Raw genomic sequence first — 72,089 nt, 5'->3', positions numbered from 1 at the left:
ACTGGATTACTGTTTGTGAGGTTGGCTTAAAAGGGGAGTCTAGAAATTCAGGGTGGACACAGAGGAGCTCATTCTAGCCCAAGTACTCTCTTGGCCATTGAGGTCACACAGCCTACTCCACTAGATTACTGTTTGTGAGGTTGGCTTAAGAGCGGAGGCTAGAAATTCAGAGTGGACACAGAGGAACACCTTCTGGCCCAAGTCGTCTCTTGGCCATCGAGGTCACACAATCTACTCCACTAGATTACTGTTTGTGAGATTGGCTTAAGAGCGGAGTCTAGAAATTCAGAGTGGACCTAGAAGTACACCTTCTGGCCCAAGTCGTCTCTTGGCCATCGAGGTCACACAGTCTACTCCACTAGATTACTGTTTGTGAGGTTGGCTTAAGAGGGGAGTCTAGAAATTCAGAGTGGACACAGAGGAGCACCTTCTGGCCCAAGTCGTCTCTTGGCCATCGAGGTCACACAGTATACTCCACTACATTACTGTTTGTGAGGTTGGCTTAAGAGGGGAGTCTAGAAATTCAGAGTGGACACAGAGGAGCACATTCTGGCCCAAGTCGTCTCTTGGCCACGAGGTCACACAATCTACTCCACTAGATTACTGTTTGTGAGGTTGGCTTAAGAGTGGAGTCTACAAATTGAGAGTGGAAACAGAGGAGCACCTTCTGGCCCAAGTCGTCTCTTGGCCATCGAGGTCACACAGTCTACTCCACTAGATTACTGTTTGTGAGGTTGGCTTAAGAGCGGAGTCTAGAACTTCAGACTGGACACAGAGGAGCACATTCTGGACCAAGTCGTTTCTCGGCCATTGAGGTTACACAGTCTACTCCACTAGATTACTGTTTGTGAGGTTGGCTTAAGAGCGTAGTCTAGAAATTCAGAGTGGACACAGAGGAGCATATTCTGGCCCAAGTCGTCTCTTGTCCATCGAGGTTACACAATCTACACCACTTGATTACTGTTTGTGAGGTCGGCTTAAGAGCGGAGTCTAGAAATTCAGAGTGGACACAGAGGAGCAGCTTCTGGCCCAAGTCGTCTCTTGGCCACGAGGTCACACAACCTACTCAACTAGATTACTGTTTGTGAGGATGGCTTAAGAGCGGAGTCTAGGAATTTAGAGTGGACACAGAGGAGTACCTTCTGGCCCAAGTCGTCTCTTGGCCATCGAGGTCACACAGCCTACTCCACTAGATTACTGTTTGTGAGGTTGGCTTAAGAGCGGAGTCTAGAAATTCAGGGAGGACATAGAGGAGCACCCTCTGGCCCAAGTCGTCTCTTGGCCATCGAGGTCAAACAGTCTACTTCACTAGATTAATGTTTGTGAGGTTGGCTTAAGACTGGAGTCTAGAAATTCAGAGTGGACACAGAGGAGCACCTTCTGGCCCAAGTCGTCTCTTGGCCATCGAGGTCACACAATCTACTCCACTAGATTACTGTTTGTGAGATTGGCTTAAGAGCGGAGTCGAGAAATTCAGTGTAGACACAGAGGAGCACCTTCTGGCCCGTCGTCTCTTGGCCATCGAGGTCACACAATCTACTCCACTAGATTACTGTTTGTGAGGTTGTCTTAAGAGCGGAGTCTAGAAATTGAGAGTTGACACAGAGGTGCACCTTCTGGCCCAAGTCGTCTCTTGGCCATCGAGGTCACACAGTCTACTCCACTACATTACTGTTTGTGAGGTTGGCTTAAGAGCGGAGTCTAGAAATTCAGAGTGGACACAGAGGAGCACCTTCTGGCCCAAGTCGTCTCTTGGCCACGAGGTCACACAGTCTACTCCACTAGATTACTGTTTGTGAGGTTGGCTTAAGAGTGGAGTCTAGAAATTGAGAGTGGACACAGAGGAGCACCTTCTGGCCCAAGTCGTATCTTGGTCATCGAGGGCATACAGTCTCTCCACTAGGTTATGGTTTGTGAGGTTGGCTTAAAAGCGGAGTCTAGAAATTGAGAGTGGAAACAGAGGAGCACCTTCTGGCCCAAGTCGTCTCTTGGCCATCGAGGTCACACAGTCTACTCCACTAGATTACTGTTTGTGAGGTTGGCTTAAGAGCGGAGTCTAGAACTTCAGAGTGGACACAGAGGAGCACATTCTGGACCAAGGCGTTTCTCGGCCATCGAGGTTACACAGTCTACTCCAATAGATTACTGTTTGTAAGGTTGGCTTAAGAGCATAGTGTAGAAATTCAGAGTGGACACAGAGGAGCACATTCTGGCCCAAGTCGTCTCTTGTCCATCGAGGTTACACAATCTACTCCACTTGATTACTGTTTGTGAGGTCGGCTTAAGAGCGGAGTCTAGAAATTCAGAGTGGACACAGAGGAGCAGCTTCTGGCCCAAGTCGTCTCTTGGCCACGAGGTCACACAACCTACTCAACTAGATTACTGTTTGTGAGGTTGGCTTAAGAGCGGAGTCTAGAAATTTAGAGTGGACACAGAGGAGTACCTTCTGGCCCAAGTCGTCTCTTGGCCATCGAGGTCACACAGCCTACTCCACTAGATTACTGTTTGTGAGGTTGGCTTAAGAGCGGAGTCTAGAAATTTAGGGAGGACATAGAGGAGCACCTTCTGGCCCAAGTCGTCTCTTGGCCATCGAGGTCAAACAGTCTACTCCACTAGATTACTGTTTCTGAGGTTGGCTTAAGACTGGAGTCCAGAAATTCAGAGTGGACACAGAGGAGCACCTTCTGGCCCAAGTCGTCTCTTGGCCATCGAGGTCACACAATCTACTCCACTAGATTAGTGTTTGTGAGATTGGCTTAAGAGCGGAGTCGAGAAATTCAGTGTAGACACAGAGGAGCACCTTCTGTCCCAAGTCGTCTCTTGGCCATCGAGGTCACACAATCTACTCCACTAGATTACTGATTGTGAGGTTGGCTTAAGAGGGGAGTCTAGAAATTGAGAGTGGACACAGAGGAGCACCTTCTGGCCCAAGTCGTCTCTTGGCCATCGAGGTCACAGAATCTACCCCACTAGATTACTGTTTCTGACGTTGGCTTAAGAGCGGAGTCTAGAAATTCAGAGTGGACACAGAGGAGCACATTCTGGCCCAAGTCGTCTCTTGGCCATCGAGGTCACACAATCTACTCCACTAGATTACTGTTTGTGAGGTTGGCTTAAGAGCGGAGTCTAGAAAATCAGAGTGGACATAGAAGTACACCTTCTGGCCCAAGTCGTCTCTTGGCCATCGAGGTCACACAGCCTACTCCACTAGATTACTGTTTGTGAGGTTGGCTTAAGAGCGGAGTCTAGAAATTCAGGGAGGACATAGAGGAGCACCTTCTGGCCCAAGTCGTCTCTTGTCCATCGAGGTTACACAATCTACTCCACTAGATTACTGTTTGTAGGTTGGCTTAAGAGCGGAGTCTAGTAATTCAGAGTGGAGACAGAGGAGCACCTTCTGGCCCAAGTCGTCTCTTGGCCATCGAGGTCACACAGTCTACTCCACTAGATTACTGTTTGTGAGGTTGGCTTAAGAGGGGAGTCTAGAAATTCAGAGTAGACACAGAGGAGTACCTTCTGGCCCAAGTCGTCTCTTGGCCATCGAGGTCACACAGTCTACTCCACTGGATTACTGTTTGTGGGGTTGGCTTAAGAGGGGAGTCTAGAAATTCAGAGTGGACACAGAGGAGCACATTCTGGCCCAAGTCCTCTCTTGGCCATTGAGGTCACACAGCCTACTCCATTAGATTACTGTTTGTGAGGTTGTCTTAAGAGCGGAGTCTAGAAATTCAGAGTGGACACAGAGGAGCACCTTCTGGCCCAAGTCGTCTCTTGGCCATCGAGGTCACACAATCTACTCCACTAGATTACTGTTTGTGAGGTTGGCTTAAGAGTGGAGTCTAGAAATTGAGAGTTGACACAGAGGAGCACCTTCTGGCCCAAGTCGTCTCTTGGCCATCGAGGTCACACAGTCTACTCCACTACATTACTGTTTGTGAGGTTGGCTTAAGAGCGGAGTCTAGAAATTCAGAGTGGACACAGAGGAGCACCTTGTGGCCCAAGTCGTCTCTTGGCCACGAGGTCACACAATCTACTCCACTAGATTACTGTTTGTGAGGTTGGCTTAAGAGTGGAGTCTACAAATTGAGAGTGGACACAGAGGAGCACCTTCTGGCCCAAGTCGTATCTTGGCCATCGAGGTCACACAGTCTCTCCACTAGGTTACTGTTTGTGAGGTTGGCTTAAGAGCGGAGTCTAGAAATTGAGAGTGGAAACAGAGGAGCACCTTCTGGCCCAAGTCGTCTCTTGGCCATCGAGGTCACACAGTCTACTCCACTAGATTACTGTTTGTGAGGTTGGCTTAAGAGCGTAGTCTAGAAATTCAGAGTGGACACAGAGGAGCACATTCTGGCCCAAGTCGTCTCTTGTCCATCGAGGTTACACAATCTACTCCACTTGATTACTGTTTGTGAGGTCGGCTTAAGAGCGGAGTCTAGAAATTCAGAGTGGACACAGAGGAGCAGCTTCTGGCCCAAGTCGTCTCTTGGCCATCGAGGTCACACAGCCTACTCCACTAGATTACTGTTTGTAGGTTGGCTTAAGAGCGGAGTTAGAAATTCAGGGAGGACATAGAGGAGCACCTTCTGGCCCAAGTCGTCTCTTGGCCATCGAGGTCAAACAGTCTACTCCACTAGATTACTGTTTGTGAGGTTTGCTTAAGAGCGGAGTCTAGAAATTCAGAGTGGACACAGAGGAGCAGCTTCTGGCCCAAGTCGTCTCTTGGCCACGAGGTCACACAACCTACTCAACTAGATTACTGTTTGTGAGGTTGGCTTAAGAGCGGAGTCTAGAAATTTAGAGTGGACACAGAGGAGTACCTTCTGGCCCAAGTCGTCTCTTGGCCATCGAGGTCACACAGCCTACTCCACTAGATTACTGTTTGTGAGGTTGGCTTAAGAGCGGAGTCTAGAAATTCAGGGAGGAAATAGAGGAGCACCTTCTGGCCCAAGTCGTCTCTTGGCCATCGAGGTCAAACAGTCTACTCCACTAGATTACTGTTTGTGAAGTTGGCTTAAGACTGGAGTGTAGAAATTCAGAGTGGACACAGAGGAGCACCTTCTGGCCCAAGTCGTTTCTTGGCCATCGAGGTCACACAATCTACTCTACTAGATTACTGTTTGTGAGATTGGCTTAAGAGCGGAGTCGAGAAATTCAGTGTAGACGCAGAGGAGCACCTTCTGGCCCAAGTCGTCTCTTGGCCATCGAGGTCACACAATCTACTCCACTAGATTACTGTTTGTGAGGTTGGCTTAAGAGGGGAGTCTAGAAATTCAGAGTGGACACAGAGGAGCACCTTCTGGCCCAAGTCGTCTCTTGGCCATCGAGGTCACAGAATCTACCCCTCTAGATTACTGTTTGTGAGGTTGGCTTAAGAGCGGAGTCTAGAAATTCAGAGTGGACACAGAGGAGCACCTTCTGGCCCATGTGAAGAACCGTACTAATGAGCTCTGGTCAGCAACAAAACAGCTGTCTACAACAGCTCAACGTAGCAGTTGTTTACAAGTTATGCAAAATGCATTGGTGTTGACGATGGACTTCTTAAGCATCATTCGTGAGGAGATATAAGTAGCTAAACAAAACTTTAGGTGACGATCTTACACTTACTATTACCTGCATTTGTACTGTTCTCCGGTCTTTCGTTGGTGGTTGTAAAGAAGAAGACATAGATTCATATTACTTTTTTTCTGAGTCACTATCATCCATAAAAACAAGTACTTTTCGTACCGACTCACCCTTGTATGTCGAGGGCGTCCAAATTCCGAGACTAAGTTCTTCCGCTATTTGAGAACGTTAGCGCTTAATGACTTGCAACAGATGTTAAACATAATTTCAAACCTTTGCGAAACTTTTTCTCGCTGACACTCCCCACAAAGTGATGAAAGGAAAAAGCTTTATCACTTTGCGCTACCACATTTTCGCTGTGCATGCAATAAAATTGCCGCACCTTGCACGACGTTTTAATTTATTTTTCCTGTACTACTAAATCTGTTCAGAACACATTTCGCCGATATCATGCCCGTGTACTGCTAAATGTATCTACAAAATTGAGTTATTGTACGACGCATGCTTCAGGAGATATGATGTCATAAATATTGTGATGCGTGAAAAACTAGCTTCTGCTTAAAACGGAGCGAAAATTACGAATAATATGCTCACAATGTTTGATAATGAGAGCACTTAGCGAACTTTGAACATAATTTAATCCTTTTCGAAAGTTTTTCTCGCTTACATGCTTAACGCCAAATATTTAACAAACTAACTTTTTTGTAAAGTAATCAGAAGTTTGTAGCTATTTTATGCATGGGAGAGGGGTTCTATAAAGAAATGAGGTTTACTGGGAGGGGTCTAATAAGCACTTGTCAAGCACGCGCAATGGCGTCGACAATCGTTCATGCCGAACCCTGCAATATGAGTGGAAAGAGCGGTAGGACGTTGGAAAGGTGAGGTAAGATATGATACGAGCTGTTTAGACGTTCTTCTCGTGCCTAACAGCGCTTAATTACAGCCCACGAGGAGGCCGACGAACGACGCAAGCTGCTGCCGAGAGCAATTAACGCGAGCTGCAGGTAATTTGCCGCTTCGCCGTGGCGTTAAGTGCCGGCGCTAAGCACGTACCAAGTACTGCGAGACGAGCACACCGTGTGTTGCTCTCTCTGTATCTGCAAGCTTGGAAGCGCCTGTAGAGATAAGCAGACTATTTTAAGAATTTAGTAACATTCACGGGCGATGCTCCGATATTCAGAGCCTCTTATTAAAGCCTCACGTTTCAGATCAAATTAGCCAATTCTTTCTTGCTTATTAATTAGGGAGCGAGAAAAAAATTTCGACTGATGACAAAAAATGAAAGATGTAATAGAATTTAACATCTCGTACACGTCGAGGTCATTAGAGACGGTACACTACTTCAGATGGACAACGAGGAAATGGAAACACTCTTCTAAAGCAACAGAGGAAATTTAATGTAAAACATCATTACTTTGATACGAGTGTTGCACAGAAAGTAATACACCGCATTTTTTCTTCGACAATTCTTTATTGAACATAATGAGAATTACACACACGAAATAATGATATTCTATCTACACTATTTTTCCACGCAGCTTCCTTCCCGTTCTATAGCCTTCCTCCAGCGTGAAACAGGGGCGTGTATGTCGTGTCTGTACCAATCCTTGTCCTGGAGGCGGAGCCAGAGCTTCACTGTGTAAACTTCCTTCGCTGCTTGACAGATGCAGCGCCAATTGCCGAGTCGCAATGCGTCTGTCCTCGCGAATGACGTCAGCTCGTTGCAACATGTCAGGTGTGACAGCCGTCCACTGCAAATCGTGGAGCTTCGCCGAGCCCCCTTCTGATGACCTCACCCTCCGTGCCCAGCGACAGTAGATGCTCCACAGATCTTGCACAAGCGTTTGTGAATATTCCCCACAGTTCCTTTCTCTGCAGTGACAAATTCAATGATGGCACGTTGCTTGTAACACACATCACCTACAGGCACCATTTTGAAACTGTCCTTCAGCTACGCTATTTGTTGGAAGTGAAGGAAACTTGGCACACTCGCTCAGGAGACTTCAAATAACACGCATGTAGCGTGTCGCATTCGTATCACTGTTTTCGGCTGAGAAACAAAAATGCGGTGCAGTACTTTCTGGGCAACCCTCGTAGTTTGCTTTGTACCCAAACAAAGGGTGATTCAAACATAGATGTGCACGCTTCGTGGGTGTATTGTATGCATCAAAATAAGAGTGTAATATCAAATAAAATATTGTCTGAAATGGTTTTATTTCAGTTACGCAGCAGAGTAGAGATAAAAAGTGCAACACAAAAAACACAAAATTAGTTCTTCTCAGGAAACAACGACGCGAAGGGACCCGACATCTAACACAACAATGTGCTGCGATTTATCGCAGAACTTGTTCAGAATGATGTACATGTATATGAAGACAGTGACGTCCTCGACGTCTTACCGTTCTTGAAATGTTTTAGGCTCTCTTCATCTCAATCTTGACAGCTGCGCAGCCGTTTCATTTTGTTGCTGTAGCCGTGCTACGTTCTCAGTTACAGCAACGTACACGAACTACTTCACACGCCCCGAAAGATAGAAGTGCAGCGGGTTAAGATCCGGAGATTTTCCGGCCCAAGCAACTGGTCCTGCACGACCATCTGCTAATCGGGATAAGCAATGTTGAGATACTCTCTTGCCTCCCACTTTAAACGTACAGAGGCCCCGTCGTGCATTAGCCACAAGCCACAATTTAGTTCGTGTAGCGAGTGGGACATCACCCAATTCATGCTCCAAAAACTGCAGATACACTTGTAATATTTTTGGCTGTCGTATTGAGCTACAAGAAGCTCTCCTTAGAGCAGTTGAGATGGCAGAAGGGGCAAGATAACGTTATGTCTGCCAGTAAAAAGCGATTGGCATCGCGTATGAACAATTCAATTATTGAAACCCCCTGGCAGATTAAAACTGTGTGCCCGACCGAGACTCGAACCCTTTCGATGTCCTCGGTCAATACCATCTGGTAAGGATCCCACACCGCGCAGCAATATTCTAACAGAGGACGAACGAGTGTAGTGTAAGCCGTCTCTTTAGTGGACTTGTTGCATCTTCTAAGTGTCCTGCCAGTGAAACGCAACCTTTGGCTCGCCTTCCCCACAATATTATCTATGTGGTCTTTCCAACTGAAGTTTTTCGTAATTTTTACACCCAGGTAGTTAGTTGAATTGACAGCCTTGAGAATTGTACTATTTATCGAGTAATCGTTATTTAGCGTTAACTGCCACATGCCACACCAATACCAATCTTTTCTAAATCGCTTTGCAACTGATACTGGTCTTCGGATGACCTTACTAGACGGTAAATTACAGCATCATCTGCGAACAACCTAAGAGAACTGCTCAGATTGTCACCCAGGTCATTTATATAGATCAGGAACAACTGAGGTCCCAGGACGCTTCCCTGGGGAACACCTGATATCACTTCAGTTTTACTCGATGATTTGCCGTCTATTACTACGAACTGCGACCTTCCTGACATGAAATCACGAATCCAGTCGCACAACTGAGACGATACCCCATAGGCCCGCAGCTTGATTAGAAGTCGCTTGTGAGGAACGGTGTCAAAGCTTTCCGGAAATCTAGAAATACGGAATCAACTTGAGATCCCCTGTCGATAGCGGCCATTACTTCGTGCGAATAAAGAGCTATCTGCGTTGCACAAGAACGATGTTTCCTGAAACCATGCTGATTACGTATCAATAGATCGTTCCCTTCGAGGTGATTCATAATGTTTGAAACTGAGCTACCCAAGGAAGAGTCACGCCTCGTCCTCACAGCTTCACTTATGCCAGCAACTCGACTCCTATCTTCCAAACTTTACAGAAGCTCTCCTGCGAACCTTGTAGAGCTAGCACTCCTGAAAGAAAGGATATTGCGGAGACATGGCTTAGCCACAGACTGGGGGATGTTTACAGAATGAGATTTTCACTCTGCAGCGGAGTGTGCGCTGATACGAGGCGTGTTTTTTTAAGTAAGTACCGTTTTGAAATTAAAAAAAGACGTGCTAAGATATCTCAATAATTTTGTTTTTACATGAAAGCCTGTACCTTAATCTACTTTTCTACATATTTTACGTCAATATTGAGGCACTTGTCATAACGTTATACCAGTTTTTGAGTACCTTCCTCATAGAAGCCTCCCGCCTGACTTGTTAACCACTGCATCACCACTGTTTTGACTTCGTCATCGTCTTGAAGACGCTGACCACCCAGGTCTTTCTTCAAGTGCAGGAACAGATGGTATTCACTGGGCACAAGATCGGGGCTGTACGGAGGATGATCTAGAGTTTCCCATCGAAAAGATGTGATTAGATCTTAAGTCTGATTCGCCACATGCGGACGGGCATTGTCTTCCAGCAAAACGATGCCCATGCTCAACTTCCGTGGACCTTTGCTTTGATTCTTGTGTGACGTAGGCCACCCATGTTTCATCGCCCGTTACAATCTGGCTTAAGAAATCATCACCGTCGTTGTGGTACCGCTCAAGGAAAGCCAATGCAATGTCTAAATGTTTGGTTTTGTACACATCCGTCAACATTTTCGGTACCCAACGTGCGCACAATTTCCGGTAATTCAAGTGCTCGGCCACAATGCCACACAAAACACTACGAGAAACATTAGGAAAGTCATCCCGCAAGGAGGAAATCGTAAAGGGTCTCTTTTTGCCCATCTTATTGTCCATTTCGTGCACCAAACTTTCATTAACGACCGAACGACACCCACTCCGTTGTTCATCATGGACATTTGTGCGGCCATCTTCAAATGATCTCACCCAGTTTCTTCCACTTTCTTACCGTTCCATCACTCATAATTTTTTCTCCGTAAACTGCACAGATCACACGATGAATATCGATCGCTTTTAGGCCTTTAGCACTAATAAATCTTATAACAGCCCGTACTTCACAGTCGGCGGGACTCACGACTATCGGAGGCATCTTAAACACTCAGTAGACAATATAAACAAGGAAGAATCAGAATGTAATGGCGTCGGTGCGCAGATTAACGTACAGGCTTTCATGTAAAAATAAAATTATTGAGATATCTTACCACGTCTATTATTTTAATTTCAAAACGGTACTTACTTAAAAAACGCGCATCGTATGAAACAGAAGTGAAGCTGTGAGGAGGGGGCGTGAGTCGTGCTTGGGTAGCTCAGACAGTAGAGCACTTGCCCGCGGAAGGCAAAGGTCACGAGTTCGAGTCTCGGTCCGGCACACAGTTTTGATCTGCCAGGGAGTTTCATATCAGCGCACACTCCGATGCAGAGTGAAAATCTCATTCTGAATTCAATTATTTCTAAAATAACAGTTCCTCGCCAAGAGATTCTTACTGCCTCAAGATAACGGATTCACGACCTACGTGTTGTTTTATGCGCAGGGGACAACTATAGGAGACTGCAGTTTGCTGAACATTTATTAGAACTTACGCATTCCACTCAGGGCGGTGGAAGCAAACAGGCACCTCGCGTGTACCACAGTCTTAGTACAATTGAGATCAGTGACACGTCATCTGTGGTAACACAGAGGAAGTATGAATGAGAGAAATATTTTTGAGGGAAGGGGTTTATTATAGCCTATCTCTGCCTCTCTCCCTTACTCTCCTTTTCTACTTGTGGTACATTCTGCCAGTCAGGCACTGTGGGATAACATGCGGTCCGAGCAACTGATTGTCCAGTATACCACACCAAATGTTCACTGCAATACGATTTTGTTGTCCTGTTACTGTTGTTACGCGAGGATTCTCGTACGTGCGGAAGTCCATGTTATGAATTTTCACGATACCCGAATGGGTAAAGAGGCTCTCATCAGTAAACAGTACCCGAAGACTGAATAGCGCATCAGCAGCATGGTGCTCGAGTAACCACTGACAGAAATTCTGACGTCTAGGGCAGTCTACAGGTGTTAGCTGCTGTACCTTCCGCAGGTGAAAATGGTGGAGTTGCTGTCTCCGTAGCATCGCCGTAGAGGTGACTGAGGAACCCCTTCAGTGGCACTTATGCGGCGGATACTTATGGTCGGATTTTCATCTACCTCTCCCAGAATGTTCTCAACACCGGTAATGTAATGCCTACCACAAATGAGATTATGAGTCGTAACTGGGAAATAAAGAAATTTCAGACAAAACTTTTTTTAATATTTTAGTCTTATTTTGACGCGTACTGTACACCCACGAAATACGTACAGTTACATTTGACCCACCCTGTATACGAGGTGCGGCTAGAAAAAAAACCGGACTGATGCTGGAAAAAACATTTATTTACAATTATTTACAATTTCATGTTATCTCCTTCAATGTACTCTCCTCCTCGGTCTCTACATCGCTCCATACGAATTTTCCACTGTTCATAGCAATGCTGCAGATCATTTTCGGTAAGTCCATACATTACTTCCGTCGCTTTTTCTTTTACTGCTTCAACAGTCTCAAATCTAGTTCCTTTCAAAGCTGACTTGACTTTAGGGAAAAGAAAAAAGTCACAGGGGGCCAAATCAGGTGAGGATGATCTAAGATGGGAATGTTGTGTTTTGCCAAAAACGTCTTCACTGACAACGCACTGTGAGCTGGGGCATTGTCTTGGTGAAGGATCCATGACTTTTTTCTCCACAAATCGTTCCGTTTTCTCCGTATTCGCTCACGTAGGGTAGCCAGGACGCTAATGTAGTAATGCTGATTCACTGTTTGTCCCTCTGGTACCCAATCAATGTGCACAATCCCTTTGATGTCAAAAAAACAATCATCATTGCCTTGAATTTCGATTTTGACATTCGCGCTTTTTTTTGTCGTGGAGAACCAGGAGTTTTACAATGCATCGATTGGCGTTTAGTTTCGGGATCGTAAGTAAAAAACCACGATTCATCGCAAGTAATAACATTTTGTAAGAAGGTGGGATCACTTTCAATGTTTTCCAGGATGTCAGAACAAATCATTCTTCGGCGTTCCTTCTGTTCAATTGTGAGACACTTTGGAACCATTTTTGAACACACTTTGTTCATGTTGAAACTTTCATGAAGAATCTGCCTAACACTTTCCTTGTCAACTCCTGTTAACTCAGACACTGCTCTGATTGTTAAACGGCGATCTTGTAGAACAAGTTTACCGATTTTTTTCAATGTTTGCATCAGTTTTTGCTGACAATGGTCTGCCAGTGCGAGTGTCATCACTGGTGTCTTCGCGGCCATCTTTAAATCGTTTAAACCACTCAAACACTTGTGTTCGCGATAAATAATCATCGCCGTACACTTGTTGTAACATTACAAACGTTTCACTTGCAGATTTTCCTAGTTTGAAACAAAATTTGATGTTAACACGCTGTTCTTTCTGTGCAATCAACATTTTCCGACGCACAGACAAAACGTCAACTACTTAAAACAGACGCCACGGGCAGACTGAGTGCAGGAGGCAGATGAAACTCGAGCAGTAGGCGGAGCGAGAGTCACGTGACAGGCCACGCGACTTTCAGCCTTATTGCATTCGTTTTATTGTTTCACCAGTACTAGTCCGGTTTTTTTCTAGCCACACCTCGTACAAGTGCGTGTGTCCGGTTTGGCTCCTGTACGCGTCATTCGGCGTTCTAAAGTGAGTTGGCTGAAACTACCACAATTACATTAATACTCATGTAGTATGATCGGCTCGTGAGAAAAGTAACAAAGAATTTCTAACACTTTTACCAGAACATTAGAACAGTATAACTAACTATAGAATTTGTAATACATTACCAGCAACACTACGTGTTTGTCGCAGTAACTCTACGCATTGCATCTCGCAACTGTAGGTGAAATGTAAATGAGGTTTAAGTTCTACGGACAGAAACGGCTTACAATATCGCTACCAGTTACCAAGAGAGCATACTGCTCCGCCTATTCATCTCATCTACAGGCTAACAAGACACCGACAGCAGTGAACACTAAGCCTACATAGGAAGTGACTTGTACCACGTCCCCAATGGATGTGACTGTGAATCATGGCCAATGGCACTAAACTGTTACATACGGCAATGGCACCATCTGTTACATACATGAGAAGACCCTGTAGAACACAAGGCAGCCATTTACTTATGACGTCTACATTGTATAATGCTTTGTACAATTGCTTTTCAGTATTTGATTATATTCTATTCCTGTTGTGTTGTGAGATTCAGCTTCATCTGTATCTTAAGGTTCTAGTGCTCCATTCTAAGATTCAGCTGTAATTGCTGGTGGTGTTTGTTGGTTGAGTCTTCTGACTGGTTTGATGCTTACCGCCAAGAATTTTTCTCGTTTTTGAACCTCTCCATCCCACAGTAGCAATTGCATCCATTTCCTTCAATTATTTTCCAGTCTTTGTATCCCCTATAACTTTTACCCTATACACCTCCGTCAAGTACCACTAAGGTATTCCTCGATGTTTTAATACATTTCCTATCATCGTGTCCATTCTTCTTGTTAATGTTTTCCACATGTTTCTATCGACACCCATTCAGAGAAAAACCTCCTCATTTCTTGTCTTACCAGCCCTCCCAGTCCTCTGCGAGTGGTCTACTGCTTAGCGCCGCGGCTTGCAGATCCTCTGGTACGGTGTTAGATATCCGGCCGCGTCGAAGATTTTCGTTGTTCGAGGACTAGCTGCTTGTCTTGTTCTAATCATTTCATTTCATCTTCACCGAAGCACAAGTCGTCGAAGTGGCGCCAGATAGAAAGACTTGCACCAGGCGCAAGAACACCACAAGACGGTATCTTCCGGTGAATAATACCGTACCATCATTTCACTTCGTTTCAGTTCACCAAATTTTCAGTATCCTTCCATAGCTCCACATTTCAAAGTCTTACATTCTCTTCTTTTCCGATTATCCCACGGCGCATGGTTGACTTCCATACAGTGATCAACTCCAAAGGTACGTTGTGAGAAATTTATTCCTCAGACCGAGGCTGAGTTGAAAACAAATCCACTAGGTCCAGATGGAATCCAAATTCGGCTTTACAAAGCATACTCTACAGCATTGGCCCTTTACGTAGCCTGCATTTATCGCGAATCTTTCGCCCAGCGCAAAGTCCCAAGCGATTGGAAGAAAGCGCATGGGAATCGTGTGTGTGTGTAAGGACGATAAAAGAACGAACTTTTAACATCGATATGGTGGAGCATTCTTGAACGTATTGTAAGTTAAAATATAATAAATTTTCTTGAGATAGAGAAGCTTATGTTGACGAATCAGCAAATCTTTAGAAAACATCGCTTGTATGAAACTCAGCTTGACAAACTCATAACGTTCGGTTACAGCATTAGCAGTGCCCTGCTTGATATATCCACGTTGTTTAAATATCTGGTAGTAACGCTGCAAAGCAACGTGGAACAGAGGGAGCACGTGATATAGGTAGTACGGAAGGCGAATGGAAGACTTCGTATTATTGGGGAAATTTTGGTGGGGTTCATCTGCAAAGGAGACCGCATATAGGGCGCTGGTGCGGCTTACTCTTGAGTTCTACTCGAGTGTTTGGGGTACGTTCAAAATGGGTCAAATGGCTCTGAGCACTATGGGACTTAACATCTGTGGTCATCATTTCCCTAGAACTGAGAACCACTTAAACCTAACCAACCTAAGGACATCACACACATCCATGCCCGAGGCAGGATTCGAACCTGGGACCGTAGCGGTCACGGCGTTCCAGACTGAAGCGCCTAGAACCGCACGGCCACAACGGCCGGCGGAGTTAGGATACGTATCAGTCGGATTATAGTCAGAGATCGGAGCAATTCAAAGGCAGTCTTGCTGAAAGCATCGGGAACTGAATGGTGATTCCTGGAGGGAAGGCGATGCTATTTTCAAGGAACACTACTGAGGAAATTTAGAGAACTGGCATTTGAAGACTACTGCCGAACGATTCTACTTCACCAACATAAATTTTGCATAAGGACCACGAAGATAAAATACGAGAAATTAGGGCTCATACAGTGGCATATAGACAGTCGCTTTTCCCCCGCTATAATTACGGGTGGAACAGAAGTACGTTTATTTACGGGGTACATATGTAGATATAGATGTAGATGTTTGATACCTGTGGACTTATTTTATCCAGGGATGCTGTCTTTACATGTCAAAGTCTGCCGTTTATATCCTTCTCTTCGTCCGTCATGCGTTATTTTGCCTTCAAGGTAGCAGAATTGCTTCACTTCGTCTGGCTCGCTGTTTCCAATTTTGATGTCATGTTTACGGCTAATGTCTTTTCTGCTACTTCTGATTACTTTTGTCGTTCTTCACTTTACTCGCAGTCCATAGTGCGTACTATGTAGATTGTCCGTTACATTCAATAATTCTTCTTCACCTTCACTGAGGACAGCTATGTCATCAGCAAATATTATCACTGATATCTTTATATCTTGAATTTTATATCCCATTTTAAACCTTTCTTTTTATTTCTGCCATTGTTCTTTCGATATGCACTGTGGGATTGAAAGATTACATACCGGTTTTGTACCCTTTCTAAACCGAGCAGTTCCTTCTTGGTTTCATTGTTCTAGTTTAAATGTTATTCTGAGCGAAAACAAAACTACCTTTAAATAACACAAAGGATTCTTGTCCGAATTTTCATACTCATACGAAGATTGGGAAATGAACAAATGGGGTATGAAATTGACCAGCGTGAGGTCTAGATTCACAAAGGAAGGTTTTATTGCTGCAATGCAATGAATGTAATTAAGCAATACGTAATTAGTGGTTGGAGGAAAACTGAAAAATTTCACGAATAGCTGTTGCTAGTTATGTAAATTTTATGTTAAAGAATATCAAGTCACAGCATAAAGTGAAACTTCTCTGCTCTCCCTTCATCCGTATAGTCGTAATAATAATACAATATAAGTCGATATTTCAATGTATTATGTATTTCGTGTTTCCTGGACAACAATTGAAAATAAAAAAAATCTAAGAATTACGTTCAAATGTTTTGTAAAATGATTTGTGTAAAAGTAGGAAATAAAAGAGATTTTCATGTCTTTGAATGACGCTCTACGGCATGTAGAGAAAGTGCTGCTTTATTGGGAACAAGAAATTCTTCATTTCCGCGAGTTATCAAATAGCTGCAGATACCTCGCACGAAAAGGTGATATCACAGCGATGAAAAGACACCACTTACGTCAGTAATGCGTGGCATGTGATTTGGACTGTAGCAGCCCTGTCTGCCAGACACAGGCCGAAGTCTTGTTGCGTGATTCGGAAAGTATCGGCGAAGACCCGCAAAGATATTGCACGATTTTCTGCTCTATTTTCCACTTCAGCTGTTCGATTGTGCATGACTCCGTCCGATAGATCCAGCTTTTCAGCGTTCTACAAAGGGAAATGGTTGGCTTGAACATATCTTAGGACTGAAGAGGCCATCGTCTCAGTCTCCGACACGAAAAGTTGTCTTTCTCCTACTGTTTGTGGGCGTATGAGATATTTCTCCGTATTTCAGAACGATAGCCGCTGTTTTGTCACGATTACGCGGCTTGTTGACAAACACACAGCTCCACAAAACTTGAGGACGACCTAGATAAACAAAAATAACATATTAACTGCTCGTTGGAAATGCATGAGAGTGCTGGAGCACCTAGTCGGTGGCCTGCCAGTCGTGCACAGAAAGTCGGGCGTCAGAGGGTGTGCGGCCAGCATGATTATAGCGCCAGTTTGGTCAGGTTGCGCTACACAATGCAGCCGACGGAACGAGAACAGGCAATGTGTGTCAGTCAGTGTGCAATTACAGTGCACTGTGGTGTTGTTGTTCGTTATAACATGGGCTGGAGACAACACGTGGATGATGTCACATGGGGACGAATCATCGGGAAAGTAGAAGAAAACGTAGTGTGGCGAGTGTAGCCCAAGAGTTTAGTACAGTTCAAAGTATTTGTTTGACGTGCGAACCACAGGCACCGATGCCGGAAGGGGAAGAGGTGCAGTAGCTGACCGTGGTCGACCTCGGTCAACTACTGGAGCAATAATGGACCCAAGTCAACCAGCGGGAGCAATAGCAAGCATTTTTAAAAGGTCTGCAAAGCACGCAATCTCAGCCACCACAGTGGTACGCCGACTGCACAGGTGTGGTCTCTTTGCCCTGCAACCAGAGCGTTGTGTTGCCTTTAAGACCTGCACATTGGCGGCACCGTTCTCGGTGGTGCAAAGAGCATGCGGCGTGGGTCAACGGGGAGTGGGCTCGTGTGGTGCCCTTCTCTGATGAGAGCAGATTCAGTCTGAACAGTGATTCTGGGCGTACTCTCATGTGGCGAGAGGTGGGAATAGGTAATGTACCCAGGAACATCGACGAACATGATCGCTTTGGTAATCCTTGTGTTACTGTATGGGGAAGCATAATGCTGCGTGGGCGTATTGACCTCCGAATCTTTGAACATGGTACACTCATCGGTCAACGTTACTGTGACACTGTACTCCTTCCCGTGTGCGTCTTTTCACTGTAGCATTCGGTCGTGACTTCATTCTTGTGAATAACAATGCGCGACCGCATCTTGAAGCGCAGGTGCAGGAGCTCACGGAACGAGAGGATGGTATTTGCGAGTGGACTGGCCTGCCTGTGGGCCCGAGAGAAACCTCATCAGACAAGTGTGGGATGCGCTGTGGAAATGTATTGTAGGACGTCCAAATGCAACAACAAACATCCAGCAGTTGTCAATCGTGCTGGTTGGAGCAATGGAACACTCCGCCACAAGACATCCTCACCTACGTTGTGGCCAACGTGGGAGCACATTGCAGAGTATGCATTGCCGTTGGTTATGAGCAGACAGCCTATTCAGAACCATGTCCCCCCCCCCCCCTCCCCCGACCCCATTTTCACTCTACAAGGGTCTATAATAAATCGCTAACTGCGGTGTAATTACTGACATTGAATAAGTCATTCTAAATTACCTTCTGCACTATACTATAACAGTTCTTCTTATGTGTAATCCAAGTTTAATCGAAGCTGTTACTTGAAAGTGACACATCTTGCGGAATTAGTGTCGTCCTTAAGTTTTCCTCAATCGGAAATATATTGATACAGGGCTATTACAAATGATTGAAGCGATTTCATAAATTCACTGTAGCTCCATTCATTGACATATGGTCACGACACACTACAGATACGTAGAAAAACTCATAAAGTTTTGTTCGGCTGAAGCCGCACTTCAGGTTTCTGCCGCCAGAGCGCTCGAGAGCGCAGTGAGACAAAATGGCGACAGGAGCCGAGAAAGCGTATGTCGTGCTTGAAATGCACTCACATCAGTCAGTCATAACAGTGCAACGACACTTCAGGACGAAGTTCAACAAAGATCCACCAACTGCTAACTCCATTCGGCGATGGTATGCGCAGTTTAAAGCTTCTGGATGCCTCTGTAAGGGGAAATCAACGGGTCGGCCTGGAGTGAGCGAAGAAACGGTTGAACGCGTGCGAGCAAGTTTCACGCGTAGCCCGCGGAAGTCGACGAATAAAGCAAGCAGGGAGCTAAACGTACCACAGCCGACGGTTTGGAAAATCTCACGGAAAAGGCTAAAGCAGAAGCCTTACCGTTTACAATTGCTACAAGCCCTGACACCCGATGACAAAGTCAAACGCTTTGAGTTTGCGGCGCGGTTGCAACAGCTCATAGAAGAGGATGCGTTCAGTGCGAAACTTGTTTTCAGTGATGAAGCAACATTTTTTCTTAATGGTGAAGTGAACAGACACAATGTGCGAATCTGGGCGGTAGAGAATCCTCACGCATTCGTGCAGCAAATTCGCAATTCACCAAAAGTTAACGTGTTTTGTGCAATCTCACGGTTTAAAGTTTACGGCCCCTTTTTCTTCTGCTAAAAAAAAGTTACAGGACACGTGTATCTGGACATGCTGGAAAATTGGCTCATGCCACAACTGGAGACCGACAGCGCCGACTTCATCTTTCAACAGGATGGTGCTCCACCGCACTTCCATCATGATGTTCGGCATTTCTTAAACAGGAGATTGGAAAACCGATGGATCGGTCGTGGTGGAGATTATGATCAGCAATTCATGTCATCGCCTCCACGCTCTCCCGACTTAACCCCATGCGATTTCTTTCTATGGGGTTATGTGAAAGATTCAGTGTTTAAACCTCCTCCACCAAGAAACATGGCAGAACTACGAGCTCGCATCAACGATGCTTTCGAACTCATTGATGGGGACATGCTGCGCCGAGTGTGGGAGGAACCTGATTATCGGCTTGATGTCTGCCGAATCACTAAAGGGGCACATATCGAACATTTGTGAATGCCTAAAAAAACTTTTTGAGTTTTTGTATGTGTGTTCAAAGCATTGTGAAAACATCTCAAATAATAAAGTTATTGTAGAGCTGTGAAATCGCTTCAATCATTTGTAATAACCCTGTACACTCTGTAGGTAGTGTGTCATTAAAGCGTAAGCAGTACACTCCATAAGGCACATTTTTGTTTGGAAGTCGAAAACTTGAGGTATTATTATTGCCTACGACATTGTCGGTAATCTCAAGTGCTACGATTTTCGGGTTGTCCCAGCAGTCCATCTCAAATAGTTACGAACAAATTCTAACCCTGAAACAAAACAATGGAAAAATGTCAGTGCATTCAAAAGAGGAACGACCGTTGTAACGGTTCATTCCCGTTACCAGTATCTGCGGACTACAATTGCCGTGCAGGGAGATCAGTGTGGCACGCGTGTGCCCCTGGAGCAACGGACACGGTTGCCCCAAGTGCCGGGAGGGCGCTTCGCGGATTGGACAAGCGGCACTGTACTCCCGGCAGCTGAAAATTCCTGTGCAGCGAACAACCTTGTGAGATCGCTCGAACGAAGACGACTTGCCTGTGTGTCGGGTTCCGATTGCGAGGGAGCCCGTGTATTGAGACCACTGGGCACATTTTATTGAGCAGCAACTGAACCGTGTATCGAGGGAAAGTTGTTCTTGCAATGCTTGAAAGTAGTTTTACTGTACCGTTCTAATTTACGGACATTGTATTGAATCAGAAGGAAATGCACTATTTTCTATTTTTTGTGATTTATGAACAAGTGAAGTTAGAATATTTTATAATCGAGCTGATGAGGCCAGTGTTAGGGGCTGATATGGAGCGCTTAGATTAAGAAACCTTCAGCTGTTGTTTAAATTAGTGAGAGTATCGTCTGCCCTGTCACGTGTTAAGGGGCATTTTTCATTTGTTTTTGATGACAAGCGTCCGTTCGTTTAGCAAGCCAGACAGTCAGGCCGCATCTGTCGGGTGATATACATCTACAGAGCGGCATTTCAAGTGCTTTCTTTTCCTGTGTTTGCCCCATAGTATACGTCTTAAATTTAGAGCATTTTTTTCTGATTAAGAGTTAAATCTCGCGTTTTTGTAAGGGTGAATTCATTCAGTCGGTAGCTTATCTATCATTTCCACTGAACAGCCGGCTATATAGGTCATTAACGCATCAGAGTCAATTGGTGGCTCATGAGCAGGGTACCAAGTTGCATATGTAGGATTCTATCTGCTTTCACTGTTTACTTCTTCAGTTAACATTCCTAGGATGGGTAGGATGTGTGTATGCTGTGTGCATACGCCGGCCGGAATGGCCGATCGGTTCTAGGCGCTTTAGTCTGGAACCGCGCGACCGCTACGGTCGCAGGTTCGAATCCTGCCTCGGGAATGGATGTGTGTGATGTCCTAAGGTTAGTTAGGTTTAAGTAGTTCTAAGTTCTAGGGGACTCATGACCTCAGCAATTAAGTCCCATAGTGCTCAGAGCCATGTGAACCATTTTTGTGTGCATACGCAGGAGGAGCTGGCTGTAGTTCGCGAACAGCTGAATACATTTTTGACTACTGTCAGTCACCTTCAGCTTGCTGCCTCATGGTGTAGCGGTGGTGGAGAATCTGGCATATTGCATGGGGCACGTCAGGTGCCTCTTGTTTCGCCCACGGGATCTGCTGCTGAGGCATCTCCTTGTGTACCCGACGCGGTGGATCCGCCCTCACACCAGAGTGAGTGGTGGTGAGGCCAGTGTTAGGGGCTGATATGAAGCGCTTAGATTAAGAAACCTTCAGCTGTTGTTTAAATTAGTGAGAGTATCGTCTGCCCTGTGACGTGTTAACGGGCTCCAACGCTAGGCTCGTGATGGATCTTCTGTTACAGATAGCGTTCAAGGCTGGAAAGAAAGCCAATGTGCACTCGGTAGGTCTACTCAGGGGCCTGATCAATATGTGAAGGTGGCCCTGCCTGCGGTTATCGAGCGTGCAGGGTGCAGTAGTCTGCATGTTGTGGCTCACGTCGGACCAACGACGTCTGTCGCATGGATTCTGAGGGCATCCTCAGTTCATACAGGCGGCTGGCGGAGGTGATCAAGGCTGCTGGCCTCGCGCGTGTGGTACAAGCAGAGTTCGCAGTTTGCGCCATTGTTACCAGAGTTGATCGGGGTCTTTGGTTTGGAGCCGAATGGAGGATCTGAAGCAAAGACTCCATCGTCGACTCTACGACGGTCTTGGCTGCAGATTTCTAGTCCTGCTTTATCGGGTGGGGATTTGTAGGACTCCCCTTAATAGGTCGGAATGCACTACACAAAGGAAGCAACTAATTTGGTAGCAGAATACTTCTGGAGAGCACATGGCGGTTTCTTAGGCTAAGAAGTAGTTGGATGGAGGTGCTCTGCTGAACACTCGGCAGTCGATACGCAGCAAGGGAAGTCAGACCTCGTTCAAAGTAAAGACACGCCGACTGTTTAAATTTTATGAATGAATTGTTGAAGTATTCGTAACAAAGTTCCCAAATTTACTGCTCTCCAGGAAAGTTCTCGCTGTCAACTTATTCATGGGTCTGAGAGCTGGCTAAACCCCGAAGTGGAAAGCTCTGAGATGTTTAACGAGTCATGGCGAATATCGGAAATATATATTAAATGCCATAGGAGGGGGAGTGCAGCTGACAAAAATATTTTCTCTACTGATGTCGAAGTTTAGTGTGACCGTGAAGTTATCTGGTCGCTTGTAACATGTGCAGGCAATGGCCTTCCCGCAGTGGATACACCGGTTCCCGTCAGATCATCGAAGTTAAGCGCTGTCGGGCGTGGCCGGCACTTGGATGGGTCACAGTCCGGGCTATCGTGTACTGTTGACATTTTTCGGGGTGCACTCAGCCTCGTGATGCCAATTGAGGAGCCACTCGACCGAATAGCAGCGGCTCCGGTCAAAGAAAACCATCATAACGACCGGGAGAGCGGTGTGCTGATCACATGCCCCTCCTATACGCATCCTCAGCTGAGGCTGACACGACGGTCGGATGGTCCCTATGGGCCACTTGTGGCCTGAAGACGGAATGCTTTTGCTTTTGTAACAGGTGCAGGTAATACCAGGTTAGTTGTTGAATGGTTTTACCAGACACGCTGTTAAAGCTGTAGAGTCATTCAAAGAAAGTCTACTGTGATGCATTACTAGTCGGAGGCGACTTTAACCTACACAGTATAGTGTGGCAGGTCTATGGATTCGATGAGGGGGGTACAGACAGACAGTAGTGCGAAGTACATTTGAACACATTTTCTGAAAAATTTTGGCAGCTAGTTCGCCAGCACACGCTCAATGGAAATATCTTAGGCCTTATAGCTATAAATAGGCCGAACCTTATCGACAACGTCTGTATAGAAACGGGGATTAGCGATACGGTGTCATTATAGCATCTTTGATTACGGAAGTTAATAAGTCATCTAAGAAGGGTAGGAGAGCGTCTCTGCTAGACGGAGCAGACAACCAGTTGTTAGCATTCATTTAGACAGTGAACTGACATCAATTAGTTCCAGTAACATAGATGTAGAGTAATTATGGGAAAAGTTTAAGCAGATTGTAAATCGTGGGCTGGAGAGTTATGAGCCTAGTAAATGGATTAAGGATGGGAAAGACCCGCCAAACTTTAATAACAAAATTCGGAGAATGCTGAGGTAGTGGAGGCTGCCATACTCTCGATTCAAAAGAGAACGCATAAATGATGACAAGCAAAGGTTAGTAAAGATTCGAGCGTCTTCATGAAATCTATGCTTGGAGCATACAACGACTACCACCGTCATACCGTAGCAAAAGATCTGGCAGAGAATCCGAGAAAATACTTGTCGTAAGTAAAACCGCTAAGCGGGTCTAAGGCTCCCATCCAGTCGCTTGTCGACCAGTCAGGTGTGGCAGTTGAAGATAGCGAAACGGAAGCCAAAGTTTTAAATTTAACGTTCACCAAATCGTTCACACAGGAGAATCATGAAAACATATCATTTGATCATAGGACAGACTCCCGTATGGACGACATAGTAATAAGCATCCCTGGCACAGAGAAACAGCTGTATATTTTAAAGCAAATAAGGCAGCAGGTCCGACTGGAATTACAATTCGGTTCTACCAAGAGTACTAGACAGCATAGGCCCTTACCTAGCTTCCATCTGTCGCAAATCTCTCGCCCAGCACAAAGTCCCAAGCGACTGGTAAAAAGTGCAGATGACTTCTGGATATAAGAATAAACCCGAAAATTTACAGACTAATATTCCTAACTTCCTGCAGAATTCTTGAACATATTCTCAGTTCGAATGTAATAAATTTTCTTAAGACTGTGAAGCTTTTGTCCACGAATCAGCCGGCCGGAGTGACCGAGCGGTTTTAGGCGCTACAGTCTGGAGCCGCTCGACCGCTGCGCTCGCAGATTCGAAACCTGCCTCGGGCATGGGTGTGTGTGATGTCCTTAGGTTAGTTCTAGGGGACTGATGACCTCAAAAGTTAAGTCCCATAGTGCTCAGAGCCATTTGAACCATTTTTTTCCCACGAATCAGCATGGTTTTAGAAAGCATCGGCCGTTCGTAACTGAGCTTGCTCTTTTCTCACGTGATATATTGCGAACTATGGATGAAGGGCAACAGGCAGATACCATGTTTCTAGATTTCCGGAAAGCATTTGACATGGTACACCATTCAGGCAGTTAACGAAGGTACGCCGCGCGGGATTAGCCGATCGGTATGAGGCGCTGCAGTCATGGATTGTGCGGCTGGTCCCGGCGGAGGTTCGAGTCCTCCCTCGGGCATGTGTGTGTGTGTGTGTGTGTGTGTTTGTCCTTAGGATAATGTAGGTTAAGTAGTGTGTAAAGTTAGGGACTGATGACCTTAACAGTTAAGTCCCATAAGATTTCACACACATTTGAACATCTGAACGAAGGTACGAGCGTATGGAATAGATTCACATATACTTGAGTGACTGGAAGACTTTTCAAGTTATAGAACCCAGTATGTTGTCCTCGACGGCGAGTGTTCATCAGAGACGAGGGTATCGTCAGGTGTGCCACAGGGAAGTGTGATTTGGCGGACAGGGTGGGCAGCAATCTGCGGTTGTTTGCCGATGATGCTGTGGTGTACGGTAAGGTGCCTAAGATGAATGACTGTAGGAGAGTACAGGATGATCTAGACAAAATTTCTAGTTGGTGTGATGAATGTAGAAAAATGTAAGTTAAGGGGCTCCGGAAAGGCTCAAAATCATGAAAAGTTCAATTTTTACTATTTTGCGTTTTCTGAATCTGCAGACTATTACCTTTTAATAGATATATAATTTATTCAATTCCGAAGACTACAACTATTTTTAAATTTTTTTTGAAATGTGTTCTACATGGGCGTGACCCACTGTGGCGCTGTTAAACTGCTGTCAAATGGTGTTATTATTAACGTCCGTGTTCATCAGGTACATTTTAGTGATGTGAGATAATGTGTTGTGGCTAACCTGTGATGGTTCAATATATATCGCTGGTGTGATTGTCGATTGTTTCATGTTTATTTACTCTGTCGTTATCTCGAAAATATTCGTAATTAATTCTGTTTCTTGAGTCTCTGTTTTGTTGAAGTACAATAATGAGTAAAAGTAAAGTTATTAGAAATCCTCTGAAGGCTTTTAAGAAAAGGAGAAATGTTGGAAAGCCAAAGGTATTTAGAAATATGGGAATGAAGATAGGTTCTAACATGGTACGAGCGATGCTTGCTTTAGACAAGGAACGCCTTCGGGCTGCAGACAGGGCTGTAAAGAGTCTAGAAATACAAGCAAGAGTAAACAGGAGGAGGAACAAGAGGAAGCTGGAGGAGGAGTTTGCAGAGGATGAAGATAATCCATCCTATGGACCTGGAATGCACTGAAAAGTTAATCCAATCTTTGTCGCTCGATTCCCAAAACTTTTATTTTCTCATATTAATTACATGTTTTCTAAGGATCTTCCAAACATATTTGTTTCAAACTTTCAGTAAATGTTACACAGTACCTTCTGCATAATTTAACACAGCCTTTTTCCAAAAAAACTGTATATTTTTGAATATATAAATAAAAAATTGCAAAAAAAATGTGAATTTTCATTACAATTGAAAAAAAAATCATCTTTAATAACTGAACTAAAATTTTGTAAAATCCCTGTGTTAAGTTGTAGCCCATATTCCAATAAATAATCTGTAAAAAGTTCAACTTCCTACCTCAAATACAGTACTTTGTGAGGAAAGATGTAATTTATAAGCGTTATTTTAACATTGCAAGTATAGGGCGTTCCGGAGCCCCTTAATGATTATGTACAGGAGAAACAAATCCGGAATGTTCGGACAGAGCATTAGCAGTGTCCTGCTTCACACAGTCGCGTCGTTCAAATATCTGGGCGACATGTTGTAGAGCGGTATGAAATGGAACGAGCGTGTGAGGCCTTTGTTAGGGAAGGTGAATGGTCGACCTCGGATTATTGGGAGAATTTTAGGAAAGTGTGATTCATTTGTAAAAGGAGACCGCATGTAGGACGATGGTGCGACCTATTTTTGATACCACTCGAGTGTTTGGGACCAATACTTGGTCGGATTAAAGGACGGCATCGAAACAGTTCAGAGGCGGGCCGCTAGATTTTTTAACGGCAGGATCGAGCAACAAATGTTAAATTGATGCTTTAGGAGCTCAAATGGGAATCCCTGGAGGAAAGGTGACATTCTTTTCGATGAACACTATTGCGAAACTTTGGAGATTCGGCGTTTGAAGCTGACTGCCGAACGATTCTGTGGCCGCGGACATACACACATTGCACGTAAGGACCACGAAGATAAGGTACGATAAATTAGAGCTCGTAGGGAGGCATATAGACAGTCGTTTTCCCACCGCTGTCTTTGCGAGTGGATCAGGAAAGGCAATGACTACTAATCGTACAGGTTATCATACGCCATGCGTCGTTCGGTGACTTGCTGCGTATCTGTGGAGATGTAGAGCTCGTTTCTTGTTCTCTTCGTTCAACAATATTTCGCGGGTACAATTTTTTGCTGGCTCTCTGCTTTGTTATTGCTCGTGTAACAACTAATATATGAGATAAAATATGTTGCTACGAAAAGAGCCCTGAAATACTTTTTAAGGATGCTGTGCTGTGACATTCTTTGGATCATTAATTTTTAACAAAACAAAATATATTATGTTCTTATTATTCTGGATCTGGCTTTCTATTAAAGGAACATTGTTTCGTTACTGTAACTCGCTATACAGTTCAACATATCTCCCTTACTTCACAGTTATTGAAAAGGTTACTGAAAATTATTTCGTTAGCAATTCTGATGTTACAGTACGCAATGTTTGTTCAACATCAAAATTTTGCAGTGCATTTTTGTTAACAGTAAAACACCAATAAGTACCACGACTAACACTAGAACATGAGACTCTTATCAGAGAAAAAGATGTTTTTACTATAATGTTTGCCAGACCAAAACTACGCACAGCAAGATTTCTTTTATGTTATGAAGGTAAATTAACTTTTTGCACTGTTAATAATACATCATCCGCAGCCCGCGCCCACCTGTAAAACACATAATAAAATCTGCTGCTCTGCTCTGCAATTCCGAAAGCTGAAAGAAATAATTTTAGTTCACTATTACCTGTCCGCTTCTTTGCGGTATGATCGGTTTCATTTAATGCAGTTTGAATGCGCCGCAGCAGGGGGTCGTTCGTTAGTAGCGCAGCTCTGCACCACGAATAATATTTAAACAGCTGAAAATGTCTTAAAAGGATGGGATAAAATACCAGGCAAGCTTATTACAAATCATAATGCAAGTTTTCACTGAGTAATTCGATTCAAAACATTTAGACAGATTAAATTATCACACACCTTTACAAATCAGTACCTAATGGCGTCCTTCTCTCAATCTTGACAAAAGAATGCTACAAAAGCATACAATATAACGTCACAGGCTCTTCCTACTCACGTAACTCCAAGAAGACGGCAGAAAAATTAATGCTCGGTCACTACTATTTATACTCGTTGTAACATATTCTCATCTTCGTTTGATATTTAATAAGTGTCGTCTGTGGCAGTTTCAGTACTCGCCGACACAGACATTATCTTTAAAAAACATCGCTACATAATTCTATACAAGTATAAAACATGGCACATAATGGTTTCTCTTTATTACATAAAGTTCACAAAATCGTTGTCCACGCAATTACACTCATCCAGTTCAATTATTCTTTTCTCCTTTTCCCAACATATATGTTTTGCCAGGAGACGTTGCAAATTCTGGCTAAGGTTATTTATGAGAGGGGAAAACATTTATTATGAGAAAGTTCTTCAGATGTGTGTGTCTCGGCTGGCAAACTTTTAAAAGAGTTCCTTCATCCTATTTTAGTGACTGTGGTGTACGGTAAGGTGCCGAAGTTGAATAACTGTAGGAGAGTAATTAATAATAAAGTACAAAGCTAATTTGGGGGTCGACCCTCCAGCTAGAGAACTTAAGTTAAGATTGCCTTAAGAAATGTTAAAATGTAATCAAATTGTTCCACACACCTCCTGACAACTCTAAGCAAACGGCGCTGTTCTTTGTCGTCAAATGAAAGCCATCGGCCTCTGTACCTTGGCGAGAGGCTGTGCTTCAAATCTGGTATTCTCAGCAGACTCTTGACACTGTGGATATCGTAATACTAAATTCTCTAGCTGATTTCGAAGTGGAATGTCCCACGTGTCTAGCTACAACTACCATTCCGCGGTCCACCGCCATCTGTATATGTTCATATTGCGTTCATTTGAATCCAGTAGCCGGCCGCGGTGGCCGAGAGGTTCTAGGCGCTTCAGTCTGGAACCGCGCGACTGATACGGTCGCAGGTTCGAAACCTGTCTCGGGCATGGATGTCTGTGATGTCCTTAGGTTAGTTGGGTTTAAGTAGTTCTAAGTTCTACGGGACTGATGACCTCAGATGTTAAGTCCCATAGTGCTCAGAGCCATTTGAACCATATGAATACAGTACACTTCCAGAATGCTACATAATAAATAACAGTCACCGGGTGAGTTCTCCTGCATGCAGAGAAGGGCATTTACCTAGGGTCGTCGAGAGAAGATAAATCCCCGTCTCTTGTGACTACAAATTGTCGTAATGTGAACAAAGCAGTGAAGATGTAGGTAGCTCATTAAGCGCGCACACCTCGTAGGCAACATTTAGTACAACTGTCTCGACCGCCGAAGCCAGGGACTAAGGGCGAGGAACGCTTGAAGCAAATTAAGCTCTGCAAAACTGTGCTGTCACAGGAGTACCATAGTATCCATCACAAGCACACAAAGACAAGCGCTTGTACTATGAAGCCGGCCGCGGTGGCCGTGCGGTTCTAGCGCTTCAGTCCGGAACCGCGGGGCTGCTACGGTCGTAGGTTCGAATCCTGCCTCAGGCATCGATGTGTGTGATGCCCTTAGGTTAGTTAGGTTTAAGTAGTTCTAAGTTCTAGGGGACTGATGACCTAAGATGTTAAGTCCCATAGTGCTCAGAGCCATTTGAACCACTTTTTGTACTATGAAGCTGAAGTTAAAGAATAACTGTACCACAAGAATAATTGGTACAAAACTGTGAAAAGTCATGTCGATTTGCAAAACGACACACAAATTTTAGTACACTAACTACCGAAGGGAAATTCAAACTGCTCTCTTTAAGAAACAAGTTTAAATTATATAATTCTTGTCTGAAAAACTACTTTGTCAGTTTCGAGGCTATGGTAATTCCGAAGAACCTAAAGCACATTTACATGGACGTTCGTCAAGCGTTTTACCACTGATATTTTCTTTTGTTACCTGTGTAATGGTTAAAGTGGACACTTTCTTTTAAGAAATCCGGTCCCAATACTTAAAACGGAGGCGGGTGCGAGTACAGCAACTAATCCTTAAAAATTCCAGCGGTATTTTATATTTGAAACCTGTCTCGAGTTGCAAGAGCACAGTAAGTTATATTATACTTTAAACAGTTGGTTATCGGTATTTTATTTTGTGCAGTTTTTCTATTTTAGTAACCATCAAGATGACGAAACTAAGTAGTTCGTATCTTTATATCGGTGCAAGTCGGCTTTACTCAGAAAATTTAGTTAAACTTTTATGTACTGTTAGAATGACAAGATCAAATCAAACTTCCTGGCAGATTAGAACTGTGTGCCGGACCGAGCCTCGAACTCGGGACCTTTGCCTTTCGCGGAAAAGTGCTCTACCATCTGAGCTACCCAAGCACGACCCACGGCTCGAATCCCGCGTCTTCCAGAGGATACCTGTACTGCGAGACACAGACAAGCTAGCGGAGGCTCAATTATGCTTTGGGAAACATTCACGTGGACATCCATGGATCGATTGGAGCTCTTGCAAGACACCATGTCGGCCAAGGAGTATCGTATGTTAGTTGCAGCCCAAGTATAAGCTTGCTTGACGATCATGTCAGAAGACCAGGAATGTGATGGATCGGTTTGAGAACCACAGTGGCGAACTCCAACTGATGTGCTGGCCGCCCAATTCGCCAGATCTCAACCCATTCGAACACATCTGGGATGTGATAGAACGTGGCGTAGGAGCTCGTCGCCCCCTCCGTGGAATTTGCGGTAATTAGGTGACTTGTGCGTGCAGTTGTGGTGCCAACTACCTCCAGCGACCTGCTGTTGTCCGTGACAAAGGTGAACGTTTTTTTTTTTTTTTTTGTCATCAGTCTACTGACTGGTTTGAGGCGGCCCGCCACGAATTCCTTTCCTGTGCTAACCTCTTCATCTCAGAGTAGCACTTGCAACGTACGTCCTCAATTATTTGCTTGACGTATTCCAATCTCTGTCTTCCTCTACAATTTTTGCCCTCTACAGCTCCCTCTAGTGCCGTGGAAGTCATTCCCTCATGTCTTAGCAGATGTCCTATCATCCTGTCCCTTCTCCTTATCAGTATTTTCCACATATTCCTTTCCTCTCCGATTCTGCGTAGAACCTCCTCATTCCTTACCTTATCAGTCCACCTAATTTTCAACATTCGTCTATAGCACCACATCTCAAATGCTTCGATTCTCTTCTGTTCCGGTTTTCCCACAGTCCATGTTTCACTACCATACAATGCTGTACTCCAGACGTACATCCTCAGAAATTTCTTCCTCAAATTAAGGCCGTATTTGATATTAGTAGACTCCTCTTGGCCAGAAATGCCTTTTTTGCCATAGCGAGTCTGCTTTTGATGTCCTCCTTGCTCCGTCCGTCATTGGTTATTTTACTGCCTAGGTAACAGAATTCCTTAACTTCATTACCTTCGTGACCATCAATCCTGATGATAAGTTTCTCGCTGTTCTCATTTCTACTACTTCTCATTACCTTCGTTTTTCTCCGATTTACTCTCAAACCATACTGTGTACTCATTGGACTGTTCATTCCGTTCAGCAGATCATTTAATTCTTCTTCACTTTCACTCAGGATAGCAATGTCATCAGCGAATCGTATCATTGATAACCTTTCACCTTGTATTTTAATTCCACTCCTGAACCTTTCTTTTATTTCCATCATTGCTTCCTCGATGTACAGATTGAAGAGTAGGGGCGAAAGGCTACAGCCTTGTCTTACACCCTTCTCAATACGAGCACTTCGTTCTTGATCGTCCACTCTTATTATTCCCTCTTGGTTGTTGTACATATTGTATATGACCCGTCTCTCCCTATAGCTTACCCCTACTTTTTTCAGAATCTCGAACAGCTTGCACCATTTTATATTGTCGAACGCTTTTTCCAGGTCGACAAATCCTATGAAAGTGTCTTGATTTTTCTTTAGCCTTGCTTCCATTATTAGCCGTAACGTCAGAATTGCCTCTCTCGTCCCTTTACTTTTCCTAAAGCCAAACTGATCGTCACCTAGCGCATTCTCAATTTTCTTTTCCATTCTTCTGTATATCATTCTTGTAAGCAGCTTCGATGCATGAGCTGTTAAGCTGATTGTGCGATAATTCTCGAACTTGTCAGCTCTTGTCGTCTTCGGAATTGTGTGGATGATGCTTTTCCGAAAGTCAGATGGTATGTCGCCAGACTCATATATTCTACAGACCAACGTGAATAGTCGTTTTGTTGCCACTTCCCCCAATGATTTTAGAAATTCTGATGGAAGGTGGACGTACCTGATTACAAACAATCCTGTTAGGGGAACACTGAGCATCATAATAGATATGTAAGTCACCACTTCAATTGCCAGGCTTTTATTTTTAAGTTCACGAGTGGTTTCAGGCAAGGGCGAAGGCGACCACCGCACGCAAAGCGCTCTACCCAGCCTCGCGGTACTCGGGGTACTAATTGCACGTGATGATGGGCATTTATTAGTCCAAAAGCGGTCTTGAATTTAAAAATACAAGCCTAACAACTGAAGCGGTGATTTCCGTGCCTATCACAAAAATATATTCGTTGTGTTAATAAAAGACATCATATTTACGCCATTGACTGTAACACTTTCTTTATTCCTACATCTACATTTACATCTACATTTATACTCCGCAAGCCACCAAACGGTGTGTGGCGGAGGGCACTTTACGTGCCACTGTCATTACCTCCCTTTCCTGTTCCAGTCGCGTATGGCTCGCGGGAAGAACGACTGTCTGAAAGCCTCCGTGCGCGCTCGAATCTCTCTAATTTTACATTCGTTATCTCCTCGGGAGGTATAAGTAGGGGGAAGCAATATATTCGATACCTCATCCAGAAACGCACCGTCTTGAAACCTGGCGAGCAAGCTACACCGCGATGCAGAGCGCCTCTCTTGCAGAGTCTGCCACTTGAGTTTAGTAAACATCTCCGTAACGCTACCACGGTTACCAAATAACCCTGTGACGAAACGCGCCGCTCTTCTTTGGATCTTCCTATCTCCTCCGTCAACCCGATCTGGTACGGATCCCACACTGATGAGCAATAATCAAAGTATAGGTCGAACGAGTGTTTTGTAAGCCACCTCCTTTGTTGATGGACTACATTTTCTAAGCACTCTCCCAATGAATCTCAACCTGGTACCCGCCTTAGCAACAATTAATTTTATATGATCATTCCACTTCAAATCGTTCCGCACGCATACTCCCAGATATTTTACAGAAGTAACTGCTACCAGTGTTTTTTTCGCTGTCATATAATCGTACAATAAAGGATCCTTCTTTCTATGTATTCGCAATACATTACATTTGTCTATGCTAAGGGACAGTTGCCACTCTCTGCACCAAGTGCCTATCCGCTGCAGATCTTCCTGCATTTCGCTACAATTTTCTAATGCTGCAACTTCTCTGTATACTACAGCATCATCCGCGAAAAGCCGCATGGAACTTCCGACACTATCTACTAGGTCATTTATATATATTGTGAAAAGCAATGGTCCCATAACACTCCCCTGTGGCACGCCAGAGGTTACTTTAACGTCTGTAGACGTCTCTCCATTGATAACAACATGCTGTGTTCTGTTTGCTAAAAACTCTTCAATCCAGCCACACAGCTGGTCTGATATTCCGTAGGCTCTTACTTTGTTTATCAGGCGACAGTGCGGAACTGTATCGAACGCCTTCCGGAAGTCAAGAAAAATAGCATCTACCTGTTAGCCTGTATCTAATATTTTCTGGGTCTCATGAACAAATAAAGCGAGTTGGGTCTCACACGATCGCTGTTTCCGGAATCCATGTTGATTCCTGCAGAGTAGATTCTGGGTTTCCAAAAACGACATGATACTGGAGCAAAAAACATGTTCTAAAATTCTACAACAGATCGACGTCAGAGATGTAGGTCTATAGTTTTGCGCATCTGCTCGACGACCCTTCTTGAAGACTGGGACTACCTGTGCTCTTTTCCAATCATTTGGAGCCTTCCGTTCCTCTAGAGACTTGCGGTACACGGCTGTTAGAAGGGGGGCAAGTTCTTTCGCGTACTCTGTGTAGAATCGAATTGGTATCCCGTCAGGTCCCGTGGACTTTCCTCTGTTGAGTGATTCCAGTTGCTTTTCTATTCCTTGGACACTTATTTCGATGTCAGCCATTTTTTCGTTTGTGCGAGGATTTAGAGAAGGAACTGCAGTGCGGTCTCCCTCTGTGAAACAGCTTTGGAAAAAGGTGTTTACTATTTCAGCTTTACGCGTGTCATCCTCTGTTTCAATGGCATCATCATCCCGGAGTGTCTGGATATGCTGTTTCGAGCCACTTACTGATTTAACGTAAGACCAGAACTTCCTAGGATTTTCTGTCAAGTCGGTACATAGAATTTTACTGTCGAATTCACTGAACGCTTCACGCATAGCCCTCCTTACGCTAACTTTGACATCGTTTAGCTTCTATTTGTCTGAGAGGTTTTGGCTGCGTTTAAACTTGGAGTGAAGCTCTCTTTGCTTTCGCAGTAGTTTCCTAACTTTGTTGTTGTACCACGGTGGGTTTTTCCCGTCCCTCACAGTTTTACTCGGCACGTACCTGTCTAAAACGCATTTTACGATTGCCTTGAACTTTTTCCATAAACACTCAACATTGTCAGTGTCGGAACAGAAATTTTCGTTTTGATCTGTTAGGTAGTCTGAAATGTGCCTTCTATTACTCTTGCTAAACAGATAAACCTTCCTCCCTTTTTTTGTATTCCTATTAACTTCCATATTCAGGGATGCTGCAACGGCCTTATGATCACTGATTCCCTGTTCTGCACATACAGAGTCGAAAAGTTGAGGTCTGTTTGTTATCGGTAGGTCCGAGATGTTATCTCCACGAGTCGGTTTTCTGTTTAATTGCTCGAGGTAATTTTCGGATAGTGCACTCAGTATAATGTCACTCGATGCTCTGTCCCTACCACCCGTCCTAAACATCTGAGTGTCCCAGTCTATATCTGGTAAATTGAAATCTCCACCTAAGACTATAACATGCTGAGAAAATTTATGTGAAATGTATTCCAAATTTTCTCTCAGTTGTTCTGCCACTAATGCTGCTGAGTCGGGAGGTCGGTAAAAGGAGCCAATTATTAACCTAGCTCGGTTGTTGAGTGTAACCTCCACCCATAATAATTCACAGGAACTATCCACTTCTACTTCACTACAGGATAAACTACTACTAACAGCGACGAACACTCCACCACCGGTTGCATGCAATCTATCCTTTCTAAACACCGTCTGTACCTTTGTAAAAATTTCGGCAGAATTTATCTCTGGCTTCAGCCAGCTTTATGTACCTATAACGATTTCAGCTTCGGTGCTTTCTATCAGCGCTTGAAGTTCCGGTACTTTACCAACGCAGCTTCGACAGTTGACAATTACAATACCGATTGCTGCTTGATCCCCGCATGTCCTGACTTTGCCCCGCACCCGTTGAGGCTGTAGCCCTTTCTGTACTTGCCCAAGGCCACCTAACCTAAAAAAACCGCCCAGCCCACGCCACACAACCCCTGCTACCCGTGTAGCCGCTTGTTGCGTGTAGTGGACTCCTGACCTATCCAGCGGAACCCGAAACCCCACCACCCTATGGCGCAAGTCGAGTAATCTGCAGCCCACACGGTCGCAGAACCGTCTCAGCCTCTGATTCAGACCCTCCACTCGGCTCTGTACCAAAGGTCCGCAGTCAGTCCTGTCGACGATGCTGCAGATGGTGAGCTCTGCTTTGATCCCGCTGGCGAGACTGGCAGTCTTCACCAAATCAGATAGCCGCCGGAAGCCAGAGAGGATTTCCTCCGATCCATAGCGACACACATCATTGGTGCCGACATGAGCGACCACCTGTAGATGGGTGCATCCTGTACCTTTCATGGCATCCGGAAGGACCCTTTCCACATCTGGAATGAGTCCCCCCGGTATGCACACGGAGTGCACATTGGTTTTCTTCCCCTCTCTTGCTGCCATTTCCCTAAGGGGCCCCATTACGCGCCTGACGTTGGAGCTCCCAACTACCAGTAAGCCCACCCTATGCGACCGCCCAGATCTTGCAGACTGAGGGGCAACCTCTGGAACAGGACAAGCAGCCATGTCAGGCCGAAGATCAGTATCAGCCTGAGACAGAGCCTGAAACCGGTTCGTCAGACAAACTGGAGAGGCCTTCCCTTCAGCCCTCCGGAATGTCTTTCGCCCCCTGCCACACCTCGAGACGACGTCCCACTCTACCACAGGTGAGGGATCAGCCTCAATGCGGGCAGTATCCCGGGCAACCACAGTCGTAGTCCGATCGGGGATGCGTGGGACGAGCTGGCCGTCCCCGACAAACCCCCATCCGGACCCCCACAGTGATGCCCATTGGCAACAGCCTCAAGCTGTGTGACCGAAGCCAACACTGCCTGAAGCTGGGAGCGAAGGGATGCCAACTCAGCCTGCATCCGAACACAGCAGTTGCAGTCCCTATCCATGCTAAAAACTGTTGTGCAAAGAACGTCTGAACTAATCTACAGAGAGCGCAAACAAATCGACACAAAATTTAAACGGTTATTAAAATACAAGATTGCCTAGTAAATGCAGTAATGCTGCTACTTGCGCACTGCTGACACACTGCTCGGCGGCGGAAGGAGACTACGCGATTTTACACTATTCAGGTACTAAATCGCGATGCTACAAGTCTCAAATACTATAATACGCCCGAAATTTATGAATTAAACAATGCAAGTACCAAAAACACGCAAAGATATTAAGAATTAAACTATGTAACAAATGAGTGATCTAGGAGTATACGACTTGCTGCTGCAGCTGCTTATCCAACGGCGGCAGGGAGCACACTGACTGTGACCAACCGACACTGGCCGTTCAAAACAAAAACAGAAGACAAACGACAACGCGAATTTACACTATTCAGGTACTAAAACGCGATGCTACAACACTCAAATACTATAATACGCCCGAAATTTATGAATTAAACAATGCAAGTACCAAAAACACGCAAAGAAATTAAGAATTAAACTATGTAACAAATGAGTGAGCTAGGAGTATACGACTTGCTGCTGCAGCTGCTTATCCAACGGCGGCAGGGAGCACACTTCCACGATTGCAATTTCGGCCTTAGGCCATTATTAAGTGAATATGTTACGGCTTTGAATAGAACTGGGGAGAAGAGGAGATTGTGGCACAACTTGACAAGAAGAAGGGACCGGTTGGTAGGACATGTTCTGAGGCATCAAGGAATCACAAATTTAGCATTGTAGGGCAGCGTGGAGGGTAAAAATCGTAGAGGGAGACCAAGAGATGAATACACTAAGCAGATTCAGAAGGATGTAATTTGCAGTAAGTACTGGGAGATGAAGAAGCTTGCACAGAATAGAGTGGCATGGAGAGCTGATTCAACCAGTCTCAGGACTGAAGACCACCACAACAACAACATGTTATGACTATTAGGCCATGTCAACCTAAAATGAGCTGACACATTTATATTTTATACCAGGTATAAAAAGTAAAAAAAAAACAAAACAAAAATCTTATTGTTAACCTCCTCGGTAAGTTTTTGGCAGATATGTCGATAAATTCGTATAAAGTACTGACTTTAGATACGAAATTTATTTATATAAAATACATCGACGTTGTTTATTTCAGTGTAACAGGTCCTGATGTTCTCCGTTTGCTTTTTTTTTCGTTGAAGCTACGCTAGCAATAGCAACAGCGTCCTATTTATGGGGGGTGCCATACTAGAGAAACGTAAAGTCTTCAACAGGAATGTAGTTTCTTAGACTAATTTGCTCTTTATTACCGCAGGGACCGCCCGTTTTGCCAGAAACTCATTATAAAGAGAGCGCTCTTAGAAGAGCGAGACCGCATTGCCCCTTTACGGCAGCTCAGTGCCAGAGACGAGAATCTTTTTTATCAAGCCGAGTCACTTTGTCACCCTCGGCAGCTCAATACAGAAAACGTTTCTCTCAATAATACGCTGTCGAGTCTCGACCTTTTCCTTGAAGTTTCTGTAAGAGGGCTACATTACGGAAATTGCATTTCAGGCACAACTGATTATTTCTTGCAATTTTATGCAGTCCGGTATTATTACTACCTTACGGCGGTATTAACGTCTAAAGTTAGTATCGACGAGAAAGCCTGTTTCACTAAAGTGAAAAATAAATCAAGGATTAATTTTTACGGTTTGTGACTCTTGCATTGTACCTACACGTCGTTGACTCAGTAGATTTTCACTACCACGTCTGTCCAGTGATCAGTATACGCTCTCAGATGAAGATGCAAAATTATAATGAAGTTATCCCACCGACGCGGGAAACGCTACCGAAAGCAGTTCACTGTTCTTGACCTCGTATTATGTCTGTAGGAGTCTCAGCAGCTGAGCAACATACAGCGAGCGACTTGGGCAGTGTTAGCTGCCACTTGCGGAAGCAAACTCGACTATCAGACATCCCAGTAACATTACAGCTTCGACATCGTCCGTAAGGTAAGAAGTAACGAAAAATATTAATTTTGAGCGAAAAAATTTCCGCTGTGGGAGGAAAATTCCTTTACTCATCTGTGCTATTGGCTAGTGTCGACATTCACGTCATTTTATTTTCCAAGTGAATGCATAACGTACCGGCAACATACACAAGTCACAGACACAAAAGTGCGGCGAAGGGAAGTGGGAATGTAAATAATATTTTGAGAAATATTACAGGCAAGTGATTACTTAGTACAGCCCACTGTAGCACTGTACGTAAATACATTGGACAGCTTCGAAACTATGGAAAGTACGCGGGGCATTCAATAAGTAATGCAACAAATTTGTTCTGAAAGCAGCTTGTTTTTTTCTGGATTGCAGTGCATCATACTATTCGCCACTCGTTTGACTACAAAACCCTATTTCTCAGCATAATCTCCGTTCACTGCGACGGCCTTATTGGGTGCGTCTTTATGCCTGCATGGTACCACTCTACTGATCGACGTTGGATCCAACTTCTTGCTGCATCTATAACCTCCCCATTACCCACGTACTGTTTGCCGCGGAGTGCATCCTTCATTGGGCCAAGCAGATGGAAGTAGGACGGTGCGAGGTCCGGACTGTAGGGTGGATGTCGAAGAACAGTCTAGTGAAGTTTTTTGAGCTCCTTTCGGGTGCACAAACCTGTCTGAGGTGTTGCGTTGTCATGCAGAAGTTCATTTGCATTTTTGTTGCGACAAACTCACTGAAGTCGTTTCTTCAATTTATTGAGGGTAGCAGTTTACACATTAAAGTTGATCGTTGCACTACGAGGGAGGACATCAAACACCCAATAACCTCTTCAGAGTGCCGGATGACCGTCGCCAAGACTTCCCCGGCTGAGGGTGCTGCTTTGAATTTTTTCATCGGGGGAGAGGTTTCGTGGTGCCACTTCAGGGATTGCCATTTTGTTTCCGATTTCAAGCGATGGAAACCATGTTTCATCTTCGGTGAAGATGTTTAACAAACTATTGTCACGATCAGTCTCATATCGCCCAAGCAGTTCCGCACAAGTTGCTCTTTATGCTCTTCTGTTAGGCGGAGACCAACCCAGCGGATACACACCTTTGAGTAGCGCAATTGGTAGACGAATGGGTCAGCTCTACCAACAGAGATGTCCTGTTACGCAGCGAGGTGTTTGATTTTGGTCTCTCGATCAGCTCGAATGAGAGTGTCCGCATGTTCGAACATTGCAGAAGTCATAGCTGAGTGCAGACGGGTAGCACACGGCGGATCGGACAGGTTTGCACAACCTTTTTGCTATGATGACAGACGCGGACACAACGACTCACAGTGCTTTTGTTCGCTGCCAGGTCTACGTATACATTACACAAGCGCCAATGAATATTTGCGATGCTTTGGTTTTCCGAGCCAAAATAAAATAAAAAAAAAAACCTCAGTGCTAGCTCTGCTTGGAACAAACCTCCGTTAAAGACTCCATTTTGAAAGCTACGCATGGCGCCGCCACATATTGAAACTTCTTGGCCGGCCGGTATGGCCGAGTGGTTCTAGGCGCTACAGTCTGGAACCACGCGACAGCTACGGTCGCAGGTTCGAATCCTGCCTCGGGCATGGATGTGTGTGATGTCCTTAGGTTAGTTAGGTTTAAGTAGTTCTACGTTCTACGGGACTGATGACTTTAGAAGTTAAGTCGCATAGTGCTCAGAGCCATTTGCACCATTTGAACAGGCCAGTATTTCGTAACTTCTAATAGGAAATCCCATTCGTAACGTTGTATTCCACCGATATATCGAGCGGGGGACTACTCTACGCGCCACTATGTCCGTGGCCCGAAGCAACCGGTACTCTACTTTTTTAAATTAGAATAAGTGTTCAAACGTAGTACGGCCAACTTCAGTACACTTAGTGATCCGCTTTTCAAAGGCCGAACAAAGGACAAAAAAATGGCTCTGAGCACTATGGGACTCAACTGCTGTGGTCATAAGTCCCCTAGAACTTAGAACTACTTAAACTTAACGAACCTAAGGACATCACACACATCCATGCCCGAGGCAGGATTCGAACCTGCGACCGTAGTGGTCGTGCGGTTCCAGACTGTAGCGCCTTTAACCGCTCGGCCACTCCGGCCGGCGAACAAAGGACAGAAGCATATCTGCGGAAATGTCAGCAAAGGCGTTTCTGATGTAGTCGACCATGTCTTCATGGCCTGTTGACACTGCTGGTACAGGTTTTGTTTTAAATATCGCCACGGAAAGAAATCTGGCGACGTCAAATCCGGCGACACTGCGGAGCAAATAATAGGGCCACTGCAACCGCGGACAAGTACCTCCCGTGCTTCAATTATTAATGCGCTTGGTAACTGTCATGCTGAAAGCACATACTTTGTGGAACGTCTAGGGCAATGTCCTGCAGTAGTACCGGTATTTACTGTTCCAAAAACGCTCGATATTTGCGTCCATTCAACGCGTCGTCTATAAAATACGGACCAATGGGTTTGATCCCCATGATGCCAGACTACATATTAACCGACCAAGGACGTTGACGGTCAACTTGCCGTAACCAGTGGAGATTGTCTACACTCCAGCAGTGCATTTTATGCCGGTTAACGCCACCATGGTTTGTGAATGTAGACTCATCGGAAAATAGTACCTTGGCAAAGAACGTGGGGGATCGTTTGCATTTACTGACGTGCCCATTCACAAAACACTACGAGGTTATGGACATCGGCGCCATGATGTTCTTGATGCAATGACACATAGTATGGATGATACTTATGACAATGTGGTGTTGTGACAGAACTACCTACGGACATATCGGAATCGTGGTGTAATCCCCGGGCGCTTATCTGTGGATTGCGGTGCACTGCCATTAGTATAGCTATATAGCTATTTCATTAGTTTCTCCTGTAACACGTTTGCTTCGTTTCCTTTTGCCGGTCTGTACGCCGTCATCAGGCATAAAGGCGTTGCCAACCTTGTAAAAGAACGAACAAGATCGAGCTGTCTCTGGGAAACGTTCGGCACATAAGGCAACAGCGGCCTCAACATTTCTGCTACATTCTACGTAAATCAGGATCATTTCAGACTTTTCGTCCGTGGTTGCAACACTCGTCGTCCACTTGCACGTCTGATCTCCACGTCTGCACGATATGTGAGCTCCGGTCGCATTGTACTGCCTGTTACGATACGTCATAGTTCGTTACAGGGTCACAGAGGCGCATCGAGCAATACCCTCTTCGATTTGTCGGAGGAATACAAATGGAGTTTCCTGTTAAAAGTTATTGAACACTGGCCTGGCCTACTCTCGCAGCATGGAGGTGGGGGTCCTGTAGTGGCGTAGCAAGACAGCCACGCCACTTGGAGGTAGCCGAAAGGCACGCGTTAAAGCTCACGCCGACTGGCGTGAGGTCTGGAACAGTTAAAGGAGTTGAGTGTACTAAATAAAGTACGGAGCTTCTTGGATACTTAACTTTAATCCACAATTGTAGAACATCTCTCTTGATGGTACATGTTATAACCACAATATAAAATGATATCCAATGCTATGGCGCCTTGCTAGGCCGTAGCAAATGACGTAGCTGAAGGCTATGCTAACTATCGTCTCGGCAAATGAGAGCGTAGTTGTCAGTGATCCATCTCTGGCTAAGTCAGCTGTACAACTGGGGCGAGTGCCAGGACGTCTCTCTAGACCTGCCGTGTGGTGGCGCACGGTCTGCAATTACTGACAGTGGCGACACGCGGGTCCGACGTATACTAATGGACCGCGGCCGATTTAAAAGGCTACCACCTAGCAAGTGTGGTGTCTGGCGGTGACACCACATTCCTCCCCCGCAAATCGGCGAACGGTTGTGTTATAAGGCTTCCGCCCGCCGTGGGGAGGACCCCATGTTGACGCATGTGACGAGGTGGGGAGCCTAACAACAGGCGAGGCTGTGCCACCCGCACCCTGCCATTCGGTCCGAGGGGAGCTAGGAAACGCCTGAAAATCTAGTCCAGGGTGCACGCCAACATGCGGTGTATGCGCCCTTAAAGAGACAGGAGGGGCCGAAGATTCGACTTCCATCGGGGCGGGGCAGCCGACGGGCGAAGACGACATCTGGTCCGGAGCGGGCAAGAGTTCCATGTCGGAGGACAGCTGGTCACGGGAAGCGATCGGCGGCGCGTGACCCAAGGAGGCGCCCGGCGGCTGCAGCGACGCGTCCACTGCGGGCGGCGCCGGCGGGAGGACCGGCGGCGGCGCGTCGCCATAGGGCAAAATGGAAGGCATCGTCGGGAACACCTGGGGATGAGGCGAGCCAGTAGATGGGTCCCCAGGGCGCTGACCGGACGGCACCGTCGCTGAAAGCAGACGGGGAGCGGCAGAACGCGTGCGACGACAGAGGCGCAGCTGATTGAGATGCCGACGCACCTCACCAGAGGCCCCCAAAACCAGATACATAGCGCGGCCGAGGCAGCGAAGAAAGCGCCCTGCGAGCCAACGCCGTGAACCTCGATAGTTGCGATAGTATACAACGTCGCCTGGAGCAAAAACAGGTGGCTGCCGGTGCACAGGAACCTGAATGGGCGGATGCAGCAAAGACAGCAAGGTTCGATGAGGACGATCGTGGAGCAACTCAGCCGGCGAGCGACCATCTCGGGGCTGAGAGCGATACGAAGACAAAAAGAGCAATAACGCGTCCTCCCGAGAATGCGACTCTTTCAACTTCAACATCTGTGACTTGAAAGTCCGGACCAATCGTTCAGCGGCACCGTTTGAGTGAGGCGAAAACGGCGCGGATGTCAGATGTTGAATACCATTGGCCTTGCAGAATGACTGAAATTATTCGGACATGAATTGTGGGCCATTGTCGGAAACAATAGTCTGGAAGACCTTCAATGCAAAAGATAGCGGATAACGCTTGGATGGTGGCAGATGACGTCGTGAGAGACATCCGGACAACAAAAGGAAAATTACTGAATGAATCCACCACAACTAACCATCGAGCATTCCAGAATGGACCAGCAAAATCTATGTGCAAGCGTTGCCAAGGGGAAGTGGCCTTCGGCCATGCAAAGAATTTCCGCGGTGGGGCGGATTGTTATTCGGCACACGCCATGCAAGAATAGCACATATTCGTAATCGCAGCATCGATTCCGAACCAAGTACAGTGCTGACGAGCAAGTTGTTTCGTTCGCACTATACCCCAATGTCCTTGATGGAGAAGCCGTAAGACAGAGGACTGTAACGAACGTGGGACCACGACCCTGGACTCATCATTATCAGAACGCAACAGCAAAACACCACGTCGTACAAAAAGTCTCTCCTTGTGAGCAAAAAATCGGCGAACCAACGGATCCTCGATCCGAGACTTTGACAAGGGCCATTGCGTAGCAACAAAACGCAAAACGGTAGCATGGACAGGGTCAGCAGCTGTGGTTGTAGCTACACGACGAAAATCAATCGGAAACGATTCGACCACGTCATCGGTTTCCGAATCAATGAACATGCAAGCAAGTTCAGAAGAATCGAATGCTCTATCCTCAGCAACAGGCAAACGGGACAACGCATCAGCGTTTCCGTGCTTAGCAGTGGGCCGATACAAGATATCGTAGCGGTACTGCGAGAGGAAAATAGACCAGCGAATGAATTTCTGCGCTGTACGTGGAGGTACAGGCTTGTTCGGATGAAAAAGCGATGTCAAAGGTTTGTGGTCTGTGATGATGGTAAAGTGACGACCATACAAGAAACCATGGAACTCTGTAACACCAAAGACGAGAGCCAAAGCTTCTTTCTCGATCTGTGAATAATTTATTTGCGCAGACGAAAGCAATTTGGACGCAAAGGCAATAGGGCGATCATGCGATCCATCTTTGTGCGCAAGCACAGCACCGATCCCGAAATCCGATGCATCTACCATCAACAAAAGGGGTTTCTGGGGATCGAATGGCGTAAGGTAAGTATTTGAAAGCAACGCCGATTTCAACTGGCGAAAGGCGCGTTCGCATTCCGTCGTCCAGACAAACGGAACACCTTTACGGCGTAAGCGATGAAGCGGAGCTGAAATGGAAGAGGCACGGGGAACATAGCGATGATAATAATTAATTTTTCCCAACACACTCTGTAGCTGCTTCAAATTCTGCGGCGAAGGCAAGTCCTGTATGGCACGGAGGTGCTCTGGACTCGGATGCATGCCTTGTGCATTGATTACATGTCCCAAATATGGTAAGTCACGAGCAAAAAACACACATTTGTCCTTCCGCAAGCGAAGACCATGTTGGCGCAAGACCTGAAATAATATTCTGAGATTGGCTAAATGTTCTTCTTCCGTCTTTCCGGAGATCACAATATCGTCCAGATAGTTTGCTGCAGTAGGGACCGACGCACAAACAGTTTGCAGATATTGCTGAAACAATGCAGGGGCGGATGCACACCCGAATGGCAGTCTTTTGAATCGGTACAAACCAAGATGCGTGTTAACCACCAAGACGCGCTGGGATTCGTCGTCCACTGGTATTTGCAAGTACGCATCTGCTAGGTCCAACTTTGAAAAATATTTACCTGGGCACAGTTTGTCAAAAAGATCTTCCGGGCGGGGTAAAGGAAAAGTTGCAATCACTAGTTGTGGATTCACCGTTGCCTTGAAGTCCACACAAAGTCTCAATTTTCCGGAAGGTTTTGGCAAAATTACTAAGGGTGACGCCCAGAGAGAAGCCTGCACACGTTCAATCACACCTTGTGATTCCAAAACGTTTAATGTTCTTGCGACCTCATCATGCAATGCGTGGGGAACATTGCGCGCTCTGAAAAATTTCGGTTGCGCGTTTACTTTCAGTTCCAAATGTGCTTCATAGTTCTTAGCGCAACCAAGGCCCGGTGCAAAAACGTCTGCAAATTCTTCACAGAGACGAGAAACACTGTCTGAAGGCACAGTCTGGTTCACTGATAGGACCTGATTTACTATAGACAAGTTAAACAACAGAAATAAATCTAAACCAAACGAGTTCACTGCAGCAGAAGAACGAAGTACGTAAAATGACACAAGTTTTTTTTGTCCCTTGTATGTTGCAAGAAGGCTGCACTGTACTAACACAGGGATATTCTGACCTGAATATGTAGTTAGCTTAACATTTGCGGCACGCAAGGGAGGTGTGCCCAGTTGTTTGTACGTGTCTTTGGTTCAAATGGTTCAAACGGCTCTGAGCACTATGGGACTCAACTGCTGAGGTCATTAGTCCCCTAGAACTTAGAACTAGTTAAACCTAACTAACCTAAGGACATCACAAACATCCATGCCCGAGGCAGGATTCGAACCTGCGACCGTAGCGTGTACGTGTCTTTATTGATCAATGAAACTGCAGCTCCGGTATCGAGCTGGAATGGTATCACTTGGCCAAGAATGCCCAAGTCTACAAAAAGTTTATTGTCCTGCTGACGACAAGAGCGACTGTCTCGCGCAATTTGAACAGACACTGGTACAGAAGCACTCGCGACTTGACGTGATTTCCGGCGACGTCGACACACACTTTTTGTGGGACGAACACAGTCACTGTTAGAGAGATTGGCACTGGGCGGAGTGGAATGAACTACATGAATGTCCATGGGCGAAGGTTCACGAGCCTGAGTATTCTTGGTTCGATTCCGGCGCGAAGCAAAGGGCCTGGAATGGTTGTTAGTGTCCGATCTGAGCTTTTTCTGGCAAACACTCTGAACATGTCATTTTTTATTACAGAAAAAGCAAATAGCTTGGCGTGACGGGCAATTCTCACGCGAATGTCTAGTAGCACACCGCGGGCATGATCTTAGCACTGCATTTGCGTGCTGGCGCGGCACACGCGGCTGCGCGGACGGGCGCGAGGGCTGTTTACTGTTCCGTGCAGCTCGTCCGGCGGGCCTGTTAACGTGACACACGGCTGGCGAAGTTTCAAATGATTCCTGAGCATAGTCAAGTGTGTCTTGCCGATCCAATATGTCTATCACTTGTTGAAGGGAGGGATTGACTAGTTTCAAAATCTGTTCCCTTATACGAACATCAGAAACGTTCTGTGCAATTGCATGATGTACCATTGTATCTGAATAAGGGAGTCCACATTCACACTCAAAAGCACAATCCCTAGTAAGGCCTTGCAAGGTTGCAACCCACTCCCTATTAGTTTGACCGGCCGTACGTTTGGCACGAAAGAAAGTATACCTTTTTGCAACTACATTGACGGATTCCTTGAAATAGGCATCTAATGCCGACAAAATTTCTTCATAGGACAGAGTTGCTACGTCGCGTCGGGGAAACAATTTCACTATCACTCTGTACGTCTGGACGCCGACACACGATAATAAGTGAGGCTGCCACTCATTACCTTGAATTCTGTAGGCGGCGAGATGGGATCCAAATTGGCGTGACCACTCCGTCCAGCTTTCCAGTGCTGCATCAAATTGACGAAAAGGTGGTGCAACTGCGTGTTGTGGCTGCGGTAGCGGTGGAGCGGCGGCGGCCGCATCGTTTTGCATTGCACGTTGACCCTGGACGAGCTGTCCCAGGGCATCCAATAAGGCCTGCGTCTGCTGATTCTGCAAGCGATAAAATTCGGACAGTACATCTGGAGATTGTGGTGAAGCCATGGCACAAGTAATTTAAGCAAGTAGAAAGAAAAAGACCGTTTTTATCCTCGTCGCCAACTGTAGTGGCGTAGCAAGACAGCCACGCCACTCAGAGGTAGCCGAAAGGCACGCGTTAAAGCTCACGCAGACTGGCGTGAGGTCTGGAACAGTTAAAGGAGTTGAGTGTACTAAATAAAGTACGGAGCTTCTTGGATACTTAACTTTAATCCACAATTGTAGAACATCTCTCTTGATGGTACATGTTATAACCACAATATAAAATGATATCCAATGCTATGGCGCCTTGCTAGGCCGTAGCAAATGACGTAGCTGAAGGCTATGCTAACTATCGTCTCGGCAAATGAGAGCGTAGTTGTCAGTGATCCATCTCTGGCTAAGTCGGCTGTACAACTGGGGCGAGTGCCAGGACGTCTCTCTAGACCTGCCGTGTGGTGGCGCTCGGTCTGCAATTACTGACAGTGGCGACACGCGGGTCTGACGTATACTAGTGGACCGTGGCCGATTTAAAAGCTACCACCTAGCAAGTGTGGTGTCTGGCGGTAACACCATAGGTCCCACGTGCCATTGGATGTTGAAGAACCATTGAGTATAAGTCGTGAATTACGACTGTGAACCCCTTTCTATTCCTTCGTTTACAGCGCTATCTGTGGCGAAAATAAAGGACATGCTTTAGACAAAACGTTTGTAGATTTTTCGGTAGAATCGAAATCTGCAACAAAAAATGGGGTACCCATTGAAGATTTCAAAGTTGCCCCCGCCACCCACGCAGGGGTGGGATGGGTGGGGTCGATTGTGGTGTCGTTGGATGTCCACCACCGTGTCAAACTAATTGGAATGATAACTTTTCTTAATCCTATGTGTAGTTTTCGAGATGTTTCATTGTCTTCAGGTAAAATGGATACCCTGTATGAATCAGCTAAAAGTCAAGTCATTTAATCATTCTCTGCCTATAGAAGTAATACTGGGGTACAGCTTTCCGTCGGCGACGAAATAATTAAGGTGGAACACAAGTTGGGAAAGGGCATGGATCGTAAGCAAATCGGTTGTGTACATATTCCGGCATTCGTGCTAGTGGATTAGGGAGATCATGCGAAACTAAATCAGGTTCGTTTGTTGGGAGCTGAACTCCGTTCGTCTTGCAAACGAGTTAGGTGCTCGCTTATCAAGGCCATCAGATTAAATCTCATACAATGAGAGCGGGGAGAGAGAAGGGTCAGTTGGGAATGTGTAGACAGAGAAACAGCAGTATAACATTCGTCAGAAACAAGGTAGCTTATTTTGAGATTTCCTATAAATTAAACTTTTACAGAAAATAAATATTGATGCTAGTGTAATATGAGGCAGCATGTAAACTGAGAGCGTTGTGGAGATGCTGAACAGAATACGGCGAGTTACGCTACAAGAAGACGTTGCGGTTCGTGGAGAGTACTCTCGAAATTTCGAGAACCTACGTTGCAGTACAAACGAAGAAACGCGTCACTTCCACCAACAAAAATTTCGTGTATAAATCGCAAAGATAAAATAAAAAAAATCGGAGAAGTATAAAATGATTCAAATGGCTCTGAGCAGTATGGGACTTAACATCTGAGGTCATGAGTCCCCTAGAACTTAGAACTACTTAAACCTAACTAACCTAAGGACATCACACACACCCATGCCTGAGGCAGGATTCGAACCTGCGACCGTGGCGGTCGAACGGTGCCAGACTGTCGCGCCTAGAACCGTTCGGCCACCCCGGCCGGCAGGAGAAGTATGGAACGGTATAGACAGTCACTGATCCTGCATGCCATTCGAGAATTGAATATGAAAGGAGTAAAACTAGCCCTATGTTTCACGAAATCTCCCTCACACACCTAGTTGTAGCTTGGAAAATACCACAGTAGCTGTAGATTTGGTAATATTGAATTTGTATGTGAACTATGTATGTGCTGTAGATTGAAGGATTATATAGTGGAACACCACTATGAGCAAACACAGTGTACAAGGTGTCTGGAAATTTCCATTACAAACTTCCAGGACTCGTTACGTTGCCTTTCGGTTTGTTACCTAATAATTGTACTGCGTCACACCTAATTCAGTTCCTCAAACAAAAGTGTATGAGTTAAACATCTGAATTGAAACCGTCGTATAATGATAACCATACGTTCCCCGACATGAGCTCCTATTCTGAATATTATATACTCACGGCCCTCTACAAGTCCTAGAAGTTTGTAACGAGAATTTCCGAGCACCCTGCACATGAACAGCATTTTTATCAGTTGATCAGCTGTCTCTTTGCAAGGAGAAACGACGTTTGTTATTTTTAAGCACTAAGAAGGTTGCTAACCAACAGGTTTAGAAGAGAAAATCAAGTGCTGGACATAAGTCCCTACAAAACTGTTTTGTATTAGTGAGTAGGTGATTCCTAATTTCGTGGCAGCCTGCTATCAGTGGTGCCATATGTGGTAATATATATATATATCTGATAAACATGTATTCAGCTACCAAAATGAAACGAAGTCTTCTCTTTTATTTCTCTACGGGACTAAAAAAAAATTAGCTCCAATGAAGAGATAGTTGGGTATACCCTGTCTTCGCTATTAAAAACACTGCAGCCGTAGACTCTTAAATTCTAATGAGAGCTTACATGGGTTTCTCATGTTACGACACAGTTACGCTACGCACTGTCATGTTACACGATGCAGTTCCGAGGCCTCTAGTGGCGGAGGACTGCATGTATGTGGACATGAAGAATAAATATATAGAATGTCAATAACGTTTGTTTTCTTTAAAAAGCTATAAGAGGTATCGCCAATAAATTTTTGGAGGCATTTCTATTTTGCACGCCCTCGGAGTTACCAGATATAAGTAGCTGGTTGCTATTTTTCCCCACGTAACTTGTTCAGTAATGAGTAGTTTACACTAAACTTTGTTACAAGTTCTAGATTTATAGTTTCTGTATTCCAGACACCACAGCGCATTTGCTTGAAGAATACGTGGAAGTTCGTGAAGCATCCCAGTAACTTGGCACTTCACGAAGAAGTCGACTTCCCCAAACAAACTTGTCTAGCGGCGGGCGCCGTCCCGTCGCCTCGCGTGCAGGTAGGTATCGGTCGATGGTGCGCACCTGCCAACTTCTACGGCTGTTCCGGTCGATTGTTGCTGCGGAAACCGTAGGTAAAGCACTCGAAAGGTCGACGCGGACGTACTGTATGTAGCGGCGCTGTTCCGCAAACAGAACTCGGGGACAGATTGGGAACAAAAGTCGTGCGACTTATGGAAAACAATCGTTCTCGTGGACACGGGACAGCGGCTGATGATAGAAGCGAAGAAAACGAACCACAACAGCCACATTATCAAAGAAATTTATTTCAAAGTTCTGGTTTCGGCGTAACACTTACGCCATCTTCAGGTCCTCTATATACCCAAAGAGTACTTTCATTCCTTGGCACAGGTATCGTAGAAGGCAGGTCTCGTGAATGGCTCGAAGTCTTTTTAGGCAATATAACCTAGACGTAGGCTTCGACAGCGAGTGTTCATCAGAGACAAGGATATCATTAGGAGTGGCTGAAGCAAGTCTGACAGGACTGCTACTATTATCTATATACATAAATAATCTGACGGAGTTCAGGTCCTCTATATACCCAAAGAGTACTTTCATTCCTTGACACAGGTATCGTAGAAGGCAGGTCTCGTGAATGGCTCGAAGTCTTTTTAGGCAATATAACCTAGACGTAGGCTTCGACAGCGAGTGTTCATCAGAGACAAGGATATCATTAGGAGTGGCTGAAGCAAGTCTGACAGGACTGCTACTATTATCTATATACATAAATAATCTGACGGAGTTCAGGTCCTCTATATACCCAAAGAGTACTTTCATTCCTTGGCACAGGTATCGTAGAAGGCAGGTCTCGTGAATGGCTCGAAGTCTTTTTAGGCAATATAACCTAGACGTAGGCTTCGACAGCGAGTGTTCATCAGAGACAAGGATATCATTAGGAGTGGCTGAAGCAAGTCTGACAGGACTGCTACTATTATCTATATACATAAATAATCTGACGGAGAGGGTAGCAGTAGTGTGCGGCTGTTTGCTAATGAGGTATACGGGAAGCTGTCGTCGTTGAGTGTGAGGATGAAAGACGACGTAGACACAATTTCAGTTTTGGTATGATGAACTGCAGCTGCAAGTAAATGTATAAAAATGTATGTTCGTGCAAATGACTGGGAAAAATCGTCCCAAAATATTCGAATACAGTGTTAGTAGTGTCCTGCTTGATTAAATATTTAGACGCAATGTCGAAAAGCGATATGAAATGGTACGAGCAGGGAAGGCAAATGGCCGACTTTGGTTTATTAGAAGTTTTAGGAAAATGTATCTCTTTTACAAAGAAGGCTACGTACAGAACACTAGTGCGACCAATTCTTGACTACTTTTCGAGTGTTTGGGATTCTCAACAGGTCGGAAGATATCGAAGAAGTTCAGAGGCCTGGAGCAAGAACATAAGAGAAATTAGCGCTTACATGGAAGCATACAGACAATCCTCTTTCCATCGTTCTGTTTGAAAGTGGAACAGGAAAGGAAGTGACTAGTAGTGGTACAAGTTACCCTCCGCCATGCACCATACACTGGCTTGCGGAGTGTGTAGTACATGTAGATCTAGATGTAGGTAGTGGTACCCGAAATTTCTTCCACTTTGTGCTTTAAAGCTTGCGTATTTTAGATGCAGATGTATAATGCAAAACTCTATAGAGAAATGTAGGCAATTGGCCTTTAGTTTTAAATCGATCAAAATACATTGCTGACCATTAAAATTTCTACATGTTGAAGGTGAAAAGCACCAAACGTCAGTTTGGAATGATGATTATCACATGCTTGGATATGCAAATGATTTTCATTTCAAAGAAACCACAAAACGTAACCAGGAGTAACGTCATCTGTGTTCTGTTTGGCATCCACATCTACATCTACATGGATACCCTGCAAATCACATTGAAGTGCCAGGCAGAGGGTTCATCGAACCACCTTCACAATTCCCTATTATTCCAATCTCGTATAGCGCGTGGAAAGAATGAACACCTATATCTTTCCGTACGAGCTCTGATTTCCCTTATTTTATCATGGTGATCGTTCCTACCTATGTAGGTCGGTGTCAAGAAAATATTTTCGCATTCGGAGGAGAAAGTTGGTGATTGGAATTTCGTGAGAAGTTTCAGTCGCAACGAAAAACGTCTTTCTTTTAATGATTTCCAGCCCAAATCCTGTATCATTTCTGTGACACTCTATCCCATATTTCGCGATAGTACAAAAGGCGCTACCTTTCTTTGAACGGCGTTTCTTTGAACTTTTTCGACATGCTCCGTCAGTTGGTTCAAATGGCTCTGAGCACTATGCGACTTAACTTCTGAGGTCATCAGTCGCCTAGAACTTAGAACTAATTAAACCTAACTAACCTAGGGACATTACACACATCCATGCCCGAGGCAGGATTCGAACCTGCGACCGTAGCGGTCGCTCGGTTCCAGACTGTAGCGCCTAGAACCGCACGGCTGCTCCGTCAGTCCTATGTGGTAAGGATCCCACAGTTCGCAGCAGTATTCTAAAAGAGGACGGAGAAGCTTAGTACAGGCAGTCTCCTTAGTAGATCTGCTACATTTTTTAAGTGTCCTACGAATAAAACGCGGTCTTTGGTTAGCCTTCCCAACAACATTCTCTATGTTTTCCTTCCCATTTAAGTTGTATGTAATGGTAATACCTAGGTATTTAGTTGAATTTGCGGCTTTTAGGTTAGACTGATTTATCGTGTAACCGAAGTTTAACGAGTTCCTTTTAGCACTCATGTGGATGACCTCACACTTTTCGTAATTTAGGCTCAACTGCCACTTTTCGCACCATTCAGATATCTTTTCTAAATCGTTCTGCAGTTTATTTTGATCTTCTGATGACTTTATTAGGCGATAAACGACAGCGTCATCTGCAAACAACCTAAGACGGCTGTTCAGATTGTCTCCAAAATTGTTTATATAGGTAACGAACAGCAAAGGGCCTATAACACTACATTGGGGAACGCCAGAAATCACTTCTGTTTTACTCGATGACTTTCTGTGAATTACTACGAACTGTGATCTCTGTGACAGTAAATCACAAATCTAGTCACATAACTGAGACGATATTCCATAAACACGCAATTTCACTGTGAGCCGCTTGTGTGGCACAGTGTCAAAAGCCTTCTGGAAATCCAGAAACACGGAATCGATCTGAAATCCCTTGTCAATAGCACTCTACACTTCATGTGAAGAAAGAGCTAGTTGTGTTTCACACAACAATGTTTTCTAAACCCATGTTGACTGTCTGTCAATAGACCGTTTTCTTCGAGGTAATTCATAATGTTCGAACGCAATATATGTTCCAAAATCCCGCTACATATCGACGTTAATGATATGGGCCTGTAATTTATTGGATTATTCCTACTATCTTTCTTGAATAGTGGTGTGACCTGTACAACTTTCCAGTCTTTGGGTACGGATCTTTCGTCGAGTAGTCGTAAAGCTATAATGACAAAAAAAAAGCTATTACGACGAAACTAGGTTATGGTGTTACTCCTTCTCTACAGATTCACCCTTCAATGTGATATAGTTCCAGCGACGGATGACTTGGGAGAGACCTTGCTTATCTACATTCTGGCTCTACAGGGAAAGTTCGAGAAGGGACTGGGGCGGTATCGTGGAGCAAAAACACCATCTTGGACAGCTTCTCGCTGCTCTTCGCTTTTCTAGCTTCCGGTAACCCCGTCAGCAAGTTTTTTTAGAATGCTTCTACGAAGATTTGCCCCTTACATACATAATCTGCCAGCACTGCCACATGATAGCCCCAGAAAACCGCTCAGCATCACCTTGCCCAATGGTGGCTGGGACTTCTTTTTCGGTGGTGGGGAATCCACTTACTTCCAGTATTTGCCTTACTTCTTTATTTTGGATCCATAGTGATATTCGCAGCATCCGTCCATGGCGTTTAGGTGGGCAAAGGCGTCATCTGACTCGGCCTGACGCAACAATCCAATTTCTGCATTGGTTCGCCAGCCTTGTTGAATGGATGTGAGCAATCGCGGAAGTCAGCGGGGGGCGATCTATATCGTGTTCTAAATGTCGTGCAAGATGTTGAAAGCTGACCCATGATTGATTTTCACTTTTCCACTATTGCGTAGATCAGTCGTTCCCAAAATCGTGGTAATTACCTCTTGAGGGTTAAAATATAATTTTCTGAGGGCTGGAAAGAGAGAGGAAATAAATGGTCAAAGACAAAGCCTTGACAGCCTGGAGTCTTCGAATTTCTGCCAGTTCAGAATTAAGATCAGTAATGAAGAGATTTACAAGCAGTAGGCTTAATAATACTGTACACATTTTAATTTAATTGTTTTTAAATTGGGGATCAAGTGTGTGAGAGATGCAAATATTGCTGGAAGAGGAGTTTTGCAGAGGAAGCATGTTTTGTAACAAGTGCCTTTCATCAGTTTTGATATTTCCTAAGAAGGAATTGTAAGTAGAACTCGTGATGCAGTGAGAATTACTTCATCATTCTATAAAAAAAGCTTGTTAGGAATAAGTAGTTCCAATTGTCTCATTTACTCATTAATTCGTTGCTTCATAAACACATATAAAAACTAAATATCATTTACCTTTCGGCATTTTACAAATGAGTGTTCAAATCTTTTTTTTAGTTAGCTGGTAATGCTGATGATGGGTGGAGGTGGAGCTGACTAGCTAATATCTAAGGTAATGGTCTCAGAAAGGTTAGAAACTACTGGCCTTTGATATCTAGTAGTAGCAGCAGTTTTATTCGTCCTAGGTCATTTTTACATGGGTATTGGACTTAACTTGGTATTAGAATTTACTAACAGTAAAAATAATATAATTCATATATAAAGGCAATACTTACAGGACAAGTTTGATGAGGATGGACTACGTAGCCGTGGCCTTGTAGCAACAACCATCCCCGCATTTGTCTGAAGTAATTTACGGAACCCTCAGAAAGCCTAAATCAGGATGGTATAATGGAGACTGGAGCCTTCCACCCTCCCAAGTACAAGGCTTCTTTGCTTAAAAAGGCTAGTGATACACTACTCATCCATTTCTCACTTTCAGGCACTGCACACTCCACATACGCTACACCCACATTGTTTCATAATGTAACACTGCACACAGTATCAGCTGATGTCAGGTCCATAGTGACGAAGACTCTTTCCACTTTGTGCCCCGCAGCTCCCACCACTTGCTACCCTAAAAAGCTGGGTCTTGAGCTCGCAAAGAGGATAAGGTATTACTGTTATATATTGCATACGTTCGAGAATAAGTTTGTTCACAAAATAAAGAAAAGTAGTCTGAAAGTGGTGTGTGAAATTATATCTGTTTTACTACCGTTATTATTATTTATGTGTGTTACGATTCATTTCGATACTTTTAGTCTGTGTTACCTTAGTAATGCTTCAATATCTAGGACGTATAACGTATACTTTTTAACCCCCCTTTTGAAACAGGATTGTCTTAGTAATCTCTTTAACTCCTTGGCCAATTTATTGTGCATTTTCATTCCGTGGTAGAAAATGCTGTTTTGAGTTTAATTCTTATTCTTTCTTCGTAAATATAAGTTCATTCCAGTTGTTGTTCCCTGGTCATGGACAGAGTTGTTTGTGAAATGAATATCAAGGTTATTTTTATAGTGTACAACTGAGTGGTAAAATACAGAGTCCACCAGAAAACTGTATACATTATTTGTCAGACTCTATCAAGATATCGATATTGTTGTTCGATTTGAGTTACGAGTGTGTTGTAGTATGGTCTTTGGCTCAACAGATGTTAGTACTTTCATCTCGGTACTGAGAAAACAACACGGCTGGAGCACGCTTGACATTCGAGCAACGAAAATGTATTGTGAAGTGACTTTTCAAATTTGATAGTGCCGTTGAAGTGCAACATCAATTGAGGCGGGAGTTTGGAGTTTTAACCAGAACCACCAATCCGTCTGACAATTAAACGGATTATTGACAAGCTTGAATTGCACGGAACGATTTGTGATATTCACAAAGGAAGTTCAGGAAGACAGCGTACATCCACAAGTCCTGCTCTCATGATGGAAACGTTTGTTACGTCTCCACAGAAGTCTACTACGTAATGTGCACTTGAAGTGGGGGTTCGCAGTTCAAACGTAAGAAGAATTCTGAAAGCCACAAAGTGGAATGTTTACATTCCACGATTACTGCACGCGATTGATGGTGACGATCCTGATCGCCGAATGCAATTTTGCGAATGGTATCAGCAAATGTTAGCTGATGACGAGCAATTTGTGACGAAGGAAGTGTGGAGTGACGAAGCACAATTTAATCTTAATGGAATTGTGAATCGGCATAACGGTGTGTACTGGGCCCCATAAAGTCTGCATGTTTATACGGATAAAGCGGTCAGTCTACCAGGGGTTCATGTGTGGTATGGACTATCGAACAGAGGCTGAGTAGGATCCTTTCTCTTTGATGCTACTGTCAATGGAGAAGAGTACCTGGACATTTTACGCACATCAATTTTGCAGGTATACGTGCACTTTATGGAGAAAATAAAGAGGTCTTCTCTGACAGGACGGGGTACCACCACACTACCACCTAGCCGTACTAGCTTTTCTGGACGACAGTTTTCCGGTGGACTGGATTGGACGAAGAGAGCCCATTGAGTTCCCTCCCTGGTCTCCAGATCTAACATCTATGGACTTTTAATTGTGAGGAACTGTTACAGATAACGTCTATTAAAGTAAGCCACGCACGCTGGAGGAACTTCGCCAGGAGATTACAGAGACATGTGTAGCAATCTCCACTGTAACATTGACTGACGTAATTGCGGCGTCCGCTCGTCGTTCTGTTATGTGTATAGTCGCCAACGGCGAACATTTTTAACATTTAAAGTAACCATGTGCTAAACCGAAGGTTGTACAACATGTGTGACAAGTTATTAAATGTAAAATAAACACATAAGTAATACTTTTAGTCCCTTAAACTGTGTATACATTTTTCTGGCGGACTCTATATATATTGGTCTTAGGGCACCTATGCCTTTACATCTCTTGCGAGTCCAGATTCTTCACTGGGAGATGTATGCCCCTTCATTGTTCGTCATTCAGACTTCTTTCACCGCAATGGTAGCGTCTGCACCTAATAACCACCGTGTTATGACGGTGCATTGATGCAAGACATCCACCAACTTAGCAAGGGTTGTTGTAGCGTTCAAAGGCTGACAGAAAGTATCCACGTGGATAGTGTGACGGCGTCTGAGGCTCCACGGGCTGTCAGCACGCCTGTCACTGTTGGGATTTCCCTTCACGCGGCAGCGGAGCGAGGGGCTAGAGAGGGGCGCGCCAACTGTGGCGCATCCTACGACAACACGCTGTTGATACGAGTGCAATACAGTATTACTTTGGATGTACCCATGTATGGACGATACAAGAAGAACGAACATTTCCAAATTGCGTTCGTGGTCATTAATAGACGCAGCAACTGTCGCGATGAACACTGTTCGCATACACAGTAGAAACTCTGTCGGGACGAGTCCGGTGCTTTATCTTTGAAGTCTCCGTGACGTTATCTTTCAACAAGATAACGTATTAAGTCACTTGGTCCGGATGGAATCCCAAATTGACTTATCTAAGAGTAGTCTACAGAATTTCTTCGTACCTATGTCGAATCTCTCCCCCAGAACAAAGCCCCAACCGACTGGATAAAAGTGGAGATGACTCCTGTATGTAAGAAGGGCAAAAGAACGGACCCGCAAAATTACAGATCAATATACCTAACATCGGTTTGCTGGAGAATCTTTGAACAAAGTCTCACTTCGAATATAATAACTTTTAGTCCACGTATCAGCATAATTTTAGAAAGCTCGCTCGTGTGAAACTCAACCCGCCGTTTTCTCACACGATATACAGCGCACAGTGGATGATGGGCAACAGGCAGATTCCATATTTCTAAATTTCGAAAAGCTTTCGACACGGCGTCACGCTGCACGCAGTTAACGAAGGTACTAGGTTACGGAATAGGTTCACAATACGCTAGTGGCTGGAAGACTTCTTAAATAATAGAACCCAGTAAGTTGCCTTCGACGGCGAGTGTTCAACAGAGACGAGGATATAGTCAGGGGTGCCCCAGGAAAATTGTCATAGGACTGCTTCCGTTCTCTATACACATAAACGATTTGTCGGACCGCGTGTGCAGCAGTTGTTTGCTGATGATGCTCTGGTGCACGATAAGGCTTCGAATTTGAGTGACTGTAGGAGGATACAAGATGATCTAGATAAAATTTCTAGTTGCTTTGATGAATGGCAGCTCGTTCAAAATGTAGAAAAATGTAAGTTAATTTGGATGAGATGGAAAAAAGATCCGTAATGTTAGGATACAGCATTAGTAGTGTCATGCTTGACACAGTCACGTCATCTAAATATCTAGGCGGAATGTTGAAAAGCCATATGAAATGGAATGAGCGTGTGAGGATTGTCGTAAGGAATGCGAATGGTTGACTTCAGCTCAGTGGACGAATTCTAAGAAAGTGTGGTTCATCTGTAAGGGAGACCGCATGTAAGACGCTGGTGCGACCTATTCATAAGTACTGTTCGAGTGTTTGGGATCAATACCAGTCGCATTAAAGGACTATGTCGATGCAATTCAGAGACGGGATGCTAGATTTGCCTCTGGTATGTTCGAACAACACGAAAGTGTTACGGACTAATAGGGATCCCTGGAGGGAATGTTATATTCTTTACGAGGAACAATATTGATAAAATGTAGAGAACAGACTTTTGAAGCCGACTGCAGAACGATTCTACTGTCTCCAACATACATTGCGTGTAAGGACCACGTTGATAAGATACGAGAAATTAGGGCTCATGCGGTGGCATAAAGGCAGTTGTTTCTCCCTCTCTTTGTTTTCAAGAGGAACGGGAAAGGAAACGATTAGTATTGATACGGGGTACACTACGCCACGCGCCGTACGGTGAATTGTGGAGTATCCATGTAGACGTAGATGTAGATGTAGGCCGCACGTTCCCCGCACTGTCCTCTCATACCTCGGTACAGAGAGTGTTCGACAGATTTCTCAACTTTCCAGTCTGGCATGACATATTTGAATTTGTCATCGAAGCTCACTCTTACTCATGTTTAAACGAGTCGGGGTTTCGTTCCTGTTAGAGGCGGCTTGCAACTATGATCACTGCATCTTCCTTCTATACTGCACATGCACAATAAATAAAATTTTGTTATTTACTGTCCTTCCTAGCGATGCCCTTTTAATGGTGAACAGTGCACTGTTGTGTTACCACTTGAAATAAAATATTCTGCTGGGATTACCGTTTCATAAAGGTTCTAAAAATTATGTAAATCGAAATTCCCATTATTAGGCGCTTGAGAGAATTTAAGCATATGATAGATATTTTCAGAAAGGACAACTGTACTACGAAGAATTTGGAACTCTTAAAATGAGTGTGCAGACAATTGATATTTTATATGTTACAATATGTTTATGTAACTCCACTAAATGCCAATAAATCGATTACTTCAAATGCAGTCAGAGAAAAAAATGTTAAATTTACGAGTGATTTAAGTGTGTATGCTTCCGTAGCTAGACTGTCAGTTTACATAAAAATATTCTGGGTCTAGAGATTTTTCATGTCGTAAGATAATTATATTAACGAAAGTTTCTCAATTAGAGAAAGGCCACTGCAACCATAGACGAAACGATGGTTTTGCTCATCCAGTGACATTTACGTCGTAGCACGACGCGTATTAATACCTAGATAAAATTTTATTTTATATAGGTGCTGCTGAAGAATTGAGTCTAAATGGTCAGCATTATTTAACAATGATGTAGATAACATTTGAAATATATGTTGTTATATTTCCATTGATAATATTCAACGTACAGAGACGGTATTATGTCACACCATCGTCTTGCTACTCAGTCACTGCACATATATGTTGGTTTGAGCAAAGTGCGATACTGAATTTCACTCTATTTCTACCTAACGGGAATCAAAATAACATCACAAGTCTTCGCATCCAGTACTCAGAACATCAGTGAAGTAACTGACCGCCAGATTGGTTACCGTACTTTAAACAGAAGGCCGCGATGCCTGAGAACGTCAGACTGTGACTTTGTGTGTGAATAAACAGAACTATCCAGTGAAGTATGCGGGAAGTGATAGTACTACTTGAGAACATAACATCTTGACTGAAAATAAGAACCTTGATTTTCCTAAAAGATCATCTCCATATTTACATTCAACAAACACGTGTTGTCAAGTAGAGCTGATGAAAAGAATAATTACCATCAACGCATCCTTCTTTTCAAAGACAACCTTCCTTCACAGTAGTTCCCTCGAGACTCAGCTAATATGGAAGTTGTGTGATGCTTGAAAATGTCATGAAGATAATTGTTCTGGTCCCCCTCTTCCTCCCCTCCTCCCCCTTCCCTCTCCATTCTCCTTAGTATTTTCCGTTTATTATGTTTTATACTCCAACGCATAATCCATAATTTTCCTTTGCCTTGACTTTTTGCTGCACTATTACTTTTCTTAACTACCTAGATAATCAGCTCAGGTTGCGTAACAGCCAACGTTGTATTTTCTCGGACAGTACCTTTCTGACTTAGTATTATTCAGCATTCACTGGCACAAAAAAATGTGGACTTGGTAAATATTTTAGCAAAAAAATGGTTCAAATGGCTCTGAGCACTATGGGACTCAACTGCTGAGGTCATTAGTCCCCTAGAACTTAGAACTAGTTAAACCTAACTAACCTAAGGACATCACAAACATCCATGCCCGAGGCAGGATTCGAACCTGCGACCGTAGCGGTCTTGCGGTTCCAGACTGCAGCGCCTTTAACCGCACGGCCACTTCGGCCGGCTAATATTTTAGCAAGCAACTTTTTTGTTTCTATAAATATGTGATTCTTTCTAAGTATATTTTTCTTATTTTACAGCAGGAGCAGTGAAATCTGTAGTCTTTTGTAACTACCCAGTCCTGAGAGCAAAACTTTTTGACTTATCCTAAAGTTACTTGCTTGCACTATACGTTCATTCTTATTTTTCGAGATTGTTTGTTATTTAGTCTGTTTCAATTTAATTTTCAAGTTCTATTCTTCAGGGTCTGAGGAGAAGATACTGAGCTTCATTTTCATATATTTGGATGAATCTGCAAAAACTACAGTGTCTGTGAACGTCTTCGTACTATTAAAGCTAACGTTGTTGGTCCTTTATTTTCACTAATACGACGAAAGTTCGTAGCCTGTTGCATACATTTCCTCTGGAAGACAAGACAGAAGTTGTGAGATTCGTATTGGAACCCAGCGACGCCGAATTTACTGAAAACTTATGTCAGCGAGAAAAATGAATGAGGTCATGTAAAGATGGGAAAGTTTGTTAAATTCAGACGTGTGTAGAAAGGTTTAAAAAAGAGTGTCTACTAGTAATTCATTTAAAAAGAATTGACGCATAATTAAATTGCTAGGATTATCACAACGACGGAAGTTAGTACGTCACTTATAAACGACGAAAACTAAATTCCTCTATTGAAATCTTGATCAAATGAGGTAACTTAAAATCACTCTCCGCGTCCTGTACGATGTGATTACTGTCCTGCAGTACAGCTGATATTTCAGTACAGCTTGTCATTTGCAACTAATATATTTAAAGTACTATACTTTTCATGGAGTGAAAATTTAGGCCAAAAATTAAACAAATAGCCTTTGTCCAATTTTTAATTTTAGTAATCTTATGTATTTCTGGTATTTCCTTAGTACTTTTACTGTCGTCACTATTATACTATGTTTACAGGTTTTTTTTTTTTAGGTTCTGTTGACTGTTTAATGTGTCTGCCTGTTGGTTGAGGAAACAAACTACTCTTGAATGCTTAATAAAACTGGTAAATGAGGGCAGGTTTGCGTAGTGTATATTAACGGTCCAGAGAATGGATAAATATTTTTTCTGTAGTTGTTCATATTTTGGTCTCTCTGGCTCAGATATTTATTAATTTGCACTGTCAAAGAAATTAGATCTTTACTTTGAAAGAGAGTTTGATGTCTAAATCGCTTACCACTGGGAGAAAATATTAATTTTTATGGGTATTACCGGTACCGTGACATGTTGTAAGTCACCATTACAAAAGAACTCGTGAGGTGAACCTTCGAGAGTTAGATAACCTGAAGTCTGCAATTTAATAGAAAATGTAGGGAAAGGTAAAGATTGATTCTTTGCACAGGTTGACAGTATCAGCATGGAAGTAGCTACAAGTTTTGCGAAGATGTTCCACATGAACTGCCTGGGTTACAGTGAGTGGCCACTGGTTCTCTTGGGTGTTTACCGCCCCGCCTCCTACGGAGACGGCTTGCCCCTGTAGCCCCGCCTCCTGGGCAGGCGGCAGCCAACCGTGAAGCTATGTAGTTTGGGTTGCGTCTCTCTGGGCCGTAGGGGCTACTGCTGGCGACAACGGGAAGTGGAGGCGACTGCGCTGAGAGGCAGAGTGGCTGGGGAAGCACTGCTCGCAGATGTTCTCACCATCGCGCGGACAAAAGCATTTAATGGAAATGCGGCGCCTTTAAGCCACACTTTCAGCACAACGCAACTCCACTCCGCTACTGCTTGACGAATTATATTACTCGGTGAGAATTTAAACTGCCTTAGACCATTGAAGTAAAGACAACAACTATACTGTATATGCGGGCATAAAGTAATTAAATCCGTGTAACGCTTTAGAGTATCGTATGTAAAGATTTGTCATGGAAATCGAGCTGCGATAACAGTCTCCTACATCCGGTTTCCGCAGTTAGTGTGTAACAAGAACCATTCCTGAAATTTTTAATGAGTCGTTTAGCTATGAAAGTGTTTGTTATGCAACGTGGAACTTACGGACTGGAAGAGTCACATTTTTCTCTCGGAAATACTGTGCGCGTACACGGAATATCAAGTTCAAAATTTTGTTTCTTACGTGTACAGAAATCGAATACAATTGGACGTACACCGCGCAGAGTGTTGAAGATACTGTAAATGTTTGAACTGTCATCTGTGAGTTTCGTAATTACTTTCCAAACGGATCGTTCCCTGTTCTCATGTTATCAATTGAATAGTTCTCCTGCATGATGAGTGGAGAAAAGCTGAGTTTCGAAGCAAAAATCTACGGAGGCTACGAAGAATTTATGAGGAATTCACATGAGGCAGAGAAGTGTTTGGAGTAGCGAAGTAGTGAACTCTAGGTGAGAAATGGATAACGTAGCTCGAAAAGTACAAGCCTACCATATCCAACGAACCAATTTCTTCGGCAACCAGCAGTCGTTGTTGACCATATAGGTTTTTCATTCGAGTTCGTGTTGACTTTTCTTATTGAATTAGTCCGTTAATTCGGACAGAATCAGTTTTGAGGCAGCCCGAGTTAGAGAAGTGGCATACGTGGAGTAGTGTTCGGTATGAAACTCGGAAATAATGTGTACCGTAAGTACTGAAGCGATAATATGTTGAAAGGGAAGGAAATTGGTTAATAATGCAAGTGAAAAGAGTTAGTAAAGAAGTAACACTGTGGCTGATTGTGACTCATATAATTAAATATAACACTGGCGTGTATGAAATAAGAAACTATGATTTTTTAAGTAAATTATGTGTCAACTAAATTTCGTGGTGTTAGTGGAGAGTGTTCAGACCAAGACTAATAATAAATCACTTTCTGTAAAAACCATGGGGGACAATATCGCATGCCATAAACCGCTGTGATAGTTGTATTGCACACTGCTACCGAACGAGGTGGCTCGGTGGTTACTATAATGGACTCGAACTCGGGAGGACGACGGTTTGAATCCGCGTTCGGCCATTCAGATTTAGGTTTTGTATGATTGCCATAAATCCCTCCAGGGAAATGCCGGGATGGTTCCCTTGCACAGCCAATTTCCTTATCCATCCTCGAAACATTCCGATCTTGTACTCCTTCCTTTATTACCTCGATGTCGACGGGATGTTAAACACTAATCTGCCTTCCCTCCCTTGTACACTGCTGGCTACTAAAAAGGATAGCAAATTGATAATCTTTACTTAATGAACTTGTACAGTAGAATACAAAAATACATGATTAAATTTGTAGGTGACTTTGGAGTAGTTGTACAGGCTATAAACTAGTACAGGGAGCTAATTCTACACTGCGGAAACCACACTACCTGTGGCGTCAACTGTGGCTCCAACCGGCTCTAACTTGCTTTGATGACAGATACGGGAATGTCATTCCATGCTCCATCTTTATGCCATATTTGATCAATCGTAGTGCCTAGCTAGTGGTGAAGTTCCAGTCTCTTGCCATCTCATATCGTTCCTAATGGGTAGGAGATCTGGAGAATGTGCCTCTATATTGTGTTAAGTTAGAACACCGTTCCCTTGTCGAACGATATCATCAGAAACGTATCAAAGACAGGGCACAATCTCCCGCCGTAACACGTCATAAATGTAGCTCCTGCTGTCCAAACTACCAGCTATGTTATCTAGAGGTAACTATTAAAATTGTAGAGCAGAGTCGCATGTAACCTTTCATTATTTTGAATCGTTTCAAACGACCAACACGAGCATCTTCAGAAATGATATTGCCGATGTCCGCACATTACAAACATTGGGCTGTGTAAAGCGCCATCATCGTGCATGATGTATTTGTAATAGAGCATTATACACAGCCCCATATTGGTAATATGTTGCCATCGGCTGCGTAATTTCTCAAGATACTCGTATTGTTCAAATGAAACATGTCAAAATACAGAAAAGTTACGTGCAGTTTGTGACTGCTCAACAATTTTAATTTTTAAAGGTCGCTGTTTCCAGGCAACGCCTGCGCTCGACAAAAAGAGGTAACTGTGTTTCGTACCCAATGGCACCCTGAACCATCAAGGGCTGGGTCCGTATGAAGAATGCACGTTCATTCTTCTAGGATCCACCACATACCGATATGTCCATCGTGATTATTAACTCTGAAGCGATTTCTGTGTCCATTGTTGTCGTTGGATACATTGATTCGATCAGCATCTCTCTGTCGCCATGTCAGGAGAAGCGCTAACAATGTTCGCCATGCAAACAGTCTGTAGTGCTCTAAACGTCGACGGACTCGTCGTGTAACACTTGTTTGCTGTAAACAAGCCAATTTCTTGATTCAACGTATTGCAACGGGAGAATGCTATAGGAGAACTTTGAGCAGAAGTTAGAGCCCAGAACTGAAACGAGGCCGCAGCCAGAGAGAAGCTCCCGCGTCATCGGACAACGAGCACCGAAATCAAGCCACAAGCTACGGACATCGGCCACAGTCGGCCGTCGCTCCTGCTTGATCAGCGGCCCTCAGCAGCAGAAAGACTTCTGTGACGCGGCCTCGGGTGTCAACGCCCTGGGCCAGCCTTCGAGAAGCCACTCCGGCTCGACTGATTTCCGCGTCGTCAATGATTACGCCAGACCAAGATCAGTGCTCTGTTCCAGATGGTTCCCGTGGCCCACAAACGTAGCCCTTCCACGACTTCAGCACCGGGAACCAGCATTTCAACGCTGGCCCAGCCGAGTACGCCACATAAGGGCACAGCAGGACCACACCCGGCGCCTGCGTGTCGCCACCATCCAGGGCAGGCAATACCGCGCCATCCGCCCTCACCCGCTCCTCATTGTCGGCCCAGATTTCGACTCCTGGCACCGCCATCGCTGTGCAACTGGAACGACGCAGAATTCCGCGGTAGAGAAGACATGGTGGCCACCCGTGACCACAGAGCGGTCGCATCCCGCCGTCTCAGCTCGCCACGAATACCGGAGACGCCAGTTCAGAGCTCTGTCTCCAGAGCAGCGCGCGCACGCAGTCCGCAGTACGTCAACGTCTGCAGTTACGGCTCCGGAATATTACGAGGGAACTTCGGACCGTGCCAGAGAATGGAGCACGATCATCTACAGCTACATCTACGTCATTACTCTGCTATTCACAATAAAGTGCCTGGCAGAGGGTTCAATGAACCACCTTCAAGCTGTCTCTCTACCGTTCCACGTTCGAACGGCGAGCGGGAAAAACGAGCACTGAAAGTTTTCTATGCGAGCCCTGATTTCTCTTATTTTATCTCGATGATCCTTCCTCTCTATGTAGGTGAGTGCCAACAGAATGTTTTCGCAAACGGAGGAGAAAACTGGTGATTAAAATTTCATGAGAAGATCCCGTCGCAACGAAAAACGCCTTTGTTCTAATGATTGCCACTCCAATTCGCGTATTATGTCTGTGGCACTATCTCCCCTATTTCACGATAATACAGAACGAGCCGCCCTTCTTTGAACTTTTTCCATGTCATTCGTCAGTCCCACCTGATGCGAATCCCGCACCACACAGAAATACTCCAGAATAGGGCGGACAAGCGTGGTGTAAGCAGTCTCTTTAGTAGCTCTGTTGCACCTTTTAAGTGTTCTGCCACTGAATCGTTTATGAACTGTATGAATTAGAAAAAAACTAATAAAGAGTTGTTGTATCTTTACCAGGACCCGCCTCTGCTGCTGTCCACGTCCCCCATCTTCGACAGAGAACCTATCCGTCACCCAGACAGCCTACTTCACCCACCTTTACAGTACGTGGCGTAGCTGTACGATCCTGTTCGGCAGAGAGAGCAGCTTGTCTGTCCTCTCAGGTTCTAGTCACGTGGGCCCATTGATATCCTACATGGCGTTTAGTACGGTCCTTCTGATTGCATATTTGCTTGAAAATCGTGGGATTCCGACCAGTTCGGGCGACAGTATCACGGAATGTACACCACAGTCTCGGCAGGCCGCGCTCCTGCCAGTGTCGAATTTTGACGAGTGCTGGTAGAGGTATTTCATTCTTACAAGAGGCAAAATACGGTCTTTGAAAAAGCTAACAAAATTCGGAAGCGAGTTCTGAAGGGGATATCCACTATATAATATTTCCTTATATTCAGAGTGTAGATGACGTGTTTCCTACATAGTTTGTCCCGTTGCGCTAAAATGCTAAGCATTTTCATATCGAAGCATGTAACTTCGTGCCAGTTTGACCTTAGTTGCATGTCACCTTCATAGTGGTACAGTTTTAATGCCCAGTAACAAAATAAGAATGAAGTTCCACGCATGCAGTAGTGTCTACCGACTTTTTACGAAACTACTGCAGTTTTGGTTTGATTCAGTAATCGTTTGCCAGTCGGAGAGACATCGCAATGCGAGAAAATAGTAGATCTTGCTAGTTATGAAGTGATTAGATTTTCGCTGGCAAAAGGATCTTCAGGTGATGAAATCCGTCGTGAGTTATGCCTACTATATGGACCTGAAATAATGAGTGATGAACAAGTTCGAAAACGGTGTCGAGAATTTCAAAATGGTTGCACAAATGTTCACGATTAACAGCTGATTAGAAGGCCCAGTTTTCGGACCGAAGACATCGTTGATCAAGTGAACCAAAATCTTCGCAATGATCCGTGGCTGAGGATTAGCAGTGTGGCTAATGAATTCCAAAATGTTACTCGACCCTCAGTTTACAGGACTGTCACCGAACAGCCTGGATATCGCAAACTGTGTGCAAGGTGGTTTCCGAAAATGCTCACTGATCAGCACAGAGTTCAAAGATTGAGTAGTGCACGACAGTTTTTGGAGCGCTATAGACAAGATGGAGATGATTTGTTTTCCCACCTTGTTACGGGCGATGAGACGTGGATAGCGTACATCAATGCAGAATCTAAACTACACTCAGTGCAGTTCATCCAAACCAAAAAAGTTTAAGCAGTCTCCATTCTCTGATTGAAAATTGATGGCGCCGGCCGAAGTGGCCGTGCGGTTAAAGGCGCTGCAGTCTGGAACCGCAAGACCGCTACGGTCGCAGGTTCGAATCCTGCCTCGGGCATGGATGTTTGTGAAGTCCTTAGGTTAGTTCGGTTTAACTAGTTCTAAGTTCTAGGGGACTAATGACCTCAGAAGTTGAGTCCCATAGTGCTCAGAGCCATTTCAACCATTTTTTCAAAATTGATGGCTATTATCCTTTGGGACGAAAAGGGCGTTTTTTGACTGATTTCATGCATCATGGGTCAACAACTACAGCTGACGTATACTCTAACAAAGATGAGACATGCACTCCGTAATCGATGCCACGGGAAACTGTCGTCTAGCATAATCCTCCTTCACGACAACGCGCGCCCTCACACCGCTGCCAAAACCAAGGAGAAGATTCAAAATTTTCACTGGGAACTTTTTGAGCACGCTCCTTACAGTATAGATCTTACACCAAGCGACCGTTTCCTCTTCTTGCATTTGGAAAAGTGGTTGGGTGGACAACGATTTCCAAACGACGATGAACTCGACTGGCGTTACCAACTGGTTCAATTCATAGGCGGCAGACTTCTATGCAGAGGGGTAAAGAAGCTGGTACAGCATGCGATATGCAGTGTGTAGATGTGAACGTCGGTTGTGTGGAAAAGTAAAGTATACATATAGTAAAATATTACTGTAAATAAAAACATTTTATTATCAGCTTATTTTTTATGATCAAACGGACCTTAGTATTGAAATACACCTCGGACTAATGAAGAGAATGAGTGTAAACTAGAACTGTTTGGGCTGAAATTTCTACATGTCAAGCCTATAGTGCTTTTTAGGTACTTTTCTTGTTAAGACTAAAACAATATAGATCATTCTTTTGCAACTGATGAACTGAAATAAACAACCGACGATCAAGATGAATTTAGATCGCAGCAGAGCTCCACCCTCCAAATAAATATCTTCCTCCCACTGCCTTCATTAAACTTGCTTCAGATAGCACAAACGAGTTTTGTGGTGGAAGATTGCAAACTAGATTACGTCTTTTGATCATGTATGTGTCGGAGGCTATCCAGTGCTAACCCCATCTCGTGAAATCGTCTTGGGGACAGTGGCTGGCAGCTGCCTTTTGGGATGGCCACTGCTCAGGAAGTGATACCATTCTCTACGCCTCAGCGGTACAAGGCGGTTTTCACCTTTCGCTGTGGCGTTCGTCTGAAGACATCATCTGCAGTACTTCAGCCACCCTGTATCACAAACTCAGAGCACAGCGTAGAACGTTCACTCGTTTCTGATTGCCTCGGATATCATCAGCTGGCTGTTGAAGAGGGGAATATTCTTCGGCGTTAATAATATGATATACTGGTCATATGCACGCTGAATTAACGTGAAAAGCTCTGACGGCTGCATCTATACCGGAGCCTCATCGATACTAAAAGAAGCCTAGAGTGGACGTACGTCATTATTAACATCCCCTAATTCACCTTTGACATAAAAAGGGGATACATCAAACATCAGTAAAGACAGGGGGATTTCTATTCTTCCAGTTACTAAAGAGACGAGGGATTTCCCTTCTACCAATTACTTCTGACGAGGAATTTCTCTCCTGCCAGTTACTTAAGAGACTTAAAATACGAATGAACTGTGTAAGTCGTGACTATCAATTAGGTTTCATGAAAGGCAGATCCTGTTCAGAACAAGTTCTCAATCTCAAAACATCTCAAAAAACTCTGTAAGTAAAGTAATAGTGATGATCTTTGAAAACTTCGAAAAGGCATACGATTCGGTAGACACACACAAACTGATCAGCATATTATAAGAATTATATGTATATAGATCAACAACAGAACTTATGAAAGACACAAAAACCGACTGAAAAGTTAAATTTTTACGCGAAGCTTACAAATCTCTTGCTAGTAAAACAGGAGTCTGATACAAAGCAGGAATATTTGCCCTATTGGTCAAATCTATATCACCAAAAAGGAATCAGGACCTGGGAAAAATAGAAAAGGAATAACTGTTGGCAGAAAATGTGCAAATAAAATTCATTTTAGTCCCTGGACTTCCGAGATAACATAGAAATTCTGTCCAATACTAAAAAATAAGCGATTCCGTCTATAAACAAATATTCAAAGAACTGTAACAAAAATTGCACTCTAAATTAAATAAGTAAAAACCCAGTATGTGAAAGGAACTCCTCGGTGCCTTGATGGGCAACCTGTAGTATTTAAATTGGTAAAAATGTCTCAGGTACATAAATTACGATATCTAGGGGAAGTCATCCAACCTTTAGTATTAAACTGTGAAGCAAAGGGAGAGAAAATCTCTAAATTACAAAAAGCCTACAGAATCACGTGGAAAAGACATAACAAATAAAATACTAGAATGCAAAACGAAGCCACTACACCACAACAGTCACATAGTAAGCATTACATTGTGAGAGTTGAGGACATATCACTAACTCAAGACGAAGGCGGAAATTTTTAGACAATCTACATTGAACGAATCTCGATGAGAAAAAAAAAAATCTCGTGAATCACACATATAAGCTGAATGGTGATCTTCAGTTTGGCACAACGATGTAAATAACAGAATAAATATTCTCTCTCTTCTCCCCTTCTGTCTCAGGAAATTAGTTTATTTCGATTGTGACTGATGCAGAGAGTGATAGTTTCCGAATGTTTCGTGTCCTCTTCATCAGTATTTCATCTGAGCTCTCGTCCCATCGTTTCTTTGCCAGCTGTCGAGATCGATATTGAATTTCTTCACTGGACGTCTCCTTTTCTGTGAAACAGATGTGCTCTACACTCAATCGCTGGGAGCACAGCGCTACGATTGTAGACTGAACCCCCTCGAGTAATGAGGCTTTGCCAATGTGCTGTACCAATTCTGTCCTAAGAACTATCTAGTTCCCGGGGCTGAGGCTCCAAATTTGGAGTATCTTTCTCTGTAGTCGGAAGATGCATTTCCTGACAATCGTTGTTGTTTGCTTTGTCGCAGAGCCTTCGCGTGCAGCAAGAATATACAGGACCACACAAGAAGAGGGTAAGTAGATAGTATAACATGATTAGTTTCATTCCTCTGTGACCAATGAACACATAGATACTGGGTGACAGTCAAGATATTGCCATGTCAAAATAAACTCAGTAATACAATATAAAATACGTACTCATAAAATTATAGCCTACTTTTAGATGTTATCTGTTACCTTGTAAACACAAACGTGTTTCTTTGTTTCTGAAATTTTGTATTACGTGAAATAATAGAAGTATAAGTCACATAGCGTGTAAAAATAATAATAATTGCTTGTTTGGACTTGAGGAAACCAGAGCACTTCAGAGGGAAGGAATACAGCATTTGACTGAATTAAAATGAGGAACTTCGTAATAATAATAGTGGGGCGAACACTTCTATACTATCGTTGTCTATTAATGAGCAAGCGCGTGTATAACTAATCTTATTATAATGTTAATAATAATTAAATTGGACAAGAGTAGTCCAAAAACTTATGAGAAGATATTATTCAATTTATGTTCAAATCTTCGAATTTTGTATTTTTAAATTTCATTTTTGTCTAAGTTATTCTTTGGGGAGCTTGCGGCGGATAGAGTCCGACAGAAGAAATACTTAGGTCACAGTAGGTGCTGTATGGAACTACCAACTCCCTGCAAGTGTCAAGAACTACTCAGAGAACTCTATTCCTGCGTAATAAAATGGGCGAGTAAGATGACAGTATTAACAAAAATATGATATTTAATACCATTGCTCAAACCAAATGTTTTATCCGTGTATCTCCATACACCAGAGCTATTCTGAAAGTATGGTTCAATCAATGGCGAAATAGATGTGTTGGACAATGTCTCTAGAATGACCGTCGATCGCTTCACGTCGCTCTTTTCAGTTCTGCTCCCATAGTGAGCAAGTAAAGATGCCTAGAAAATAGTGTCTTCCGGCAAGTATGAGTACATCTAACCGATTTAGAACTGATTTTATGCAGACCACACAAAGTAACTGTCTGCACTTCCTTCTTCTTTACAATTCTCCGTCGCATACTGCAGGGGCAATGAGAGCACTCCTGCAGCGTTTTCGAAGGGAAGTGTTTGATCACCCACCATACAGCCCGGACTTGATTCCCTCTGAGTTTCATTTCTGCTCACGCGAACCACTGGCTATGAAGACAACATTTTAACACAGACAACGAGCAGCAGATCAGTGTTGGGAACTGGCAGCAAGCACAGGCGGCTGCCTTCGGAGCGTCGACTGTGTAGAGAAGTAACTGCAAGGTGTAGCTACCTGTTACAAGTAAAACATTTTTATTTTAACTTGTGTTCATTTCGTAACCACTCAGACCTTACTTCCCGATTAGTCCTCGTACGACAAGAATGGGTGTAATGAATGTTCAGCATCTCTTCCTACACTACCGGTTTGATTTCAATCAAACATGGTACACCTATCACTTGGTATCTGGAGAGAAGCACTGTGGGGTAAGAGCCTTCTAATTCTCAAAGTAGTGGGAACGGGGATGAAAAAGAAAGCAAATCGTATCCCTAGCAAATAACCAGACTTCATACAATCAGTAATTAAGAATGAAAGCATTTAGAGGCTTACAACAAACCTTACACA

The sequence above is a fragment of the Schistocerca nitens genome, chromosome 2 (assembly GCF_023898315.1).
Source record: "Schistocerca nitens isolate TAMUIC-IGC-003100 chromosome 2, iqSchNite1.1, whole genome shotgun sequence".
NCBI classification, from domain to species: domain Eukaryota; kingdom Metazoa; phylum Arthropoda; class Insecta; order Orthoptera; family Acrididae; genus Schistocerca; species Schistocerca nitens.
The sequence above is the reverse complement of the archived record's forward strand: the minus strand, read 5'-3'. Positions refer to the sequence as shown.